Here is a 72,089-nt window from a genome sequence, read left to right as displayed (position 1 = left end):
GCTAATTGATATTATATGAATATTGAGTTTAAATACTATATGTCTGACAATAAAGATTAATTTCAGTAATATCTCACAATATCTGTGTTATAATAGTTTGAGCTGCCCCATTTCTAATACAAATCATTGTATTGTTCTCTAGTTTAGAATTTATTGGTGCCTTAGGAAACATTTATGATTAAAACCCAATAACTGATGAAGAACTATGAAATAATTATCTATGTATATGGGGTCAAACTATCTGTTCTTGGTTGATTATTAAAGGCTAGAATTCTGCAGTAAGTAATAACATAAAATATATGCTTTCCAGATTCTTGAGAAAAAATAAAACTTTAAAGTTTTGGTTGCCCAACTCACCAAAATTCTAGTTGTGAGAACTCATTTAATGGCAGAATTCCTGGAGGGATCCACTTCCATAGGTATTCAAAATTTCATCCAAAGACGAATCTAGAATAGAAAAAAAACTGAATCTCATTTCTTGATCTTCAATTAATATTGCATCCAACAAAATGGGCTCAAGTTTATGTTTTTGATTTACAATTTACGGCGTTATGAATAAGTAATCTGTGAAACTCATGGCCATATGTATAATTGCCAAGAATGTCATACAGACTTCATGAAGACGGAACGGCAACATATTTGATGTACTTTAAATATTGTTTCCCACCCAAATCTTATGTTAAAATATAATCCCAAATGTTGGAAGTGGGACTTGGTGGGATGTGTTTGGGTCATGGTGGTGGATTTCTCATGGCCTGGTTCTGTCCTTGAGGTAGGGAGTGGGTTTTCATGAGATCTGGCTTTTTAAAAGTGTGTGGTACCTCCCCACCATCCCCACAGGCTCCCTCTTGCCCCTGCTTTCACCATGTGACATGAATGCACTCACTTAGCTTTCCACTATGAGCAAAAGCTACCTGAGGCCTCCTCAGAAGCTGAGCAGATAATGGAGTCATGCTTGTACAACCCCCAGTACCATAAGCCAATTAATTCTCTTTTCTTTATAAATTACCCAACCTCAAATATTTTATAAAGAAAGATATTTTATAATAAATCTTTATAGCAATGCAAGAATGACCTAACACAGAAAATTGGTACCAGGAGTGGGATATAGTTATGAAGATTCCTGAAAATGTGGAGGAGATATTGAAACTAAGTAACAGGCAGAGGTTCAATGAGTTTGGAGAACTCAGAAGAAAATAGGAAGATGAGGGAAAGTTTAGATCTCCTTAGAGACTGGTTAAATGATTATGACCAAAATGCTGATAGTGATACAAATGGTGATGTCTAGATTGATGAGGTATCAGATGGAAATGAGGAACTTATTGAGAACTGGATCGAAGGTCACCCTGGTTATCCCTTAGCAAAGAGCTTTGCTGTCTTATGTCCATGCCCTAGGGATCTGTGGAACTTTGAATTTAAGAGCGATAATTTAAAATATCTGGAGGAAGAAATCCCTCTCTTTCTTTCTTTCTTTCTTTCTTTCTTTCTTTCTTTCTTTCTTTCTTCTTTTTTCTTTCTTCCTTTTTCTAAGACAGAGTCTTGCTCTGTCACCAAGGCTGGAGTGCAGTGGCACAATCATGGCTCACTGTAGCCCCAACTTCCCAGACTCAAGTTTTCCTATCACCTCAGTCTCCTGAGTAGCTGGAACTACAGGCACATTCCATCATGCCTGACTAATTTTTTATAATTTTTGGTAGAGATGGGGTTTCATCATGTTTCCCAGGCTGATCTCGATGTCCCAGGTCCAGTGATTTGTCTATGTTGGCCTGTTGAAGTACTGGGATTATAGCTGTGAGCCACCGTGCCCAGCCAGCAGAAGAAATTTCTGTGCAGCAGTGAAGTATTTATGATATTGCCTTGTGGCTATACATATATACTTATATATACTATATACAACCTATACTCAGAGGCAGAAGCAAAGAAATAACTCAACATTGGAGTTTATATTTAAAGAGGAAACGGAGTGTAAAAGTTTAGAAAATGTGCAGCCTGGCCATATGGTAGAAAAGAAAATCCCATTTTCAGGGAAGAATCAGAGTAGATTGCAAAGAACCCACTTGCTGGAGATATTTACATGACTAAAAGAGAGCCAGGTGCTGAGAGCCAATACAATGGAAGTAATGTTTTAAAGGCGTTTCAGAGATCATCAAGTCAGTTCTTCCCATAACAGGCCCAGAGGCCCAGAGGGACTAAATGGTTTCAGATCCCAAGTCCAGGGCACCATTGCCCTGAGCCACCCTAGAAGGCCACTTCTTGCATCCTGGCCAATCCATTACCAGCTGTGGGTAAAAGGGCCCCAGGTATAGCTTGAGCCATTGCGGCAGAGAGTGCAAACCATAACCTTGGCAACATTCATATGGTGTTAAGCTTGTGGGTTTGTAGAGTGCAAGAGTGAAGGAGGCTTGGTTGCCTCCACCTAGATTTCAGAGGATATATGGGAAAGCCCAGGTCCCCAGAGAGAAGCCTGCTGGAGGGGTGGAGATCACAGAGCACCTCTACTAGGTTAATATCAAGGTGAAATGTGAGGGTGGAGCTCCCAAACAGTGTCCCCAATGTGCACTGCCTAATGAGTCTGTGGTAAGGAGCCACCATTCTAAAGCCTCCCAGAATGGTAGAGCCATTGACTGCTTATACCCTGATCCTGGAAAAGCCACAAGCAATCAACTCCAGCCCCTGAGAGTAGCCATAGGGGGTGAACCTGAAAAGCCAGAGGGTGGAACTGCTCAAGGCCTTAGGAGCCCACCTCTTGCACCAGTGTGCCAAATATGTGGGACATGGAGTCAAGGGAAATTATTTTTGAGCTTTAAGACTTAATTACTGCTCTGCTGAGTTTTGGATTTGTGTGGGGCATGTAGCCCCTTTATTTTGGCTGATTTCTCCCTTTTGGAATGGGAATGTTGGCCCAGTGCCTGTACCCCATTGTACCTTGAAAATAAATAACTTGTTCTGATTTTGCAGGCTTATGGTGGAAGGAACTCAATTCAGATGAGACTTTGGACTTTGGACTTTTGAGTGATACTAAATTGGGTTCAGACTTTTTTTGGTGGACTATTGAGAATGCATGGTTGTATTTTGAAATGTAAGAAGGATATGAAATTTGAGGGACCTGAGGAAGAATAACACAGTTTGGATATTTGTCCCATCCAAATCCTATGTTGAAATATAATACCCAATATTGGAGATTGGGTCTTGTGGAAGGTGTTTAGGTCATGGAAGCAGATCCTTCATGGTTTGGTGCTGTCCTTGAGATAGTGAGTGAGTTCTCACAAGATCTGGTTGTTTAAAAGTGTGTGGCACCTTCCTCTCTCCAACTTGATCCCTCTTGCTCCTTCTTTTGCCATGTGAAATGCCTGCTCCTGCTTCACCTTCTGCCATGAGTAAAATCTCCCTGAAACTTCCCAAAAGTCTGAGCAGATGGTGGCACTATGCTAGTATGGCATACCATAACTGTGAGCCAATTAACCCTCTTTTATTTATAAATTACCCAGTCATAAGCATTTCTTTATACCAATGCAACAATGACCTAACACAGCATATCTTATATCTTAACTCTAGGAAGAGCCATTTCTCTCCTAAGCAGTTACTTTTTAATTTTTTTCCATTATAATAATGCAAATAACAATTGTGACTTAGGGAAATTAACATTTTCTAATATTTACTGTGATTAAGCGCTGTTCTTTGTGCTTTATGTATAATAATATATTGGATTTTCACAAGAACCCTCTGAAATAACTATTATTTCTATCTCCCAGACTACCCAGTTGTAATATTTACTTGATGATTGATTAATATGCTACCTTATTCCAAAAAACTTCAGACAACTTAAATAAACAACAAACAAAAAGGTAAAATAAAATAAAAGGTAAAATAAAATAAAAGGTAAAATTAGTGCAATTTAAAAATGGGAATGAGAAAAAGAAGACAAAGCTATGCTCTGTATTCCTGTTCACTTTAAAGAGATGACCAGAGAAGAACTAGTTGTCAAACTTATTTCACTTTATCTCTTTATTCATGGGTACACAGCTAAATATATTTATCATATGTTCTTGAACTGATATGTGGACATGCAACAGACGTCTGACCAATAGAATGTGAAGATAAGTGAGGTACGACAATTCAAGCCTGGGACCTAAATGCCTTACTTTTCAACTTATATGCATTCTCTTGCCCAATCTATTGGCCTTATGCTGATGTAGTAGGCAATCTTAAAAGCCAAGAATTGCAGATGGACAAACTTTTGTCAATACAAGTCCATGAAGGATTATAAATAGAATACAAAATACAAAAAGAAAAATAGTGCTAAAATTGCCCAAGATAAATCAACTAGAGCAAAAGCACAAAGCACATAGTATTAAAAGTGATTATTGAGTGTGGAAGGTTCAGAATCAGATAGTCTGGCTATGTAATGAATGAATGTTTGTTTTAGTTTGTAAACACCTTTAAGAAACTCAAAAGTAGAGAAGGATGGTCGAGATTTTAGGCAATTCTCAGGAGTACTATTTCTCTCAACTCATATTTTGTTGAATGTTGGGAGTCAGAGATTTTATGATTTTTTTCCTTGATAAGTCTGTGAATGCAGATATTCTATGCTTCTATTTAAATGCAGAATTATGTGCATATTAAAGTCAACTGGAAAGATATTTAGGTTAATATCTCTTTTGAAAGCTGAAGAATCTAAGGAGATACGCCCATATTGAGATTCATGTGAGACAATGGGCATGATTGGCAAGACTTTTCTGCAGAAAACAACTTGGTGTATGTTACACAACAAGGGCAATTACGCAAGAGAAATAAATAAAGCGTACTCAAATAGGAAGAGAGGAAGTCAAATTGTCTCTATTTGCAGATGACATGATTGTATGTTTAGAAAACCCCATCATCTCAGCCCAAAATCTCAAGCTGATAGGCAACTTCAGCAAAGTTTCAGGATACAAAGTCAATGTGCAAAAATCACAAGCATTCCTATATACCAATAATAGAAAAACCAGAAAGCCAAATCATGAGTGAACTCCCATTCACAATTGCTACAAAGACAATAAAATCCCTTGGAGTACAACTTACAAGAAGGGACGTGAAGGATCTCTTCAAGGAGAACTACAAACCACTGCTCAGAATAAGAGAGGACACAAACAAATGGAAAAGCATTCCATGGTCATTGATAGGAAAAAACAATATTGTGAAAATGGCCATAATGCCCAAAGTGATTTATGGATTCAATACTATTCCCAACAAGCTACCATTGACTTTATTCACAGAATTTGAAAAAAACTACTTTAAATTTCATATGGAACCAAAAAAGAGCCCATATAGACAAGACAATCCTAAGCAAAAAGAACAAAGCTGGAGGCATCATGCTAACTGACTTCAAACTATACTACAAGGCTACAGTAACCAAAACAGCATGGTACTGGTACCAAAAAAGATATATAGGCCAATGGAACAGAACAGAGGCCTCAGAAATAATATCACACATCTACAATCATTTGATCTTTGACAAACCTGACAAAAACAAGCAATGGGGAAAGGATACCCTATTTAATAAATGGTGTTGAGAAAAGTAGCTAGCCATATGCAGAAAACTGAAACTGAACCTCTTCCTTACACATTATAAAAAAATTAACTCAAGGGGGATTAAAAACTTAACTGTAAGACCTAAAACCATAAAAACCCTAGAAGAAAACCTAGGCAATAGCATTCAGGACATAGGCATGGGCAAAGACTTCATGATTAAAACACCAAAAGCAATGGCAACAAAAGCTAAAATTGACATATGGGATCTAATTAAACTAAAGAGCTTCTGCACAGCAAAAGAAACCATCATCAGCGTGAACAGGCAACCTACAGAATGAAAGGAAGTTTTTGCAATCTATCCATCTAGTAATGGTCTAATACCCGGAATCTAGAAGGACCTTAAACAATTTTACAAGAAAGAAACAAACAACCCCATTGAAAAGTGGGCGAAGTATATGAACAGACATTTCTTTTTTTATTTTTATTTTTATTATTATTATGCTTTAAGTTTTAGGGTACATGTGCACAATGTGCAGGTTTGTTACATATGTATACATGTGCCATATTGGTGTGCTGCACCCATTAACTCGTCATTTAGCATTAGGTATATCTCCTAATGCTATCCCTCCCCGCTCCCCCGACCCCACAACAGTCCCCAGAGTGTGATGTTCCCCTTCCTGTGTCCATGTGTTCTCATTATGAACAGACGTTTCTAAAAAGAAGACATTTATGTGGCCAACAAACATATGAAGAAAAAGCTCATCATCACTGGTCATTAGAGAAATACAAATCAAAACCACAATGAGATACTACCTTACAACAGTTAGAATGGCGATCATTAAAAAGTCAGGAAATAATAGATACTGAAGAGGATGTGGAGAAATAGGAACACTTTTACACTGTGGGTGGGAGTGTAAAATAGTTCAACCATTGTGGAAGACAGTGTGGCAATTCCTTAAGGATCTAGAACCAGAAATATCATTTGACCCAGCAGTCCCATTACTGGGTATACACTCAAAGTCTTATAAATCATTCTACTACAAAGACACATGCACACGTATGTTTATTGCAGCACTATTTACAATAGCAAATACTTGGAACCAACCCAAATGACCATCAATGATAGACTGGATAAAGAAAATGTAGCACATATACACCATGGAATACTATGTAGCCATAAAAAGAATGAGTTATTGTCCTTTGAAGGGAAATGGATGAAGCTAGAAACCATCATTCTCAGTAAACTAACACAGGAAGAGAAACCCAAACAGCACATGTTCTCACTCATAAGTGGGAGTTGAACAATGAAAACACATGGGATACATGTGCAGAACTTGGAGGTTTGTTACATAGGTATATATGTGCCATGGTGTTTTGCTGCACCCATCAACCCATCATCTAGGTTTTAAGCCCCACATGCATTAGGTATTTCTCCCAATGCTATCCCTCCCCTTGTCTCCCACCCCACTACAGGCCCCGGTATGTGATGTTCCTCTCCCTGTGTATGGACAGGGATGGGTGCAGCAAAAAACCATGGCACATATATACCTATGTAACAAACCCCCAAGTTCTGAACATGTATCCCAGAACTTAAAGTATATACATATATATATGAATGGCAGGTTGTGGACTGGGAGTTGTACAGTGTATTAGTTTTTATTGCTGTGTAACAAATTACCACAAAATGTGTATAACGCTCACTCATTAGCTCAAATATTGTGGATCTAGTACAATATGGTGATAATAATCTTTTTTTTTTTTTTGAGACGGAGTCTCGCTCTGTCGCCCAGGCTGGAGTGCAGTGGCCCGATCTCGGCTCACTGCAAGCTTTGCCTCCCGGGTTCACGCCATTCTCCTGCCTCAGCCTCCCGAGTAGCTGGGACTACAGGTGCCCACCACCACGCCCGGCTAATTTTTTTGTATTTTTAGTAGAGACTGGGTTTCACCATTTTAGTCAGGATGGTCTCGATCTCCTGACCTCGTGATCTGCCCGCCTCGGCCTCCCAAAGTGCTGGGATTACAGGCGTGAGCCACCGCGCCTGGCCGGTGATAATCTTTACTCAGTGTTTCACAAGGTTGAAATAAGGTATTGGATAGGTTGAGTTTGTGTTTGAAGGCTCAAGATAAATATAAGCTCCTGAGCTCATTTAGGTTGGCAGAATTCTATTCTTGCAGCTGTAGGTCTGAGGTTTCCATTCCCTTTCTGGCTATCTGCCAGGGTTCATTCTGAACTCCTACAAGTTGACTACATTCCATGCAACATGATTCCTTCTGCATTCAAAGCCAGCTACAGAGAATTTCCCTCACATTGACTTCATCTCACACTTCTAATCTTTGACATCTCCATGTTTGACATTTAGACCCCGATTCAAAGGGTTCATGTGGCAAGGTCAGGCTCACCAAGATAATCTATCTATTTTAAGGTTAACTGAATTGGGAATTTAATTTTTCTGTAAAATCTTTTCACAGCAATACTTAGGCTACTGTTTGATTGAATAAGTGGAAGTGGAAGTAGTTGTAGGTATACCAGGGCCAAGACTATTTTAGAATTCTGTCTACCAAATAGCATAGTGATGATCAGAATAATTGGAAACTGGAAAATGTAAAGTTATGTTTTCCTAACGTCAATCTTTGAAGTATGGAACACATTTGTGAACTATTTTTAGCCATTGTTGAGGATCACTTGCTCTTAATTCTGTAATTCTCTATGCTAATTTTATTCTCCACCTTATATTCTTAGGCTTATCTTGCTTTAAATTCAATGTCTATTCATTTTATCTTTTGTACTATATGTAAGTAATACTACATCCTTTGTGAACAGAGGTTGGAAAATAGATACATTTATAAAAAAACTTTGTTCTATGATTTCATTTTTTGAGATGATATAAAAAGTTGTGATTTTACCAAATGGAAAATAAGTCCTATAAAGAAAGTTGGAAAGGAATATTACATAGTTTCTCTTAGAGAAAACATATATAAAGCTTGGTTAGCAAAGGATACAGACTGTGCTTCTCTCAAGGCTCTTTGAAATTTAGATAATTATCTAGTTGACATAATTCAGCTAATGGCTTTACTAGAGAAATGGATTGTAGCATAAAACCATTTTATTTCAATACTCTTAGAATTCTATTAAAATAATTATTAACTGTTGGGTAATAGTTATCAGAGCTACAATAAAATATAGTAAATTAACATATTTGAAACTTTATATGCAGTAGTTTTACAGTGCCTAGAAGTTATGTGAATATTAACAGAATAACAATGAAATAAATATGAGGTCTCTTTAAAAAAAAGTACTTAACATATTTCATGTAGCTTTCAAGAGAAGGGCAGAGGAAACACTATCTTTGAGCCCTTGAAATATTTATTTATTCCAGAAAAACATTGAAATTATATTTCAGCTTAGAATGTCTAGTGTCCTTTTCAATTTAAAAATCACGAAACTGTATGCTTCAGTAACACTGCTTTATTGAAATTAGATACTGTGAAATTTTCAGGTTGTAGAAGAGTTTGTGATTGATGGATGTGCAAAGCATCACCTTTTCATAATGCTCAATCTTTCTTCATTTGGAAGTAGAATCATTCTAGCAAGCATTATGCTCCACTAGTAACTTTAGAAAAAAGTGAACTTAGAATCTCTAAAAGTAGTTATGCATTTCAAAACATATAAACATTGCAAAAAAATCAACCAGGTTTTCCAACCCTCTGTAAAGAAGGCGAGTACATAACTCCCCTAATAATGGCATTGAGGTGTGCATGTGTGTGTGTGTGTGTGTGTGTGTATGTGTGAGAGAGAGAGAGAGAGAGAGGCGGTGGGGAAAAGAAAAGATGCTTAACATTGGTCTATGTATCTATAAATTAGGTGAATACTTAAAGGACACCCCAATAGTATTTTTGGGGGCTTAAGCCATTGGTTAAAATAAAAGCCTTCTTGTGTGGGTGATGTATTGCTTTTTTTGGAAGATGGACTTAGGTACTGTACTGGGAGAAATTTAGGCTCTGATATGTTACGCTATACTATTTGGATTATTTTTGAGAGTCAGGCAGAAAAGAAAATATAAATTCTGAAGAAAATATCTATTCTTTAAAAAAAATCCTCTCTTCAAGTGAAATGTAAATATACCACTTGGTTAAAAACAAAAAAGCCTTTTTGGGAAACATCAGATCTTCAGAGATATTTGTTACCTACATTTCAAAGTAAATAATTACTGACAATACCGTTTAACCAAAGTAATGACCCAAATGCTTCAGATCCAGAGATATATATTTTTAAATCTACCATTTATTACTGATAATTATATGGCAAACTTAAAATGTGAAATGAGCCACATGTAAACATACATTTATTTTAAAGATGTTTTCAGTGTTTTAAAATATTTAGTAAATACATATTGAACAATGGAGGCAGGAAAAGCTAAAGATACAGGCTCCAGAATCAGAGGGTTGCGGCCTGGCTGTGAACTCTGTCACCAGCTATACAGTTTTCAGCGAGTTGCTCAAACTTGTTAAGGCTTAGTTTCTCAACAAGCGAAGAGGGGCAAATAATGCCCATGCATAGGGGTTTTGTGAGGATTAATCTCATATTTAATGAATAATGGTGAAGTGGCAACTGACTCGAAGACTATTATACATACTAGGAAGGCAAGAATGAGCAAAACAGGTAGACCTCACTGTCCGCAGGGGACTTATATTCTAGTAGGTTAAATGTGACGAGAAATACAAAGCCTTTCTCATGGTGTCAGGCATGTTGTAGTCATTTAATAAGTGGAAACTATGGTTATTTTATTAGTTTTTAATAAGAATATATTTCATATTGAAAAAGGCCTACAGATCTGCAAAATTGTGAAACAACATGACATTTATTAAGACAGAAAGGGCTTTTTTAAAGAAGCATAGAGGCTGGGCCCAGTGGCTCACACCTGTAATCCCAACACTTCAGGAGGCTGAGGTGGGTGGATCACCTGAGGATAGGAGTTCGAGACCTGCCTGACCAACATGGAGAAACTCCATCTCTACTAAAAATACAAAATTAGCCAGGCATGTAATCCCAGCTACTCATGAGACTGAGGCAGGAGAATCACTTGAACTCGGGAGGCGGAGGTTGCGATGAGCCGAGATCGCATCATTGCACATCAGCCTGGACAACAAGAGTGAAACTCCATCTCAAAAAACCAAAACAAAACAAAAAGAAGCATAGAATAAGCTTTGAGATTTTAGTACCTATCCCAAGTCAAAATTCTTTTGGAGATCATTAAGGCATGGGTTCCTCATTTATCTCCAGTTGTGATAATTTTATTGTAAAACTACATGAGCAAGTAGCACCATATGAAAAGAAAGAACTGCAGATAACAATGGGATTGAAGATCATCTTCTCTATTTCCTTGTCTTGTCTATATTAAAATTATGTATTGGTGTCCTCATAAACAATGAAAGGAACTATCTATATTAATTTAGAGGGAGGCAAGAAAGATGCCCCATTTGCTATCACAAGAAGGTTAACAGTTTAACACAGATATGACTGTCCTGTGAGCATGGCTACTTTTCACTACTTTTTAAACCATTATTTTAAGTTCAGTGGTACAAGAGCAGGTTTGCTACATAAGCAAACTTGTGTCATGGGGGCTTGTTGTAGAGAATATTTCATCACCCGGGTGTTAAGCCTAGTACCCATTAGTTATTTTTCCTGATCCTCTCCCTCCTCCCAACCTCCACCCTCCATCCTACAGAAGGCCCCAGTGTGTGTTGTTTCCCTCTATGTGTCCATGTATTCTCACCATTTAGCTCCCACTTATAAGTGGGAACATGCGGTATTTGGTTTTTTGTTCCTGTGTTAATTTGCTAAGGATAATGGCTTCCAGTTCCATCCATGCCCTGCAAAGGACATGATCCCATTATTTTTTTATGGCTGCATAGTATCCCATGGTGTATATTTACCACATTTTCTTTATCCAACCTTCCACTGATGGACATTTAGGTTGATTCCATGTATTTGCTATTGTGAATTGTGCTACAATTAACATACACATGCATGTGCCTTTATAACAGAATGATTTTTATTCCTTTGGGTATATATCTGGTAATGAATTTGCTGGGTCAAATGATATTCCTGTCTTTAGGTCTTTGAGGAATCACCACACTGTCTTCCACAATGGCCATACCAAATTTTTAATTTGATTTTCTTACGTCAGTAATGTCTTTAATGGTTTATCTTATGTTATCTACATGGAATCCAAGATACTCTTTAATATGGTAAATTAGAACATGTCTATTCCATGCCTAGAAATCTCACTGGATTTCTAGGACAGAAATCATCCTTCTTCTCATGACTCCAAGATTCCAAATGACCTCTGATCTCTTATTATGCCATATTTCCATTGATCTCCATGGCCCATTGCACTGGCCTGCTTTCTTCCTCTTGAACATTTCTGCTTATCACTATCTCCATTTTCTGTCCCTTCTGCCTTCAATTCTCTTATTCCAACAAGTAATGTGGCTAACTCTTTCATAATTTAGGAGCTCTGAGCTCAAATATTACTTCTTCCAAAGGCTTTCACCGACAAGAAGCTGAATATGAATCTGCTGTCTCATGACTATAAGGCAATAAAGACAATCTAAAGATGACTGATCAAAAAGATAGGAGTGTAGGTCCTTGATGATATCAGTATTGAATGGCCCATCTTATGACTTCATTTTATGAGATAATAGTAAAACCCTAATTTGTTTCAGCCATAGTGTGCTTTTTTTTTTTCCTGAAGGGTGAAGGTGGGATTTTCTCCATGTAAAGAATCGTTGAGAATTAGCTTACAATGACAGAGTGTAATTATTCATTATTATGGATGTACAACCCTAGTCTAATTAATCAAGTGAGATGAAGCAGATCACACATTATTACTATAAATCTCAGGTTTAAGATAACTGGCACTTTAAATATGTTTTATGTTAGATTAAGTTGGAAAAGCCTATTTGAAATTTGAAAGGCTAAACTACACATAAATTATGACTGCTTTTTAAAAGCATTTAGAAAGAGAATATGTTTATTCTATATCAATAAATGTTCATGGAAATAGAGCAGAATTTCTATTTGCAAACATGAGACACCTTATGTAATGTGCTTGGATACATAACAGAAATAATGAGGATCATCCCAACACTTAAATATAGCTAAGCAAATAATAGTTTCTACTGACTGAGACAGATCATAGCATCACATACTCTGTTGAAGCAGTGTATATTTCACAGTAGCTAGAAATGTTTCCAAAACATAGAAATGATAAATACTCAAGGTGATGAATACTTCACATACCCTCACTTGAACATAATACCTTCTATGCATGGAAAGAAATATCATGTGTACTCTATAAATATATAAAATATTACATATTGAACAGATGTAGAAAACAAAGAAAGATGGGCTTGTAGGAACTGGCTTGTTGAAAAAGGCCTTTAAATGAGGACTGCCTGGAGGTTTGCTGTGTGGTTGTTTTGATCTTTGGGTTCAGCAAGGATAGTGAGATAAGCTCTTGGATAATACTGGGTTATATACTGTTTATTGTTAGTGTCCTTCACTGGTATTAATTTGGATTTTAGAGGAAAACATTACCTTTTTAAAGTCCTGATACGGTTTGGCTCTGTGTCTCTACCCAAATGTCACCTTGAATTGTAGTAACCCCCATGTGTCAAGGGCAGGACGAGGTGGAGATAATTGAATCATGGGGACGGTTTCCCCCATGCTGTTCTCAAGATAGTGAGCGAGCTCTCATGAGATATGATGGTTTTATAAGGGGCCTTCCACTTTGCTCTGTGCTCATTCTCTCTCCTACTGCCCTGTGAAGAGGTGCCTTCCACATGATTGTAAGTTTCCTGAGGCATCCCCAGCCATGTGGAGCTGTGGGTCAATTAAACATCTTTTTTTTTTTTTTTTTTGAGATGGAGTCTCACTCTGTCGCCAGGCTGGAGTGCAGTGGCGGGGTCATGGCTCACTGCAATCTCTTTCTCCCGGGTTCAAGCAATTCTCCTGCCTCAGCCTCCTGAATAGCTGGGATTACAGGCGCATGCCACCACACCCAGCTAATTTTTGTATTTTTAGCAGAGACAGGGTTTCACCATGATGGTCAGGATGGTCTTAATCTCCTGACCTCATGATCTGCCCACCTCTGCCTCCCAAAGTGTTGGGATTACAGGCGTGAACCACCGTGCCCGGCCTGCATCCGGCCTAAACCTCTTTTCTTTGTAAATTACCCCGTCTGGAGTATTTCTTCATAGCAGCATGAGAACGGATTAATACAAGTCCTTAAGGCACATGTTGCCATTTTTCTTTTTAATATCGGTAAAATCAAAATAACACATCAAATAACTTATAGTTCAAGTAGAGTATAAAATTCGTGAATGCAAGAACTTGTTTATACTTGTTTATATTGGTCAACAATTTATCCTTAGCATTCAGCCTTCAGGCTGATATAGTTAGGACTCAAAAAGTTCTTGTTTAATAAATGAATGAACAAATCATTTTAAAAAATAGTTACCCTAAATAATATCTACCACTTATAAAGTATTTGATACATGCCAGGCACTGTATAGACCTATGCATATAATAATGTAAAAACTTTCTATAAATAGATACTATTATTCCCCTCATTTAAAAAATTAAAAGATAGTAGTTACAAGGAATCAAATAGTTTTCCAGTTATACGTAGTAAGTACGGGCAAAGCAATTTAAACTATAGTAATCTGGTTCTGGATTATACACTCCTAATGACTGTAATATGTACTCTTTCTAACTTAATGGGAATTAACCCATTATTGTTTTCTTCTATAGATTCTTTCTTTTTACAAAATTATATGTACTGAGAGACCACTTCTGCATTCATGTATATATATATATATATATATATATATATGTATAAATAAAATATTTTAAGGAATATACTTACCAACCACTATGCATCCATTCAAAAACTACCCAGAGGAACCAGAAAACCATGTTACAAGTTGGCGAAAAGGTGGAAGGAAAAATGGGGAGCTTTTACCTCAAGAAACAGTATTTGGACAGGCACAATACCATTCATAGTGTTTGAAAAGGTTTCATAAAAATAGAGAAGTTTCTATTTAATGGTGTTTTATACAAAAAAAACTATGACCCATGTATGTAAGAGATGATTTTATCCCTCCAGTGAGGCATTCCATAATGAACTAGCCCATTCCCTAATGTAGTGAGTTTCCTGTTATCTGGAATATGGAAACAGATGCTTAATCAGCACCTCCCAAGATTATTACAAGAGGAGTTTCTATAGTTCATAAAAGACTTGTCCTTATGATCTCTAAAAGTCACTCCAAACTTAGTCTTTAAAAAAACCTCCAATCATTAAAATGAATTATATAGAAAGCAAATAACAAATAGGCATTTTTGTGAGAAGTTTATTAAAACAATCATATGAGAAATACATACATGCAAACATATACACATATATATTTATATGTGCATCCATAAGCTTTTGTTTCAAGCCCTCTTCAGATTTTATTTTTCATGCCCAGCTTTTCCTCTGGTGTAAAATATACCACTGGCCCCTATCTACTGATTTCTCACAGTCTCTACTTAGATGCCTTTAGTTATTTCAAACCCAATAACACAAAAAATTTATTGATATTTTGAAAAGACACCAACCTTCATGCCAATAACCTGAGATTTATCTTTGTTGCCAAAATAACTCTAACTCCTCATTCAATTCAATGTCAAGTCGTTTTTATTCTACTTCCTAAATATACTTTAGCATTTATTATCTTTTCTCCATCCTAATCAAAGCCACCATTACCTCTTTGCTTAACTATTCTACCAAACCTCCTAACATCGTGGTTTAGGAGCATTTTCTCTTACCTCCCCCAATTCGTTATCCACAGCATAGCTGCAATGGTCTTTCAAAACAAAGCAAACAAACACACACCAAATCCCGTTTTACTCTTCTTCAGTTTAGAACGCTTTAATGGGTTCTCCATGTATTTTGGATAAAGTGCAGAACTCTTAACAAAGCCTAAATATCCCCGCATATGATCCTTCCTCCCTCTCTGCATTCATTTCTGATCATTTCCTCTGGCTTTCTGCCACATAGAACCATTGAATAATTTTCATTAGCTTGAATGTGTCATGCTCCCCACCACTGCAAGAAATTTTTACTTGTTCTTCTCACTTATAGAAATTATTGTGGTCCTCGTCTCAACCTGACCCTGTCAATGGTTACTCATCTTCTTTGTCCCTGATTACATATCGCTGTCATTAAAAAAAAATGGCCCTCCAAACTCCATTTTAGGTTATGGCTTCCTGTTTTATACTCTTAGAGAACTCAGTGCTTACTTCCAAATACTTCTTGCAATGTAATTTAATGTTATGTTTATGTTTTCTACTAGAATATCAGCCACATGAGGGTAGGGAAGGTCTTCCTGATTCACTCATTGCCACCTAGTACAGTGACTGGTTAACAAAAATGTCAAAAAAGCTATTTGTTAGATGTGAGTTTACACTTCTATCTGAGAAAAAAATAGGTGCAGCAAAAAGTAAAATCTAGGCAACTGCTGCTGAATGTTTTCTAAAGTAACTTCAGTACATTCGTAATTATGCTCTTTCATTATTTTTTTGGCCGATCCACATAGCTGAGCTAAATTGTTTATTTTTCAACCCATAGACATTAAATGTAAAAAGGAGAAAAATCCACAATTTGAGCTAGTGGACAAGCCAGAGACCAATGGCACCAGTTGCTCTTCCTTCAGAACCCTTGCTCCTAGTTCCAAAGCAGAAAATGTCCTTGTTCTTGCTCCAGCTGAATGTAGGAGGTGAAGACTTTTTAATACCCTTCTTAGAACAACTCTTGGCTGTAGTCAGTTCTGTATGGTTGCTTTGCTTGTTCTATGAATAAATGTTTTTAGAGGTAGAGTGAGGTATCAAAGTGCTAAGGAAAAAATAAATTGTGATCTGCTGTCACCTCACTCAATGACTGAATCATGTAACATGTAACATGTGACATGTAATATATACAACTGTTTTTCTGCCCATTTTCCAATCCTCTGCAGTTTCCAAAAAGATAAAATTACATTGCAGTTGAGTGTAAGTGTTGGGAAATATTGTTGTAGCTCTATTGGAAAGTACAATCTGCCATAAGTCTTTCAGAAACCATTCAATTTAATTCTTCTAATTAAAGAATAAAGAACAAAAGAATAAAAGAAATCCTCAGGTCTGCACTATGTAGGAAACTACAAATGTTTCTAATTCATGGAGGAGTGGATCCATATTTGCTTAAAATTCCTAGGGGCAAAATTCTCAGCTCAGAACAATTTCATGCCTAAACTAACTTTGGTTCCCTCTCTCCATAGTTCTCTAATATATTTTTTTCTCATAACTAAAATGAATATTTTGGCAGTGTGGTCTAGAATCTCAAGTGAGGTGAATGGACATATAAGCTGACTGTCAAATCATATAACCGAGTGCTATTAACCCTGTTTCAAGTATAAAACATCCAGTTCCTATATGATGGGCACAGTGTAAATAAAGTATAAAGAGGGGTAAAATATCAAGTAGGGCACAACTGTTGCGTCTTATAAAGACTAAATTGTTTTTGTTCTCGAATTACCACTGACCTTTTACAGACTCAAACTGAAACTCTTTATTCATACCCAGAGCTATTATATTATATTGAGAAGATTGGAACATAATGGTTCAAAACCTGTGCTTTAGAATCATACTGTATTTAAATCTCAAACTTATTGCTAGTCTCTCTATGAGTTTGATAAGGTTACTTAACCTTTCAAATTCAGATTCCTTGGTGGTGAAATGACAAAAATAATATCTCTCAGAGTGTTTTTTTCTGAAGACTAAATAACATACATATAAAGTAGCATATTTCTTAAATAATGTAGAGGTTCAATACATTTAAGTATTATGATTATTGAGAATATGCTATTATTATTATTGAAAATTCATTATCCATTATCTTAAAAAAAATCTTAGACTAAAAGATTTTACTTCAAAACATGTGGTTTTAACCTGGAAAGATTGTAATTTCCAGTTTCCTGCCATGATTAATGTGTTGTCTTTTCATTTGCTTTTTACAAAAGCAGCAAAAGAGATGCAGAGAAGTTAAGGAGCTTCCAAGGCCAACCAATAATAAATTCAGAAGGCATAACTGAAACTCTCATCGCCTGTTTCTCAGTGTCATGCTTAATACTATACCAAGGTGATCCTCATAATGTAGATTATGATTACTTTTATTATGGCAATAAAGAACAACATGCTCTCTTAAAATATTACTTCTTTCTAAACATTTTTTTTTCTCTATAGCCCTAGAAAGAAGTTGAGGTAAGTATTATTTTGCCCTTTCATGAATGAGGAGTTGAAGCTTCATGGAAAGCTGGTATCCATTGAAGGTCACATGGCCGCTTGATGATCAAATTGAAAACAGCACCCAGTCAGCGTTTAGTGTTCTCTCCGTCACTCTATGCTGCTCATGGTAATATTAGGCCTTTGTCTTAGAACGTAATGTTTTTCACGGCCGTATCATGCATTTTCCCAAATAGGTTGTTGAAAAGATTATAGATCTTTATGGCGAGGACTTCTTTGCAAATAAGTTCCCAAAAGTTCTGAAACAAAGAAGTAAAACATACCACATTATTTTTCAATATAATAATGTATATCCTCAGCCCTGGCAGACTCTGTATCACCACAATGTGAAAGAGGTTGGTTAAGTTCACTGTTTGGTTGACCAGAAGTCACTGGGATGACAGCACTGAATTCCCAACTTCTAAATTACATCATCATGTAGAAATCGTTTGGAATGACTGATTTTTCCAAGATTTAAATATAATCTTTATAAGATTTTTAATAAAATCATTTAAACGATGTCTATTTTGCCCTATAAAATAATTTTCTTACTATATCATACAAACACAAAGTAATACCCCATAGGACACTCTCAATTGAATTGCCTAGAAGATATGTCAAATGGAACTCACGCTTTAAAGTCTCCCTAACAAGATGTCAGTGTTGCTGATGTAGTACTCTTTCAACATTGTGAAGTCAGAACCAGCTACTATGAGTGCTCATCTGATTTTTGCTTCTGGTTCTCATGAAGGTGTTTTTTGTTTTTTTTCTTTCTTTCTTTCTGTCTTTCTTCTGTGTAGATAGTTGTTAAATTTGTGTCCTTGTCAGGGGTGGACGGTGATCAGTGGAGTCTTCTACTCCATCATTCTGCTCCTTCCTTTTTCCTTTCCCCTTTAATTTTGTGACTAAAATTTGATGGGACTCCTGAAAAGATGAAAAGGATACGTAATTTAGTTTTGAATATATGCTTACTGTTGGCCGATATCTCGCTATTATACACTTTCAGTAGATTGGTGGAGCTGAAATGAGTAATTTATCAATGTCTTTCAGAGACCAGATTGTACAATACCATAATATGTTTGGGAATGAAATGAAGGCTGGGTGTGGTGGCTCACTCCTGTAATTCCAGCACTTTGAGAGGCCAGGGTGGATCACCTGAGGTCAGGAGTTTGAGACCACCCTGGCCAACACAGTGAAACCCTGTCTCTACTATAAATACAAAAATTAGCCAGGTGTGGTGGCCCACACCTGTAATCCCGGCTCCTCGGGAGGCTGAAGCAGGAGAATTGCTTGAACCCAGGAGGTGGAGGCTGCAGAGAGCCGAAATTGAATCACTGCACTCCAGCCTGGGCAACAGAGTGAGAGTCTGTCTCAAAAAAAAAAACAAAACAAAACAAAAAAACAAACCAAAAGTAGATATGTGTTTGTGTATGTTGTGAAGAGGATGTTTATACAAATATGTTAATACATACACACACACAATTGTTCTTTTAACCAAAAATTTGGGACATAAATGTTTAGAATTTTTTATAAGAACACCAGGAAAAAAAGCTTAGATCTTTGAAATAAATTTGAACAGAGAGTAAGATGAGTACAATCACCATAGTTACATTATTGATTTTAGAAAAGCACTTCATAAATGTACTTCTGAAATACAGTTTAAATATATTTTTAAATAGAAACAAAAATAATCACTTGTAAAGGGAATTGATTTTTTTTAAAGTGAAAACTACAAAAGTGTTATCATGAGAAAACGTCACTGTTTTTCAGTGTTAATTGGCATATTTTAAGCAATACATTAGCAATCCGTGTTATTTAATCTAAATAAATGAATTTGTAATTAATTGCTTTAAAATTAAATCTACGAGAATTGTAAAGTCTAGGTCTCACCTTACATAACATTGTTTAAAAAATTACGCAGATCTCTGATAAACATTATTTTCTTCCTTGACATTCCATTTCTAGTCTGAAACTTCAATTCTCACACCACAGTATTTTTAAAAATTTTTCCTTTTGTCCTATAGTTCTTATTCAGATGTAAAACTTTGAATAAATTCTTCTTCTTTTTTTTCCGCTTAAATTTTAAAATTCTGAAGGCTGTTAATAACATCCCCGTTAGAACCAAATTTTATACAAATCCAATTAATACTTTCAATTCAAGATCCCATCCTTTTCAGTTGTTCACAATTTTTACTGCTTTGCTTTGACAAACTTCAATTTAACCATTTTTTCTCTTGATAAAAAAGTAACTAGGATAAAAATTCAGCTATTTTTGTACTTAGAAAAGCTTTCTAAAAGCTTTTTCTTTCATCCATAGATTATTAGAGCTCCTAATGTATTTTAGAAGATATCTAGTCAAATTTATGCAAGATGTCTTTTAACATGCTATATCTCATTCAATCCTTACCACAAAACCACCATGTAGTTATTATTAATCCCTTTTGTATTTGCTCCAAAAATAACTGGGATAAAAGAGAGTTTATCTAACAATAAATTGTTATCCTCATTACATGACTCTCTTACTCTAAAGTTTATGTTCTTTTATCATATTTTATTGTCTTCTTGCCTGAAGGGACACATGCCTATGACCATGATATTCCCAGACCAAAAGGGCTGAAAGGACTTGATCAAAATTAAGGAGTTAGTTGTAAAGACAAAGATAAGATTAGATGCTGAGATTAAAAACCTCCAAGTCCAGTTCCTCCATAGTATCAGGCACCCTGAAGGACATTGAAGGACAAAGATAAATGACGCACATTCCCTGCACTTGAGGGGATGTCAGTCTACTGTAATATAACTGTATTATTAATTCATTATGGATGCGAATGCTAGAATCTCTGGGAACAGAGAAGAGAGGGACTGTTTATGCTTAGGGAAAAGTGGAGAAGTTTGAATTGGATCTCACAAGCATGTGCATGAGTTATGCAAACAGAAAAGGAAGATGCATATTTTATAGAGACAGTGGCCTGTGCAAGAGGGAATATGATGAAAACATGGAGATGAAACTGGAAAAGTATTCTGGAAGTTGATTGCAAAATGCTGTACGTGCCATAGTACAAGCTGGAGATTTTGTGCTTTAAATAATAGGAATAAAAGCCATCACACCTCTTCTCTTCTACTTCTTATTCTCAGAGAAGTAACAGTTTCCAGTTCATAGTTTGAGAAAGAACACTGAAGGTATTATGAAAGATGGACATTAAATTACAGTGATACTTATAAAATTAGAAAAACTTTATAGAACTGAACCCCCAAGGGAAATGTAACAAATAGCTGAATTATTCTTTTTTAGCTCTTATCCTAATAAAGACTTGAGCTAATACTGTGTTTTTAAAAATATATCGTGGAAATCCTATTTTCTTAAGATACGTATAACCTCTTAAAACAAAATTTTTAACCTCTAGGTTTAAAAATTAAAATACTGCAAAGAAATGAAGCACCATATATAATTGCTTCTTTATGCCAAACAATATGACTGGCATAACTTTCTCAGTGACTATTATTAATCATTAAGTATAACCGATAGTGCCTTTAGACTGAATTCTAAAGGAACATTTTTATTTTCATATAGCAGATTTGTTTATAACCATCAGAAAGACCATACTGAGTCAGACTAACGATTCGTTCAGGTTAGTATTTAGATACCAACATTGTCACCAAAGGCTTCCTCGTATTTTCTTCTCCTTAATATCAACAGGTGAACCACCTCACCCAAAAAATGAAAATTCAAGCTTCTCTTGAACCATTAACTAAAAATTTGTCTAATCACTTTTTGCAAAAGGATACAAAGTAGAGATTTAGTTGAGAAGGCTCGGAGAGCAGGTAATGTCTTTCAAGCTCAATGTTAATGCCATAGATGTAGGATAATTCACAATCTCTGTGGCCCCAGATGAAGGGTCTAGGACAAAGGACAGAAGGAACAGAGATAGGGATCTCCTTTTTTCCATGGGAAAAATTTTTAGAAATATTAAATAATTGACTGAAAACATTCAGAGGGGGGTGAATGAGGAAGAGGTTATAATTTGGCAGATGTTTTGTAAAGTGGATTAAATATTAAATGACTACACTGAGGCAATGGTTGTCAAATAGAGAGAAATGGCTCAAGGGAAAATAGTGAATGTATAGCTTGGAAAATGTTTGATTAGATTATTTGATATGTCCAATCCCCTTTTATTCAGTCAGTTATGAATGAATTAAATTGGTTTTCAAATATTCTACTTTTTATATAATTATTTTAATCTGATTTGTAATAATTTATTGGATTAATTTAAAATTATTGTTTAATTTTTTTCCCTCATATTTGGTTTAGGTTTAACATTTCAACAATAATATGTGTGGCTCTGGAGAATAAAATTAAAGCTGTTCTCAAATTCTGAAACTATTGCCCAATGTGACTTTCGTTAAGTTAATAGTGTTTAGTTATATTCATTCTCAAGTCTTCATCTCCTCAAGATGGAAATTTAATTTTTCAGGTGTACTCATGTAGAAAGCTTACTAATAGCACAATTATAATTTTAAGAAGAGTCTTTAATTTTAAAAAAAATTATTATCCCAATAAAATTTTACTTCTTGTCTGGGGCAGAAGACAGAAGTTTTAAAATTAGGTTGCATAAAGTGAATACTATAAGCTGTCCAATTTGATACGTCTCTGGATGACTAAGGGAAGAACTAAGAGAATCATCATTTTGGGAACAAATGTTTAGTAATGACGCTTCTCTTCTGCCATTTGAATTTTCCATGAAGAAAAATCAAAGCAGCGCTTTTAATTATAGTCTCAAGTAATCAACACTGTTTAACAGAATTAAAGCAAGAATACTCTTGAACTGAGTATTTAAAAATTTCCTTTGTGTTTGCAACATGAGCTCTGAATTAATCCAGTATCATGAATCCTGAGCTTCATTATCATAATTTTTCAATTAAAAACTTATTATCCATTAAAAAATACCATAGTCCTAACATTTATCACTGGTTATTCCATCAAACAATACATGATGAAACTATTAGGTTAAACAAATTAAATTTAACTCTAAAAAGAAGAGAATGTTTTATTTGCTTAGGTCTTAACATATAACTACTCTTCTAAATTTTAATCTCAATCATAAGATTAAAGCTCCACGAATAGGTTTTGGAAAAATGTATGCTAAACATAAAAGGCTGGTTTAAGTAATATGTAAACAATTTATAAACCACAGGTTTACTCTGTTTACCTATTTAGATGTGTACTTGTTGTGCCTGTCCTGGTAAATGACCCATATGTTTGCACAGTTGCTTAAAGAGGTATTGTGATTGGGGAGCCAGTAGAATGGTGCTCAGATCAGGCTGCCAGGGTTAAAAAATTCCTCTATAAAAGAGATGAGAGTTTCCTTGCATGCCAACTTACAGTTGTCTGTAAAACATGCAAATCATTGATACCACCTGTTCTCTCCCTCTCTCACATCTATTTGAGCAAGTATTTTTTTGGAAAATGTTAAAATGGCATATTAACCCACGAATTCATCTCCAGAAATGAGGAGTGTGTTGGCATAATGCTCTCCACAGTTTTCAGAGAAAGTGCTACCTGGGTAGACACTGAATTTCAGGAAGGTATTTGAATCTTAATGCAGATTAAAACATCTTAGGAAGTAGAAGCTGACTTTATAGCTATACTAAAGAAAGGCAGACATACAACATTAACTATACTGGAAAACTGATGAAAGCGCTTAAATGCTGCTGAACAGGTTTACATGCACAACTATGCATAAAATATAAATAGGTTAGTAGGGCCATCTGAGATCAGAGTTGTTTAGCATGACTAAAGACTCTGCTTTAAATGTCAAGAGTCCTATGGGAAAAGTAGAGGTATTGGGACTAACATTGGAGTAAGGCCATGGGTGGAATAGGTTAAACATATACATCTTTCTTATATGCTGAAAATCTGCCTCTTAAACTCTGGGTTCCCCATGTCACTTGCTGAACCTGACCAGAGAGGTATATTTCTTCAGTCTTATATCTCTTCTCTATACTATTCTGAAAGTTACACGGCCTCTTTAATTCCCATATTACTCTTTTTGTGTGTCTTTCTTAAGATAATTTCATTTTCACTTTTATTGTAATAATTTATGCACATTTCTTTAATATCTTTTTTGTGAACTCTCTTGAAGGCATTAAAAGTACTTAATCATTTTTATATACCACATAACACAGTTTTCCTTTGCACAGAGTTGTTTTTTAAAAAAAAATCAGTGAAATGGGGGATGTATTCATAAGATGTGGAAGAGATGCAATTGAGAATATTTAGGAACTCCTTGGAGATGCATCAGAGTTGACTCTAAAATCAATTTAAACACCTCATTGTGAGGAAAAGTATGCACTAATCACTGTAGTCATTAGTAGAGTTTAGGTGGAGTCAAGGAGTTTTGGGTGATAGACTAACGTCTCTGTTGAATAGTTTTAAGGAAGAAATACTGGAAGGTAAAATGAGACGAAGAATTTTGCTTTTACTTCAGAGTTTCTATCTTTGAAATTATGGCCATTACTGATTTCTCTCTGGTGACATTTGGTACCATGGCTGGTGTGGAAAAAACAATGCACTTTAATATTACCATCACAATTACACAGGAAAATGTCATCAAAATGGGCTGAAAAGACATCGGGGTATAAAAGCTGGCTTTTCCATTTATTACTTATATCAACTATTTCCTGAGCCTCAGTTTCTTCATCTGCAAAATGTGACAAATTTCATACCCTTTACTAAGATACTAAGGAAATACACATTTTAAAGACCTTGCTACCAAGTGGTGTTAAGAGTGAAAGACGAATATGACTACAAGCCTAGATAAAATTAGATTGACTCAATTTTTCTTAGTTATATGTAACTCACCTCGCAAAATGAAAATAGTGATGTGAAATCTTTTACAAAACTTGAATATGCTGTATGTAATATATTTGGTGGATTTTAATACTAACCACATGATTTGAAATTGAATACAATGAATGTGTATAAAATGTATTATAATAGGTTAGTACAAGTTTTAAAATTAAAAATGGCAATATATGTTTCCCTTGGTTATAACTTACTGTTTTATAATCAGGGATGATATAACATATATTTATAATATTCAAGAATTATTATTTTAAATTGTTTTAATCTAGATAGGGTTATATTAAGTAGAAGTTTTTTCTTCAATAGTTCTCATACTAAAGTATTATGGGTAAAATGATATAGTGGCTAGAATTTGTTTTAAACTAATTGAAAGGGAAACAAGGATAATTTAGTGCGTATAGATAACAGATAAAACAAAATTGGCCAGTTGTTTAAAATTGTTGAGGCTGGGTGAAGGGTATATGAATTTCACTACATTATTGTCTGCTACTTGTGTTTTCAAAATGTTCATAATAAAAATTTGAAATAATGGATATAATTACATTTGACTTCTGGATGATTGGCAGTGCTGTCTGGGAACCTGTGTTTCTCATCTGAAGGAATAGACATTTATAAAAGCCAGTTAAAGCCTGCCCACTATGAAGTTAAGTAGGGCTGATCAAAATTTATAAAATGGAAAAGGCTTGAATAAGGTACAGATGTCTGAAATACACCAGCACGTTGAGGATGTGACTCATTGGTAAGATAGGGAAAATCAGCAGTACCAGCAAAAGGAAGAAGGAAGCTGATGAGGAAAGTGCAACAGCAATGAGGTCTGGAGCAAGATGGATAAGCAGCAGTAATGCTAGTAGTGATGAGATATATCGATGTGTGCAAAGGAAATCTGTCAGTCTTCCACAACATAAATGAAAATGAAGACCGATATATAATAAGAAACACATGTTAGAGTTATGGTTTAAACAAATCAGAATAGAATTTTAGAAAAGCAAGATATTTCAAAACCCAGATGACAAAAGAAATGCATAGAATCTTGCATCTAGTATCCCAACGTGGCAAATTAATGCTTTGGTGAGATGAAATTAATACCTCAAAAGAGATTCTCATTTAGCTGTTTGTTTAGGAACATCTTTCGGAACACTACATGCTTAGTGTAACTGGTTTGTACATTTCAAAATCATGTTCTTCACATTGTAAATGTAGTGATATATTTTTCACTAGAAAAAAATATAGCACCTTAATACCATAAGCTAAATCTCATACACCTAAAAAATGATGAAACCAGGACTTACATCCAATCACTTATTTCAGTGTACTGACTCTTACTTATGACCGTTTAGTTGATTAGAGATTCTGAAAAAGGCTTCTGAAATTATGTGCTAAAAAAGAGAATTCTTGAATAACAACATATTAGTTCAAATTATGGGAAGGATTGGTCCTCCTGCCATAAAAAAGCAGAACAGGGCCGGGCGCAGTGGCTCACACCTGTAATCCCAGCACTTTGGGAGGCCGAGGCGGGCAGATCACGAGGTCAGGAGATTTAGACCATCCTGGCTAACACGGTGAAACCCTGTCTCTACTAAAAATACAAAAAGTTAGCCGGGCATGGTGGTGGGCACCTGTAGTCTCAGCTACTCGGGAGGCTGAGGCAGGAGAATGGCGTGAACCCGAGCCGAGATCACACCACTGCACTCCAGCCTGGGCGAGACAGCGAGACTCCATCTCAAAAAAAAAAAAAAAAAAAAAAGAATAGCAAAACTGGACCATAAAACAAATCTTAACATATTTAAAAAGACTGAAATAATGTAAAATATGCTAGAAATCAACGATATTAAAATACGTACAAAATTTTCAATTATTTTGAAATTAAACATCAGAATTTTAAATAACACATGAATCAATAAGGCAAACAGGAGAACTTTAAAAATATACACACATGACCACTGAATTTTAATTACACCATTTATTTTGTAAAGTTGTAGATTCACATGCAGTTTTTACAAATGATATAGGTGAGCCTTGCTTAGACTTCAGTCCGTTTCCCCCAATTGTAACCTCTTGAAAAACTATAGTGCAACATCATAACTAGGATATTAACAACGTCAGGATGCACATCTTACTCAACTCTCTCCAGTTTTACTTTTAATCATGTATGTGTTTATGCAAATTTATTTCACGTGTAGGTTCATATATTCACCATTAAATCAAATTACAAAACACTATTATCACCACAGGGATGCCTTGCATTGCCCTTTTATAATCATATTCACTTCTCTTTTGCTCTCCCCTCCTCCTTCTTACAACTGGGAAACCTCTAGTTCATAGTTCTCCATTTCTGCATATATTTTTCCATTTCAAAAATGTTATATAAATAAAATAATACAATATGCAGCCTTTTTAAGTTAGCTTTTCTCCACTTAATTATATTTACTAATTAAAGTATATTTGGCTGTTTCTGTTTTTTTTTTTACTATTATGAAAAATGCTATGGACATTTGTGCACAGATTTTTGTGTGAACATAAATTATCATTTTTCTGGGATAAATGGCCAAGTGTATAATTACTGGGTAGTAGGGTCATTGCATGTTTAGTGTTTTTAAGAAACTGCCAATTATTTTTTTCCATAATTGCTGTGCTAATTTATTAATGTAGCCTCTTCTGCTTTTCATAAATTAGTGTTTGGCTTGTATATGACTTTCCACACTTTAATTTTAACCAACCCATGTAATTGAATTTGAAGTCAGTTTCTTGTAGACAGTAAATGGATACATCATGTTCTTCTTCTTCTTCTTTTTTTAATCCACTTTATCAATCTCTGTCATTTGGCATATTCAGGTCATTTATACTTAAGGCAGTTAGTGATATATTATAACTTGATTTTGTTATTTTGTATTATTTGTTTTCTCTGGTTCTAATTCCTTTTTTTTTTTTTTTTGCCATTGTGTAGATTACCTAAACATTTTCCAGGATCCTTTCTTGATTTTGTTATACTATATTTGAATGTGATTGCTCTGGGCATTTCAATGTACATATGTGAATTATCAGAGTCTATTGGTATCAGCATTTTGTTTGTTCAAGTGGAGTGGGAAAATCTTACTTCCCTTTAGATTTCTTTACCTTTCCCACTTTTAAATATCATTACCTTGAGTATCAGATGGTATTGTAATTTGTTTACATATGATTAGATTTTGATTAGGTATGATTTATAAAACTCATACAATAAATTTTATTTTATATATGAATATTTCTCCACTTTTTATTGATCTGTATTGCTCTCAAATTTCCTTATTTTATCATTTCTTTTTTTAAAAGAATTTTCTTTGGCCAATCTTTAAGAGTAAGTTTTATGGCAACAAATTATTTTAGTTTTCTTGTATCCAATATATTTTCCCTTTTATTACTACTGTTTGCCATTTAGATAATTCAAAAATAATAGATTTTCTGTTTCCTATAAGTAATGTGTCATTTCTCTCAATGATTTCAAAACTTTTTTCTTTTAGTTTTCAGAAGTTTAATTATGGTATTATATTGATATAAATGTATTTGAGGTTCACACAGCTTCTTGACTCTGTTGCTATATGTTTTCTGCCAAATTTTCGAAGTTTTCAGCCATTATTACTTCAAATACTTTTCTAGCTCATCTTTTTTCTCCACTCCTCAGGAACTCTGATAATATAAATGTGGGTCCTTTTGTCATTGTTCCACAGGTCCCTGAGGCTGTGTTCATTTTTATCTGTTTGCACTATTTTCTTACTGCTGTAGTAACAAATCTCCACAAATTTAGTAGAATAAAACAACACAGTTTTATTCTCTTACATTTTTGGAGGTCAAATATCACTTAGCTAACATCAAGGTTTTGGCAGGTTTGAGTTTCTTCTGGAAGTTCTAGGGAGGAATACTTTTTCTCCTGTTCTCCAGCTCCATTGTCCATTTTCAAAGCAAAAATCACATTTATATGACATCTGTTTACACCGTCATATCTCCTCTGATCCTGAATCTCTTGCCTCCTTTTTTTCCTTTATAAGGACCTTTGTGATTATATTGAGTACACCTAGATAATCTAGTATAATCTCTCCATTTTATGATCCATAATTTGATCACTTGTGCAGTCTTTTTTGCAATGTAAATTTACATATTCACAGATTCCAAAGATTGGGACATGAATGAGGGACCATTATTCTGTCTATTAATGTGCACTCACTGGCCGCTAAATGTTTTTATTTGTCCCACATGCAAAATGCTTTCACACAACCCAATTCCAACATTCCCAAAAGTTTTGACCCATTACAGCATCAAGGTCCAAAGATCTCATGTAATTATCATCAGTTCAAAATTCCCAAATCTCATAATCTAAAACAATTATAAATAAGATTCAGAATGATGCATCATGAGACAAAATTTTTTTTTCTAGCTGTAAATTTTTGAAACTAGAAAAAATGTTGGTGTTTTCTCCCAAAATACAATTGTGAGCCAGGTACAGGATACCAGTTACGAGAATTTCCATTTCAAAAGGAAGTAAATGGAAGAAAAAAAGTCACCAATATCCAGCAATTTTGAAATCCAAAGTGGCAAACTCCATTAAGCCTGGAGATAATCTTCTGTAGCGTTCAGCTTCATTTTCTATTTCTTTCTTTCCTTCTTTCCTTCCTTCCTTCCTTCCTTCCTTCCTTCCTTCCTTCCTTCCTTCCTTCTGCTTTCTTTTTCTTTCTTTCTTTCTTTCTTTCTTTCTTTCTTTCTTTCTTTCTTTCTTTCTTTCTTTCTTTCTTTCTCTTTCTTTCTTTCTTTCTTTCTTTCTTTCTTTCTTTCTTTCTTTCTTTCTTCTTTCTTTCTTTCTTTTCTTCCTTTCTTTTTTGACACGAATTTTCGCTCTTCTTGCCCAGGCTGGACTGCAATGGCACAATCTCGGCTCACTGCAACCTCCGCCTCCTGGGTTCAAGCTATACTCCTGCCTCAGCCTTCCAAATAACTGGGATTACAGGCATGCACCACCACGCCTGGCTAATTTGGCTAATTTTTGTATTTTTATTAGAGATTAGAGACAAGGTTTCTCCATGTTGGTCAGGCTGGTCTTGAACTCCCGACCTTAGGTGATCCGCCCTCCTGGGCCTCCCAAAGTGCTGGGATTACAGGCGTGAGCCACCGCGCCCAGCCTGTCTCCTTTCTTTTTAATGAAAGGTAGCACATTTGCAGCTGATTAGTTTTATCAGGCTGTTTCCCGCCTATATTATTTGGTCCTTTTTTTTTTTTTTTTTTTTTTTTTTTGTCTTTTTCAGTCCAAGCTGACAGTGTTACTGCTTGTGTAGTAACTCAAAGCCCTTGTGGATCTCTCATGCATGTCACAGAGATTCAGTCAATTAGAAAAGAGAGTGGTCCTACACAGATCTTTCCTGTATAATCCCATCTTTATTCTGGCCTCTGCTGAGATTGCTGAAAAGATTCAGGAGTCACATGCCTAATCTCTTTAAAGACATCTTTGGGTGAGGAATACTTTGAACTTTTGATTTTCCCAAGGTGCTAGAAAGAGCAAAAAAAAAAAAAAAAAAAAGGGGGGGGGGCGGGGGGGCATCCACACCCTTTGCTTTTTCTCCAGAGCATGTTTTTAGTGAATCTCCCAATTTTAGCATCGTTTGCTGCCTAGATAGGCTGAAAATTTCCCAAATAATGAAATGCTTGATCTTTTGCTTAAGGTTTTCTTTCTCAGTTTATCTTTCTTGTTTTCTGTTTTGCCATAAGCGGCAAGAAGACATCAGGCCAAGCCTTCAATACTTTGCTTGGAAGCCTCCTGATCTAAATATTCAAGTTGGTTGTTAAATAAATTTTGCTTTCCTAACAACTAAAGGGCACAATTCAGCTAAACTTTCCACTGATGTATATCAAAGTCCTCCTTTCCTTGAGTTTCCAGTAACATGTTTCTTATTTCATTCTGAACCCTCACTCGTAGTACCTTTAACATCCATATTTCTACTACAATCTGTTCCTGATGATTTTGGTATTTCCCATGATGACGTATGTTTTCTCTTTCCCACTCCCCCTCCCCTCCTTCTGAGTTCTTTCAAGTAAAGTAATCAATAACCATTTATCTCTACTGGTAGTTTGATCAAGGCAATCTAGGCTTTTTCTTTTAGGCTTCTCAAAATCATTTTTGGCTCTATCCATAATGACTTCCATATTTTAGAGACATATTAGAGCAGCATCTGAATTTCAAATCCCAAAATCTCTGTTGGTTTTTTAGTACTGGTATACCAAATCACTACCCTGAGGAGACATTATTCTGACTACTACAAACTTGAGAGTACAAAGATGCAAATGTATTACCTTACAGAATTCTCCCTGGACTAAAATCAAGATGTTGGTAGAATTGTACACTTTCTGGAGAATGTAGGAGATAATTCGTTTGCTTCTAGAGGCCAACTCTATTTCTTGGCTTGCAGCTCCAACATTTATCTTCGAAGTCAGCAATCACACCACTATGATATCTATTCCTATTGTCACTTTTTCTTGTTTATCTCAGACTCTCTTAACTGTCTGTTATGAGGACTCTTGTGACATACGGCACACCTTAGATAATCTAAAATAATCCCTCCATCTCAAATCTTTAACTTAATTACATCTGCAAAATTTCTTTTCCCTGTAAGGTAAAATATTCACAAATTCCAGGTATTAAAACGTGGATATCCTTTGGGGACCATTAGTCTGTCTACCACACTTATATGCTGCTTAATATAGGTACCTCCTTAAACCCATTCCCATTCTGCCTACCACATCATTGCTCATCCTCACATTCACTGATTTTATCCTCTGTCATATCTGCTAACTTCTCATGTTAGAAGAGGGTTCAGAAAATGCTGATTATAGATTACCTCCTTCTTTAGAGTGGGGAGACATATTACACCCTGTTGCTGTGTTTTTCCTTCAGCCCTGAAGTCCCAATCCAGTTTGCCTCCCTCTTTTCACCTTTCATAGTTCCCTTTTGTCTGCCTACTCCATATGTTTAGGATATATAGCTGTACTTAACAGGGAGGGAGAATGAGTCTAGTGGGTCTATGGCATCAGCTATGGTTTGAATATTTGTATCCTCCAAAATTAATGTTGTGCTCTATTACCTGTCAGAAATGTATATTTCTTTTTGAGCTTTCAGAATTTCTGGTGTTGGACATACATTAAATGATAACTTTGTGATAAAAGCTACTTTTGTGCTCAGCATGGAATCTCATTGCAGGTGTAATTACATTTTTGTAGTAAAAGTATAATCTTCAATATAAACATTCAAACATGTACTCTATTCCTGCTTAAATTTTAAATTAAATGATATTTAAACCTACCTAGTTTTAACTTGAATAACGGTGAAAACTAAGGAAAAGGAAATTATCTGGATGTCAGGGGACAAAATTTTTCTAAATAAACAAATTTATAAAGTATGTACATTGCTAGGACATTTTCAAAACAAAACCCCAAAAAGTTATGATTTATGTGCTGCAAGGAAGTTAGAAAAATTTAACTCAGAAACTTGTAAATAAAAAATAACTCCTAATATTAAACTCTAGATAAGAGACTTTTAGAAAAATAAACATTAAATTTTCCATATTTATTATTCCTAGCATCTCTTGCCCATTGTTTAAAATTTAAAAGTGTTCCTTTAATCTACTTAAACAATTAATTTAAGGAATTAGTAAAGCAAGTTAAGCACAAAATGTTTTCTTTACTTACAGATCCATTGATTATTCTTAACTTTTCCTTATACTATGAAAAGCTCATTCTTTTCTCTCATATTTATTCTCATGTATTTGCTATAATTTCTTGAGTCTGCTTTTTATATTCTTACATTCATTTAACTGATGTGATTAACACCTATCACAATATGATAGCCTTGCTCATATACTGTAATTCATATTCCATCTTTTAAAATATCTTTCATCTTAACTAGATTTTAAAATCCTCAGGGCAGGAGCTCTATTTTATATTTGCCTCATGTCTCTTAAATGTGCATTCTACTTTATCTGACTCTGCCATTATCAATTTCTAATTGATGAATTGTTCAGTGTAGGAATAATCTAGCTCTGGAGCCACAGACTTCCCTCATGGATCTCTCACCACATCCACACTTAACTTCTTTATTTCTATGATTCACTCTCTATCACTGTTATATTTATGAACCACTTGAAAAATACTGTACTGTCATGTGTGCTGCACCCTCTACTGGTTGTATTTTACTGTTAATTAGTCAACATGATGATACTACCATATTTGTTTGATTCGGAGCTTAGTTATCAGTATTTTTTATTGAAAAGTTCACACAATTATAGAATATAATTGCTTAAAAATAACCTACTTAATGTCTCTAGTAAGACTAGATGAGCAAAATTGTCACGTTTCAAACATAGTAGGCATAAAAATGTTGCTTGTTTCAAACTATAGAACATATCTGAAAAGTTAAAATATTATAAACTGAAGCTAAATTGAAAGCAATGGCGGTTCAGATTAAACTAGGTAAACTCATTCAGAGATAAATCCGAGAGAAAGAGGTGACAAATCATGATCTCTTTGAAAATATAGTATCGGTCAGTATCCTGGTATAAAATAAATGGTACACTCAAATCCAGATAATTTGAAAATGTACCTACAAAGAAATAATTTATAGAAGTGTCTCTCGCAAATGAGAGATCCTGAAGGTTAAGTTTTATTAGCTTTTAGGTAATTTTAGGCCTAAAAAGAATTCCATTTGTTAAGAAGCATTTCTATAGTCACATTTAATATATACATATGTATTCATATAATATAATAATATATCTATGTATGCACACATAATATATGTTGTTATATAATTATGTATTATATATACAGATATAATATCTATCTAAATTCATAAGTATATAATCATATATTATATAAAATTTTGCTCATATAGACTTCAGGTTCTCTCATTTCCAAGGACCACTTCTGTAAATTATATGTATCTGTGTATATTCCATTACATATAATATATGTTATGTGTGTACATAGACACACAACTATATTAATACATATATTAAATGTGACTATAACAATTCTTCTTAACACATAGAATTATTTTTATAATATAATATATGATATATATTATATATAGTATATATAATATATTATATATTATATATAGTATATATAATATATTATATATTATATATACTATATATAATATATTATATATAGTATATATAATATATTATATATTATATATAGTATATATAATATATTATATATTATATATAGTATATATAATATATTATATATAATATGTAATATATTATATATAATATATTATATATAATATGTAATATATTATATATAATATACTATATATTATGTGTGTGTTTAAAATAATTGTATAATTATTTTATATGATATATGATATATTGTATAATATATGTGTTTAAAATAATTGTATATTAAATAATTTTACAATTGTTTAATATAATTGTATAAGTGTATATTTATTTTAAACACATATAATATAATACATGTTATACTATATATAATTATATCTATGATATAATATATAATATGATAGAAATAAAGTAGTTAGGTGTGAATGTGGTGACAGATCCATGAGGGAAGTTTGTGGCTCCAGAGCTAGATTATATTATATATTACATAATATCATATATAATATAATATATTAGATATTATATAATATCTATATTATATAGATGTATTATATAATATTAGATATTATATTATATATTATAATATATAATATATATTATAATATAACATATCTATATAATTTTTTATAGATATATATAATATATATTATATATTTTATATTATATATAATATAATATTATATTTTATATATAATATAATGTAATATTATATTATATTATATATAAAATATATTATACAATATTTTATATATAATATAATATAATATTATATTATATTTTATATATTATATAATATAATATTTTATAATATATAATATAATATTTTATATAATATAATATAATATAATATTTTATAATAAATAATAATAAGATTTTATATTATATATGTGTTTAAAATAAATACACAATTATATTGTGTAAAATTATATGTGTCTTTGTGTGTGCATATATATAATTTTTAAAAATAAATATACAGAGTCTAAATTATAAGTTGAAACTTATATGTATATATAGATACTTATATACCCTTGAGTGAAATTTAGTCACATGCCCAACAATGTCCGAAGCAAGGGAAGAGCCTTCTTCCTGGTCATGATTGATTGCTTACAGTGAGAGTAATAAGGAGGAAAGGGCACTGCTGATGTCAAGGTAGACGATGTCTCCCAGAACAGCAATTCTTGTTTCTCATAAATTAATTTCTTGTATTCATTCCTACAAACATTTATTAAACTATTACTATGGGTCAGGTACTGTTCACAGATGTTTTATTGATGTCACCAGGATTTGGACCTGTTATGTTATTTATTATGTTATGTTATTCTTAGTCAAATTGTAAATATTTTTTCTTACTATCCTTTCAAAATCAATAAAATACTTCTGATATTTATACATTTAAGTTAAAATTAAGGTTTTGTTTGTTATAAAAACTCACTGTGGTGTTATTATTTTTAACAATGACCACTAAAGGCAGACGTTGAAAATTAAGAATTTATTGTCACTAGTTTGGGTAAAATTTATTGAAGCTGTTGTGAAAGTGGAAAAAATATCTAAATCATACTTCCAAAATAGAAATGACAGAATCTGAGCATTGATTGCAGATAGATCATTGCCATCTTCCTCTCCTTAACGATCTATCTGCAATCAATGCTCAGATTCTGTCATTTCTATGGTCCTCAGCAGGGAGCTCCTCTCTGCTCTTTGTTTTGGTCATTCTCTGTATTCCGACAGCTACACAGGAAACTCTGGGGCTCAGATATCACTCCTCTTTCCTAATCTTCTCACCTGTCCACCTATATCTCTGTTTAAACACATGATAAAATCTTAAACCGATGTATCTGAGCATTATAAAGCATCTACAGAGCTTACTGTCCACATAAGTATGGTTTTACTATTCTGCTGTCTTCATCAATATAACTTTACTTTTCGAGAAAATTCTTGACCAGAAAGAGAAATGTTGCAAATAATGTTAATGTTTTACTCCAGGAAAATTCTGGAAGACCTGTCAACTCCCCTATGAAAAGCTAGAAAGACAGTTTATACTTCAAGATTCTTTGACTTTTTGCTTTCATATCCTCAACTTGCTGTGTCCCCCCAGTCGTTAACTATTATATTATGATTCTCGCCCACTCCTAAGCATGCCCTGCACCGCCTCCACTGCATCCCTGAACTGAAAGACTCACCTTAATCCAAGCTCTAAAATCTCATAAATATGCCAAGTTTGCCCTTTCTGCTCTAAGATGGTACTAACACTGTGGTAGTATTGTTCCCCTTTACTGTAGTAACCAATAAACTCACCTGTCTCATAAACATGTTTTTGGTGGTACTTTAATAATCCATTATTGAACATATCTAAAAGCAAGTATTTCTCCTTTGAACAGTTCCTGCTCCTCTTTTCTCTCACAATTCTATTAATTAAATATTTGCCTTTAATTTCATAGTAACTGGCTTTTCTCAGGGTTTAAAGAACCAGTGCACTAATTATGTTCATAATGAAAATAAAACCAGATCGCTTTTTAAGTTCATCTTCTTAAAGGCACTGCACTAAAACTGTACCTTTCATAAATAATTTAAATATTATTATTTTCTTCTCTCAAACTGGTATGCCGTAACTTTCTATTTGTCTTCTATTTATTTATAATATTGATATCAGCATTCACTAAGAACAGACAAAAGAGAAACGTTTCCACCTGGCCACATGATTGGCACGAAGGCACATGGTCCAAGACAGGTAATTTAGGGTTCTCTCTTAAGCTTTCTCTGTCAAGTTATGGATTTTTTATTTTTTATTTTTTCAGTTGCTACTAACCAGGAATCATGCAAGTCAATGTGCATACTCTCCACCATGTAGGCAAGGGTTGGCTAACTTTTCTGTAAAGAGCTAAATAGCACACATTTTGGGATTTGTGGGCCATTTGATTTCTGTCTTTATTACCCAGCTCTGCGATTGTAGCATGAAAGTCATAGACAAAATGTAAATGAAGTGGTAGTGTTCTATTAAAACTTTATTTACAAAAACAGATGGTAAGTTTTTGACGAGCAATTTGTAGTTTGTAAACTCCTGATTTAGAATCCACATGATAGACAGATCATGACTGCGTTATTTGATCACCAGAATTCATTTCTATTTATTTGCATTTGATGCAACTTGATGTTATCACAGCCAAGAACAGAGAGATGCATACTCTGATAATATTGATTGAGATCTGTGTTAGTTACCTACTGCTGCATAAGTAATTACTCTAAAAAGTAGCAGCTTGAAGCAATACACAGTTATTACCTCTTAGTTTCTGTTTGTCAGGAATCCAGAAGTGGCTTAGCTTGTGTTTTAGTCTCAGGGTCTCTCCTGAGGCTCAAATGGGGTTGGAGGATCTGCTTCCAAACTCACTACTTGTTTGTTGACAGGTTTCAATTCCATGTGGTCTGTTGACTGGAGACCTCACTTTTTTTCCTATGGCATTTCCATAACATGGTATCTGCTTTCCTTCGGACAAATGACAGAGACCCAGTGAGCAAGAAAGTGAGTGCCTAAGACAAAACCACAGACTTCCGATAACATAATTCTGAAAATAACATCACTTCTGCTATATACTGTTGGTCACACATGCCAACCCTGGTACAGTGTGGGAGGGGAGTACACAGAAGTGTGAATTCTAAGAGCCAAGGATCCCTGGGGGTTACCTTGGAAACTGACTACTGCAAGGACCTAGATGCATCCATCTTTAAATATGCCTGAATATTTCTCTGCATTTAAAAGTTAAAATAACAAGTATCTTTCTGGTTTAAGTTTGTTTGTTCGCTATAGTGATTAAGGTGTGTTTGTTTGTTTGTTTGTTTCTCCTTATTCTATAAACCTAAAAACACAAAATCCGATTATGGTGGTTTGAAGAGAAGAGGGTGATCAAGGGAGGGAACTCAGGAGTGTGTATTAGTCTCCATAAGTAGTCAAGTGGAGTGGAGGGCATCAAGAAATAAGATTTCTGCAGCTCAAGAAAGGAATGAAGTTGAGCTGAATTCCTGCCAGCAAAGAGGACAAATAAAGGTGTTTCATACTGATCCATCTCTGATCAGAGATGAGACACTGGACATAGAATTAAAGCAGACTCTATGTCAGGTTCAGTTTATTTTCCTATGTAGGCTTTAAGAGCAGAAAATAGGAATCAGAAGTACAGTTGAGACAAATTGTACAAGATAATAAGACTTCAATGGGATCCAATAAAAGCACTGAAACTACTCAAGAATATCTGTTATTGGAAAGTTCAAGTATGAAAAATGCATGTTCATTATTATAATATAAAACACATTTGCTATTTAATAGCTACAGCTACACAGTGGTTGAGACTTTCTGAGAAAATCTGAATAAATCACACCAACCAAGCCCAGAATAAAATAGAGTTATAATATAAGAATATCATTAGGATTTGTCTTATGGCAATAAATCATTTTAATAAAACAGCTGTTAACAGTGCACACTGAATAGCATAAGGTTTTTTTTCCCCTAGGAGTTCTTGAAATAAACTTCTTGCACAAACTACATTAAAAAGTATTCTAAAACACTGAGATATATGATTTTTTTTTTTTTTAATGTGGAGTCTCACTCTGTCACCCAGGCTGGAGTGCAGTGGTGTGAACTCGGCTCACTGCAACCTCCACATCCCACATTCCAGCAATTCTCCTGCCTCAGCCTCCCAAGTAGTTGGGATTACAGGCGCCTGCCACCATGCATGGCTAATTTTTACATTTTTAGTAGAGAAGGGGTTTCATCACATTGGCCAGGCTGGTACTCAACTCCTGACCTCAAGTGATCCAGCTGCCTTGGCCTTGCACATTGCTGAGATTACAGGCATGAGCCACGGCTCCTGGCCCTATAGGATTTTTTTAATACTAGGAGGTAAATAATTTTAAGTACATACACATGGGTAAAATGAAGAGTGCTACTAAAAAAATTAATACAAATATAAATACTTAGATATTTTCTCCTAGTTTTACTAAATATTACAAAACAAAGAATAGATTTATAAACAGTCAAAGCAAATACAAGATGCTTCTAAATTCTGTAGAATTCTTTTATATGCACTGTTTACTCAGATAAACATTAACAACGTTGACTAAGGTGAAAATGGCAAACTTACCCAATAACAACAATGTAATAATAAAGGAAAATATGATATCTAATTTACTAAATAATATACAATTTTAGTTGATCACAACATAAAGTTTTTAATACCAGCAAAGTAAAATATTCATGTAATGGTCCATCGTTATAATGATTTTACATTGTATTTGTCTAATGAAAGTCTTCTTGTTCATATCAGAGTAATCTTATTGTTAATAAGAGTCCTTAACTCAAATTACAGCTAAAATTGCGTTATAGGGAAAGGCCTTTTAAACCAACGTAGCGGTGAACATACTTTATTACTGAAATATACACATTTTTAGTGCCACCTATTGGTAGAAAAAAGAGATTTACATAGAATTATTTCATTTACATATTTGTGGAAATAGGTGATGTATAGTGAAAAAAGGTACCTTAAAAATATGAACTCTTTTGAAATGGTTTTAAAATTTGTAATGGATTTGCTTATTGACCTATAAATATGATAAATTGCCCACTATTTAAGGAGTTTAATAATTAAAGAAAATAATTTCTGCATATGCTATCTTTTAAAACTATTTTAATTTTTGTGGTTTTCACATTTTTGCGTTAAGAAGTCAAATATAAAATTCAGAGGTAGATTTGAATAGCTGGTTTTAATTTGCTTGGAAAAACATGTAACTACTGCCTATTGTCACATCCATGTGTTGGTTAAATAACATAAATATTGTACTTCCTTGTTAAAATATCATATTTACATTGAATTTAGAAATACTTAAACATAATCTTTGTCTGTCTTTGGAGATCTAATAACAACATCCTTGAGAGTTTGAATGTTTGTTGACTGTTTATGATACATATTAGCAAAATATCATTACCATGCTATTAAATAGAGTACAATTATATATTATTAGGTACATTTATCTGCTATTCATTCCTATTTAAAAAAATTTAAAAAGCATCCAAATAATGCATAAAATAAAATCTCAAATAAAATGCAATATGCCATTGGTAGTAACACTTGGCATGGAATATTAACTTCTTTTTTTTCTATTTTAATAATTTTTCAAAGATCATATGCTATTTTAAAAATCAAGATAAAATATTGGGACTAACCAGTAAATCTGTAGTAGTCCAATAAAAATTGACACAATGTCCAATTAATAACTAAAAAGTTGTGTCTTTCCAATTAACCAATAATATAAAAATAATTTGGATTTTTATTACTGTTGATTTTTAAAAAGTAGTATAGAATCATAGAGTCCAAATTTCCAATGATCCAGTGATTTATAACAATTAAAAGCAATTAACAAGAGGGTTTTAATTATCAGAAAGTCTAATTTGTACCATACCTCTATCTGTATTAGAAATAATTTTGGGCCGGGCATGGTGGCTCACGCTTGTAATCCCAGCACTTTGGGAGGCCGAGGCGGGCAGATCACGAGGTCAGGAGATCGAGACCAAGGTGAAACCCCGTCTCTACTAAAAATACAAAAAAAATTAGCCGGGCGTGGTGGCGGACGCCTGTAGTCCCAGCTACTCGGAGAGGCTGAGGCAGGAGAATGGCGTGAACCCGGGAGGTGGAGCTTGCAGTGAGTGGAGATCGCGCCACTGCACTCCAGCCTGGGTGAAAGAGCGAGACTCCGTCTCAAAAAAAAACAAAACAAAACAAAAAAAAAACAGAAATAATTTTGATTATATGACCAAGATCCTCCATAGGGTGTGCAGACACTAGGCAATTTTTTTTTTTTTTTTTTTTTTTTTTTTTTTTTAGACAGAGTCTCACTCTGTCATTCAGGCTGGAGTTCAATGACATGATCATGGCTCACTGCATAGGCAACTATTTTTGTGGAGCTCTTTTTATATAAACAATTTCGTGGACAGGGCAGTGGGCCAGGGGGCAGTGGCTTGTAATCCCAGCACTTTGGGAGGCCAAGACGGGTGGAGCAGTTGAGGTCAGGAGTTCAAGACCAGCCTGGCCAACAATGGTGAAACCTCCTCTCTGCTAAAAATACAAAAAAAATTAGCCAGGTGTGGTGGTGCACGCCTGTAATTTTAGCTATTCACAAGGCTGAGGTGGGAGAATCGCTTGGACCAGGACCCTGGCAGCAGAGCTTGCAGTGAGCGGAGATCACACCACTGCACTCCAACCTGGGTGACAGAGTGAGAGTCCATCTCAAAACAAAAATGAAAACAGAAACAATTTGGTTTAAAATATTTTATAATTTTATGGCCCATGTCAATGAAGATTAAAAAAATTGAGAGTGGAGAGAGGTACTTATGTATGTGTTTATTTTTCAGTGAATACACATAAACATTCTTAATAATGTCCAGTCACCATTACTTTCTGTGCTTGTCCAGGAGATATCTTTTCACATTCTTTATTTTCAAATGCAATCTGCCTAGCTAATTTCATATCTTTAACCCGGAGGAAAAATATAACAATACTACTGTTACAATGCCATGGCCTGTCAGAATCTATTTGTATTAAAACATTTGGGTCTTCTTGCTTCTGCGTTTCCTAATGTCATTTATGTAATGCAGATTACATCTTTATTCTTGGCACAGAATCATCCATTATGACACCCATGATTATTGGCATCGAATGGCTCTCAAAGGTTGTTACTATGCTTCATTGACAATAACAACAAATCCAAGTCGTACCTAGATTATTCAGGGAAAGATAAATAAGAATACATTTCATGACTATGTTAAATTTATTTTTAACATAATACTGTAAACACAGAATAACACATTGTTCAGCCATATCTTCTCTAGAACTCTTTAGGACACAATTACTACATTCCTAGGTTGTGATCAGATAATGCTGGCTGAACCCCTGTTTTCCACACCACATTACCCAAACAGTCATCCTTTACCTTGTTCACAACACCTCCTTCCCCTGCTGGCATCCAAAGCTGTCACCCCAACCCTTCCATGAGCTGGGTACCAAGTGTCAGCTAGTTTTTGGGAATGGCTGAGCCTATATTTCTTTTGTCAATATTTTTATCGTGGTAAAATACACATAATATAAAATTTACCATCTCAACCACTTTTAAGTGTAGAATTGTGTGGTATTAACATTCATAGTGCTGTGTAACCATCACCACTATCCATCTCCAGAAATCATTTTATCTTTCAAAACCGAGACTCTGTACACATTAAACAAATCTGTCCATTCCTAACTTCCTCCAGTCCCTGGTAACTACTATTCTACCCTTAGCCTCTATGACGTGGACTATTCTAAGTATCTACCTAATGGAAGTGGAATCGTAAGGACTGACCTTTTTGTAATGACTTATTTCATTTAGCACAATGCTCTCAAGGTTCAACCGTGTTGTAGCGTATGTCAAAATTTGCTTCTGTTTAATGGCTGGATAATATTCCATTGTCTCTGTATATAGTACACTCTATTTATTCATTCATCTACTGATGAACACTAGGATTGTTCCCACAATTTAACTATTTTGAATAATGCTGCTATGAAAATGAGTGTGCAAATGTCTCTTGGAGACCTAGATTTTAATTATTTCAGGTATGTACCCAAGAGTGGAATTGCTGGATCATATGGTAATTTTTTTAGATGTTTTGAGGAACCACTATAATGTTTTCCACAGTGACTACCATTTTACATTCCCACAACCAATGCACAAGAGTATGAAGTACTCTATATTATCACCAACACTTTTCTGTTATTTTAATGGTAGCCATACTAATGTTTATGATGTATTATGTCACTGTAGTTTTGATTTGCATTTCCCTAATTATTAGTGATGTTGATCATCACTTTTTGAGATGGAGTTTAGCTCTTGTTGCCCAGGCTGGAGTGCAATGGTGCGATCTCGGCTCACTGCAACCTCCGCCTCCTGGGTTCAAGCGATTCTCCTGCCTCAGCCTCCTGAGTAGCTGGAATTACAGACATGTGCCACCATGCCCGGCTAATTTTGTATTTTTAGTAGAGATGAGGTTTCTCCGTGTTGGTCAGGTTAGTCTCCGACTCCTGACCTCAGGTGATCCGCCCACCTCGGCCTCCCAAAGTGCTGGGATTACAGGTGTAAGCCACCGTGCCTGGCCAAGCATCACTTTTAATAGTCCTTTGTCTATTATTGAATCAGGTTGTTTGAGGTTGTTTGCTTTTTGTTAAGTTTTCAGGAGTTATTAATATATTCTGGCTACTAATCTCTTGTCAGATATATGATTTCCAAATATTTTTCATTCTCTAGGTGGCTTTTTTGTTCTGCTCTTTGTGGTTTTTAACACACAAAAGTTTTAAATTTTCATGAAGTCGTATTTTTCTAGCTTCTCTTTTGTTGCCAAATTTTGTTTGCCAAAAGGAAAACAAAATTTGGTGTTATATCCAGGAAATCACTGACAAATTCAACCTTTGAAGCTTTTGCCCTGTTTTTTCCAAGAGTTTTACATTTTTAGCTCTTAAGTGTAAGTCTTTGATCCATTTTGAGTTAATTTTTATATATGGTGTTAGATAAAGGTCCAGCTTCATTCTTTTGCATGTGGATATCCATTTTTCACAGCACCTTTTGTTGAATTGACTGGTCATTCCTGTTGAATGTTTTTGGCACCCTTGTCACAAGTTATTTGGTTACATATGTAAGGGTTTATTTCTGGAATCTCTATTTTATTCCATTGGTCTATATGTCTGTCATTATGTTAGTACCACACTGTTTTGACTACCATATCATTGTTTTGTTGTGTTTTGAAATCAGGAAGTATAAGTTCTCCAGCTTTGTTTCTCAAAATTGTTTTGGTTATTCAAGGTCTCCTGGGATTTCAAATAAATTTTAAGATTTTACTTTAATTTCTGCAAGAAAACATTATTGGGATTTTTACAGGGATTACATTAAATTTGTAGATTGTTTTGGGTAGTATTGACATCTTAATATTAACTCTTCCAATCCATAATTATGGTATACACTTCCATTTATTTTGGGGGGCAGTATTGACATCTTAATAATATTAACTCTTCCAATCCATTATTATGTGATACATTTCCATTTATTTATGCCTCCAATTTCTTTTAGCAACATGTTCAAGTTTTCATCGTACAAGTCTTGTGCCTTCTTGTTTAAGTTAATTGCTAAATACTATTCTTTTTGATTCCTTTGGATGCAAAATTCTTTTCCTAATTTTCTTTTTAGCTTATTTATTGTTTATAGTAATGCAACTGATTTTTGCATGTGTTGACTTTGTATCTTGCTACTTTGCTTAATTTATTTATTAGTTGTAAAAGTTTTTCTGTGGATTCTTTATGGATTTCTGCATATAAGATCATATCATCTGCAAACACCGATAATTTTATTTCTTCTTTTCTAGTTAAATGTCTTTTATTTTTTTCTCGCCCAGCTGCTTTCACTAAAACTCCTGGTGCTATGCTGAAGAGGCAGTGCCAAAGCAGACATCCTTGCCTTATTCCTGATCTTATAAGAAAAGCTTTCGGTTTGTTTCTCATTGAATATGACATTTACCGTGTTTTTTATTATACATAACTTTTTTTTATATTTAGGCAGCTTTGTTATATTCCAACTTTGTTTACCGTTTTTATCATGAAAGGGTGTTGTATTTTGTCAATGCATTTTCTGCGTCATTTGAAATGATCATGTCTTTTTTTCTACCTCATTCTTATTGCAGTATGGTATATTGGTCAATTTTCATACATTGAACCATCTTTGTGTTCCAGGAATAAATCTCACTTGACATGATGTATATATTCCTTTTAATATGCTGCTGATTTGATTTGCTAGTATTTTGTTGAGGATTTTGGCATCAATGTTTATAAGGGACATTGGCCTATATTTTCATTTTTCATATAGTGTCTTTTTCTGGCTTTGGAATCAGGATCATGCTGATGTCATAGAAAAATTTAGCAAGTATTTCCTCTCCAATTTCTTGAAAAAAAAAAAAAATGAAGTAATGGTGTTAGCTCTTTAAATGTTTGCTAGAATTTACCAGTGAAGCCATCAGGCCCAGGGCTTTTCTTCGTTGGAAGGTTTTTTTTTTTTTGATTACTTATTCAATATCTTTATTAGCTATAGCCATATACAGATTTTTTAATTTCTTTGTGATTTAGCCTTGGTAAGTTTTGTGTTAATAGCAGTTTGCCCATTTCATCTAAGTTGAATTTGTTGGTATACGATTGTTCTTAGTACTTTTATAATCCTTTCTATTTCTGTAGAATTGGTGGTAGTTTCTGATTTTAGTATTAGGGATTTTCTCTCTGATTTTCTTAGTGTAACTAGGTAATGGCTTTTAAATTTTAACAGTCTTGTCATAGAACCAACTTTTGGTTTCCTTGATATTTTCTATTGATTTTTTCCCTACTTTATTGTTCTATCTTCTAATCTCTATTGTTTCCTCCTTTCTGCTGTTTTTCAGCATAGTTTATGTTTTCTGGTTCCTTGAGTTGTAAAGTTAGATGGCTGGCTGGAGCTATCTTTTGTAAAAAAATGTCTGCCACCAATTTCACTGCACTTAGCTGAAAGAGACAGAGAGGTAGCAATGTGGTTATAACATGGGCAAGTGCGAAAGCTCAGGTTCACACACAAAACCAGTAAGATCACTGCAGTAGCCTAGAACCCTGAATGTATTTTGTGTGAAATTTAAGTAAGCCTCACTCAAAACCACCATTTTCGGGTCCTGGGTGTTCCTTGTGAACTTTACAAAGGCTAAGCCCAAACCAGCTCTTCTTTCTTACTTGACTTCTAGGTAATTTTTATCTGATTTCTTAAGAAAAGGGGATGCTGTCTCTTCTTGAATTCCTTTATCATTTCATAAACATTGTATCTTACTCCATGTGTTGATAAATAATAGAGAACATAAATATAATTAAAAGCTTTGGCTTTCGACTGGGTGCTGTGGCTCACGCCTATAATCCCAGCACTTTGGGAGGCCGAGGCGGGCAGATCACCTGAGGTCAGGAGTTTGAGACCAGCCTGGCCAAGATGGTGAAACCCTATCTCTACTAAAAATACAAAAATTACCCAATCATGGTGGCGGGTGCCTGTAATCCCAGCTACTCAGGAGGCTGAGGCTGGAGAATTGCTTGAACCCAGGAGGCGGAGGTTGCAGTGAGCCGAGATCTCACCACTGCACTCCAGCCTGGATGACAGAGTGCAACTCTGTCTCAAAACAAACAAACAACAACAACAACAAAAAACAAAAACAAGAAAAATCTTTGGCTTTCAAAAATAAGTACATAAACGCTGGTTTTAGAAGTCATAAACTGGGCATTGATTCTGTTCTTATTTCTCTTGCAGCAATCTTAATTCTTCTAAAAGGCACGTGGAAGTCTCTGGCTAACAAAGAGTGGGTCATGAACAGAAAAGTAAACAAAAGTAAAAATGAACAGAAAAGTTTTTAAAAAAGCCAAACAATTAATATTCCAAACAGTAGTGATTAATGTTATTATCTTTCTCTATTTTACTAGTGAATTTCCATAAGATTATATTCAAATAATCACTAATCCAGTGATTATTGTTTTTATTTTTGAATTGTGCCTACAGTAATTTGGGATTACTTCTTCTAAGAAATTTGTGAAATAGATATTATAATGTGCACTTTAACAATAAGGAAGTGTATGACTGCTATTGTTTTAATGTTTGTCCCCTCCAAAATGCATGGTGGGATTTAATTGCTACTGTAACAGCATTAAGAGATAGGAACTTTTAAAAGTGATTAGGCCATTGGGATCCATTCTTATGGGTGAGTTTAATATCTTAATAAAATATATTTTTGATATGGACTCTCTATGTTGACCCCCTGATGTCTTTAAATGGGAGAATCCAGCATTTCCCTTGTCTTCGGAGGATACAACATGCAAGGCACCATCTTGGAAGCAGAGAAATCAGGCCATGGACCTGCTGATCCCTTGACCTTGAACTTCCCAGACTCCAGTATCGTGAGCCAATAAATTTCAGTTTCTTATAAATTGCACAATTTCAGGTATGCCATTATAGCAGCACAAATAAATTGGTACCAGAGAAGTGGAGTGTTGTTATAACACAGCCTCAAAATGGGAAAGTGGCTTTAGAACGGGATAGTGGAATAGAAGCTGAAACAGTTTTGAAGTTAATGCTTGAAAAAGTCTTGTGAGGGTTCAGAAGAAAAGGAATGCTATAGGGAAAGTCTGAAACATTTTAGAGATTACTTAAGTGGTTGAAAACAGTGTTGATAGGAATACGGACAGTAAAGGCAATTTTGCAGAGGTCTCAGATGCGAATGAGTAAAAGTCATCCTTGTTGTAAAGTGGCAAACAACTTGACTGAATTGTGTCGATGACTTAGAGCTTTATGGAAGGTAGAATTTAAGATTGATAAACTAGGGTATCTGTCAGAAGAAATATCTTAGCAACAAAGCATTCAGGGTGCTGTGTGGCTTCTTTTAATTGTGTATATTAAAATGTAAGCAGATAGAAATGATTTAAAGAAAACTTATGATTAAAAAGGAAGCAGAACATAAAGATCTGGAAAACTCTCAACCAGATCATGTAAAGAATAAATAAGTGTGCTCTGGATGGAATACCAAGAGTATGGTCAACCAACTGTTTGATAAAGAGATTACTATGGATAGGAGGAAACCAGGTGCTATGCATTAAGACAATGGGAAAAAGACCCCCCCAATGCATTTTGGACATGTCTGAGGCTGTCCTTCCCATCACAGGCTCTGAGCCCTACCGCCTTGAGGGCAGAATTGTTTTGGAGATGGGCCCAGGGTATGCATGGGACCTCAGTGTCGTGGTCCAGTGTAATCTAGGGTCTTTGCTTCCCACATTCTGGCACAGTGCTTCTCAGCCATTATAGCTGTGGATAGAGTAGGCCCAGGGCAGGCTTGAGCCACCGCTCCAGATGGTGCAAGTGGTGAGCCTTGGTGGCATCCAGTTGGTGCTAATTTTGCAGGCGCACACTATGCGGGAGCTAGGGAGGTATGGCTCCTCCTCATAGATTTCAAAGGGTGTCAGAAAGAACCTTGGGGCACAAACAGACTTTTTTCAGGGGATGAAACACTGCAGAGATTCCCCACTAGGATAACACCTAAGGGAGCAATGGGATCAGGGCGACCTCAAGACTCCAGAACTGTAGATGTACCAGCATGCCATGCCAGACTGGAGAAGATGAAGGCACCTGACTCCAAACCATGAGAGCTGCTTTTTGGGCTAAGCCCAGCCAAGTCATAGGGGTTGGGTTTCCTGAGGACTTGGGGAGGTCCAGCTTACACCCCAGTGTGTCTGGAAGATGGCATATAAAGTCAAAGATTATTCCCAAGCCTTATGATTTCATGTGCTGGCCCTGTTGTGTTTTGGGCTTACTTGGTACCTGTCACTGCTTCCTTCTTGACTATTTCTTTATTTGGGAATGGGGATGTCTATTTTATTCTTATCTCACCATTGCCTTTTGGAAGTATGTGACTTGTTTAATTTCATGGGCTCATAACTGGAGTGAATTTCCCTCAGGGTGAATTATGCTTTGAGTCTCATTCATATCTAATTTAGATGAGACTCTGGACTTCGGACTTATGAGTTGATGCTAGAACAATATAAGACTTTAGAGGCTACTGGGGTGGAATAAATGTATTTTGTATTTGAGAAAGATGTAAGTTTTGGGTGGTCAGGCCAGATTGCTGTAGTTTGAATGCCTCCTCCCAAGTTCATGTTGAGATTTAATTGCCATTGCAACATATTAAGATGTGAGGCCTTTAAGATGTGATTAGACTACAAGCACTTCACCCTCATGAGTGGATTTAGTGCATTAATAAAATGAATTTTTGGGTTGATTATTCTCTCTTGACCCTCTGCCTTCCTGCCATGTGAGAATCCAGCATTCCCCTGCCCTCCAGAGGATGCCACATGCAAGGCACCATCTTGGAATCAGAGAAACTGGGCCCTAACCTAGGGACACCTTGACCTTGGACTTTCCAGCCTCCAGAACTGTAAGTTAATAAGTTTCTGTTCTTTATAAATTACCAGTAAGATACTTAATTTGTGGTGGCAGTATGTTAAGAAGTTTGAAGGAACTAGAATTTATGTCCTAGCTCAGTCTGATATGAATTGTGTGAATTTTTGCATGCATATACCTTCTCTACACTTTAGCTATGTCACTTACAACATGTAAATTCAGAATGAGGTTTCTGTAAAAAGTGAAGAAAATAATACTTGTATGATGTTTAATGGTGATTGGCAGATGTTAACTAGTCGATAAAATAAAAGTCTAAATTTCAAAGTTATAGATGAATTACTAAAAGTTTGAATTAAACACACGTTTTACATTGCACACAGACTTTTCAGCAGCAGAGGCCATAGTGGACCTGCAAATGCAACAGAATTAAGAGGATCAGAGTACACATAAATTTTTCTTAAATGAGTAATTTTAAAGAGCAAAAGATGCCCAATTCACTGAGCATGCTAGTCACATGAATGCATTTGGAGTGGAAACAGGAATTGAGAAATCTCTGTAGGAAGTCCACAAAACTCAAGATAAAGTTTGCTTGTTTCTAGATTTGTTTGTTTTATTTTCACTTTTTGATTCCTCTTATTGTTTCCCCTGTTTGCTCTTTTATTAGATCATGGAACCATTTATCAACACAGGAAGAGCTGAAGGAGAGAGAACTATGTGGTTCTTTACTTCCTAATCTTGCCGCCTCAATATCAGGCCCTGATTTAAAACAACAACAACAGCAAAAATAGAAAACAAAACCCATGACATAAATGAAATGTCTAAATAGCGGCTGTCAAGTCATACACCTTTCAAAAGGGAGTATCATGAAGTATTCATTGATCAATATTTACAAAGCAGTTCATATTTTTTTAGAATCATGAAGAAAAATGACTTTAATATTAAAAGAAGACAACTACCAGAAAAGGGTATGTTTTTATTATATTTATTAACATGAAGAACATTACTTAGAGTAAAATTCTTAGACATAAAGAATTAGACTGCCTGAGCAAAAGGGGGCCTAGACGTAAAAATTATCCTGTATACTGTGACTATTATGATGACTATGAACCAGAAAATCCTCTTAGACACCCATTCCCCTCCCATATTTACATTACTTTCCAAATTTAATCTTAAAAATAACACTGATTAGAAAGTGTGGAACCATCATGGGGCAAAAATAAAATGTAGATGAAATCTTTGTTTTATATTGCAATGGAAATGTTCAGGCAATGAACAGACATTTATCAAAATCATCTGTTGATTGCTCAGTCTGGCTTAAGAATACTAAAGAGCTTTTCTTTTGCATGCAAATAAATATTTACACAGCTCAGTATTTATTAAAGATGGTTTATATTTTAATCGATGTTGGTGCAGCAATCGTGTTTGGGGGATATTCTGACAAATGTCCTTTACTGTAAGTGAGTATAAATAAAGGTATAGATATAAACATATAGATAGATAGATACTTCCTTTTCCTCCTCCTCTTTTTCTATCCTTCTCTCTTTTCCCCTCCACACTCTTAGTGAGATGGGGTGCAATTTGGGATTCTGAGAATTCTCTGAGGAGCAGAAGTCACCAAAATCTTACTACCAAACCTCCTGGCATATCAGATCATCCCAGGAGGGAAATTACCCAGGTCAAAGCAGATTAGCTCGGCATAATAGACTCAGGTTTTGGTTTGTGACATAAGAACACTGCATGATTTGAACGGACAACTTCCCTTATATAGCTCGAGGGATTATGACCACAAGTGACAGAAATGCGGCAGAGAAAACAGTATCCCATTTCTGCTTACAATTAATAAAAAATAAAGTCAGTAATTAAGGTGGCAGTTCAACTATTTTTTCCAGAGTGTTCTGAATATTTACCTGTTTAGCACTGCAGTAAGCTTACAAACAGATACATATACATTAATTAAATGTATTTAAATTTTAAAACATTAAAAATGATTCAAGTAAATGGAAAGACATTATAGGAAGAAAAATCAATATCATAAAGATATAAATTCTCCACAAATGGATCAATAGATTCAATGAACTGTTCATAATATAAAAGTTTAATATGACGTAAAGTAAGGAAAGAAACCCATACATCTATCTACAGAAGAACAGGTTAATTAATTGTGGTATATTTGAAAAATGGAATATTATTGAGCTATGTCAATGAACAAACTTTTCACAAACATCAAATGGAAGATATTCAGTAAAACAACAACTCTTATTAAAGATATTATATTTTATTATGTCTACTGAAGATAATATTTATTAATTTTGATTCCTGCAGGGATATTTACCTGAGTAGAGCATTGTTAAAACTTAAATATTTTTCCATTGCTATTTCAGTATACACTGTACCACATTAATTTAAAATGATACTGTAGCAACATTTAGCTATGTTGAAAATGGCTGCTTTTCAACTCAGAAAGGGAAAAATGGACAAAAATTCTCATGCGAATTTTTATTTATACATAAATAATTCTGTCTTTATTACTCAATGTTATTGATTACTCAGGAGTAAAAACATGGTAGTAACAAATTTAGAACAATTTGGAAATATATATTTGGCCTGAAAACATGCATACTACCGTTTTAATTTTTAAGAGTTTTTTTAAATATATATAAGGAAAAATGGCATGGTAAAGCAATGTCCAAATGTAGAAGTAGGAGTAGCAACTTCAATAATTCTTAAGAGTAGAAAGCTGATAATAGTTGTCCTCAGTCTTCGTTTGCATATATAAGTAGCAATATTTCTTTTACTATAGCTTTTCTTTCTATTTTTTTTATTTTATTGAGCTCTCCTTTCTCAAATCCTCTCTATAAAAATTTTGGGCCCTCAATGAAATGACCTTCATATTTGAGTGCCAAAGAACCAGAGGATTTCAAATGTTCCTGATAAAGAGGAGTTAAGAAATACATTTTTATTCAGTATGCCTATCCATACTCACTTACATTCAACAAGTTATAAAATGAATACATCCACTACGTTATGTCTCATAGGCAGTTTGAAAAACAGAACCAAGGATTTGAGTTTGGGAAACCTTTGCTAGTGCAAAGACTCATGGCACGACAAGCACCAAATACGCTTTAAAATATTTATTCAGATTTATTTGTGTTTCACTCTGATCCCTCCCTGCCTCTCCACCCACCCTCTTACCTGTGTACAGATTTCTAACATTATCTTCTTGAATGTACAATAGTCTCATCTACAGTTTTTTTCTGTTGTAGATATAGCCACTCCAATCCATTTTCACAAGCAGCAAGTGACATTTGTGGAAAATAGAAACCAAAATCCTACTCTAAAAATAGATTATAATGTGGTTTCTTTCTGGCTTTATTTTCTGCTACTCCCCACATGCATCCTCTCCTCCAGACACACCATCTATTTATAGTTGCTAGATGAACATTTTACAGTATTTACCATAAGTATAGGTTAGGATTCAATCATGGAACCAGAACAACTGTGAGTGATATAAAATAAAACACATTATAAGGATTTATGCCTTACAAAATTCTGGGGAAAGTGGGTGAAGTAAAGTTTCAGGGGATGGTTGAAGCATCAGAGAAAAGTCACTTACCAAGGAGACGGCTAAGGAAAACTGGTGAAGAAATCTATGGAAGAAGTTGCCTCTGTACCTGGTGGTGAGGTAGAAGTTGCTTTGCTCAGTGGATAAGCCATCAGGAAGAAAAGCTCTAAACAAAATAGAAAAAAAAAAAAAAAAAAGAGAAAAGACAACCTAAAATCCTTGAGAATAAACTGGTATTCACAAAGACAAATCAGAATATGCTTCATACCCAAATGATACAGGTAATCTGCAGAAGAAACTCGTGTCTTTCACCCCAGAGTTGCACACGTGTCTGACTCAGGACTTGGAAAAGCTGAAGGAAGCGATCTGACAGCAGGCAGAGGAGCTGTGGGTCTATGCTCACCAGTGAGAGAAGCCCGTGAATCAGCAGCAAATGTGCCAAGGGCTGGCCATGCCTGGAGGCTTGCACTAATCTTCTGTAATGACTGCTGCTCCCCTTGTACCTTCCAAATCTCACTTGAAGCTCCTTGTGCCAAATCCTAATTATACAGGGAAAGTAATTCTAGAAAATTCTGTGCCTGCTTAGCTAAAATCTTATAGTAAAAAACCACCACATTCTATTTATGTGTATCCCCTCCTCTGCCTGAAGAGTCCCTTCACCTCAGTGTTACCACCTCATCTAGATAATATCTCCTCCCCCACAGAGAATTCTCTTTTAAATGCACAATTTGTTTTAAATATCTCTTCTCTCATACTTTCTAACTAATGTTGCTAATGTCTATTATAATAATATGTTATAAACCATAATTATTATAACATATCATATAATTAATGTCTAAATATTATATTTTCTTCATTTTACATTTTTGAATTTTCTAATTTTACTAGCTTAAATTTCACTCCTTTAAACTTGTGTTTAAGTGTTTAATATTATTAAAAATTATTTGTGGAGGAAATAAGTGAACACTATTTATCACATCCTACTCTATATATCGAATTATTTATCTGCTATCCCAATTGTATTATATGCTTCTTTTTTTTTTTTGAGGACAGGACTGAGTGGTCTTTTGGTGTTTCTGTATCCTCAGCACTTACTAAATGCCAGAGACATTTTATATGTTCAACCAATTTGGTTCAACATATGATTTTATATACATCACTATCTTCCTTTCTAACAGTCAAAAAGGAGTCTTTCTTGACAGTTTTGTATATTTGTCACAAGTTCATACTAATTGGCCACATAGTCAGAGGGCACCTAATAAGTGCTGCAAAGTGTTATATTTAAATCGATACGTGTTTCTTTACGTATAGCTGTATGTATACCTGACAATTCAGGATGTCTGATGTGTTCATGAGTGGATAGATACTTCATGAATAGGACAAGAAATTTTAATGTGTTCATAATATTACTTGTCAGAAAGCCAAGTCATTGATCATCTTTATAATTCTCACAATGAATGACTCTAACTCATGCATACAGGCCGTTGATACTTGCTGTCACAATATAAGAATTTCAGTTAAATGTTCACAGATAAATTAGATCACTTTTGCTGTTTGGATATCTGCTTTGCGTCATCACTTTTACAACTTCTCTTATCTTTCTGTTAGGCTTATAAGCTCTCTGCCTACAAATTTGACTGAGTAAAACACACCATTTGAAATATACATTTTCACATCTTAGAGAAAAAAATCGTTAAACTACTCACCAGTTGAATGTAATTTAATTCCATGCCAGTTTACTAGGCATCACATTTATTCAGCCTAATGCACTGTGTTCTGATTTCTAACAACAGAAGCCAGCTGATTTTCACAGTCAATAACAATTTACAGATAAAAATCAATCTGTTTTACTTGACTGGATGGCAAACACCTGACAAATATTTATGTTTTTAGCTGTTTTTTGGTTTTTTTTTTCCCTAAAGGCTAAACACTTTTAAAAATTTCAATTTGATTTGTTTTGTAAAATATTTTGGAGTTGTCCTCCCTCTCTTATTCTCTTTTCTCAGGAATTCCTTGCCCATCTTTACACTTCTCATGCCCCCTTATTATTTTAATTTTTTTCTGCTTACACATTTTAATTTTTTTCTGCTTACACTTCTCATGCCCCCTTATTATTTTAATTTTTTTCTGCTAAAAATCTTATTTAGGGCCAGGCATGGTGGCTCACACCTGTAATCCCAGCACTTTGGGAGGCTGAGGCAGGTGGATCACTTGAGGTCAGGAGTTCAAGACCAGCCTGGGCAAAATGGTGAAACCCCGTCTCTACTAAAAATACAAAAATTAGCCGGATGTGGTAGTGCACTCCTGTAATCCCAGATACTCCGGAGGCTGAGGCAGGAGAATTGCTTCAACCCTGGAGATGAAGGTTGCAGTGAGCTGAGATCGCGCCACTGCACTCCAGCCCAGGTGACAGAGTGAGACTCCCATCTCAGAAAAAAAAAAAATCTTAAAACCTTTTAGAGAGAGTCTTATACAACTTCCACTTCTGATTATGACAGATTATATTTTACCAGACCAATCTCTCTGTGAAAGCAACAACTGTAGATGATGTATGAGTTACAAAAACAAAAACAACGAAATTGCTCCTTAAAGCCATCAGAGAATATTCAATAAAATCAAAATGTGAGTGGCCAAACTCCAGAACAGCAATGGCTTGATTCACTGGATAAGACACTGACTGACACTTTATTGATGCAGAATCCATTTGAACAGAAAGTAGGGCGTCAGCGTGTTTTCAGCCTCCCAGCACTAAGAGACAAAAACTGAAGTTCTGGGCTACCAAGGCAGCTAGGAATTGGGAAACTAGGATTTTGGAGAATAGGAAACCACATGCATTTTGTCCATTTTTCTCCTTATAGTACTTGCAGATTTTGAAGATGAATGGAAAAAGAGGATAAGAAGCCAAATATAAAGTGAAAATGGAGAGGCCAAAGCTAAGGACAGCCCTTGGTAGCCTTGCAGTATTGAGGAAACAGTTTGAGTTCAGAGCAAACCAAGGAGAAAGGACCCCAGTAAATACCCAGGCTTTCAATTGCAACCTCTGAAAGGAGATATTCAAGGAGGAAGAGGAAACTGGAAATTGATTGGTGCAGAATAATATAAAACCCCTTCTCCAATCATTTGCTCCAGACTGATGCAAGGTATTCTGTTCCTATTTGGTTGACTTTCCAATATAAATAAATAAATAAATAAATAAATAAATAAATACACACACAAAATCCTTCCAGGAGGAACATCACGTCACCTTGAGTTTTTACAGTACTTTCTTATACAATGATCTAAAATGGCCCAGTATGTCTAGAGATAGGATCAGAAAGAAAAAAAAATAAGACAATGATAATAATAAAAGATAGATAAAAAATGGCAGTTTTTAGACATGAACATTAAAATAATTCTTACTTATATGTTTAAGTAAATACAGACAATATTGTAAATTTCTCCAGTGAGATAGAAAGGTTCCAGTGACAATCTCCTTTTTTTGTGTGTGCGATGGAGTCTTGCTCTGTCATCCATGCTAGAGTGCAGTGGCATGATCTTGGCTCACTGCAACCTCCTCTTCGTGGGTTCAAGCGATTCTCCTGTCTCAGCCTCCTGAGTAGCTAGGATTACAGGTGTCCACCACCACACCTGTCTAATTTTTTTTATTTTTAGTAGAGATGGGGTTTTACCATGTTGGCCAGGCTGGTCTCAAACTCCTGACCTCAAGTGATCCACTCGTCTCGGCCTCCCAAAGTGCTGGGCTTACAGGAGTGAGCCAACGTGCCTGGCCAAATGACAATCTAGAAGAGATTCAAATGACAATCTAGAAGAGATTCAAATGGCAAGTCAAGAACTAAAAAATGAAAGGTTTAACATGAAGAGCTCAATAAATGAGTTTAACTATTTTTTAAATAGAGTATACAATTATTAAACTGAAATACAGGATAATCGATTGATGCATAATAATATCATGAGAAAAAATGAAAAAGAAATTAGTATAATAGCTATATACAACTTAATGAGAAATCTAACATTTTGTTCTGAAGTCCAAGAAGAAGCAGTGAATCAGGATAGGGTAGAAGCAAAATTTTAAGGGATAATGACTTGGAATTTTTCTTTTTCTTTTTTTCTCTTTCTTTTTTTTTTTTTTTTGAGATGGAGACTCGCTCTGTCGCCCCAGGCTGGAGTGCAGTGGCATGATCTCGGCTCACTGCAAGCTCTGCCTTCAGGGTTCACACCATTCTCCTGCCTCAGCCTCCTGAGTAGCTGGGGCTACACGAGCCCACCACCATGCCCTGCTAAATTTTTTTTGTATTTTTAGTGGAGATGGGGTTTCACCATGTTAGCCAGGATGGTCTCGATCTCCTCCTGACCTTGTGATCCACTCGCCTCGGCCTCCCAAAGTGCTGGGATTACAGGCATGAGCCAGTGCGCCCGGCCATGGCTTGGAATTTTTCAAAACTGACATAAGACATTGAATAAAAGATTCAAGAGCTCTAAATAAAGGCTCACTAAAGAACTCTTGCACGTGGTGCATGTACTCTTTGCAGAGACTTTATGTGAGGTTTTACATCATCACGTATACAGCTCCATTTTAGAAAATGTCCCTGAACCTGCTTTCCAATAACATTTATTGCATCAATGTATAGACAGTGTGCACAGTTCTTAACATGAGAATCACTGTAACAATCTGACCAACAATACAGTTAGCTGTTTCTTACTGTGAACAAGAATAAATGTTCTGATATCAGGCCTAAAAATCTCCTTTATGTAGCTGATTGTATAATAGCCTACTGCAGCACAGAGGAAAGAGGAAAATTGATTCTTAACCTATGATAGTAATTAGCTTTTATGCCTGAGAATAAGGATTTATAGTAGCTCTTAACAGCTGTCTGAAGCCAGTGGGAAAGAATCATTAGACAATCTACTGTACTGGAGATTTACCTGGGCCAATCAGAAACTGGATTATGTTCATGCATGCATGTGTGATATGTATTAGTTTTGTGCATATCTCCTTGTCCTGCATAAATGTACATCTTTATTAAGGATTTGTATGCTTAAAAATGAGAATATATATATATATGTAATCTCCACTAGAGGATTTTGATGACTTTATATAAAAACATCTTTAAACATATCTTATATTTAAACATGTTTTGTAATAATAGAGTAACCTCAGGTAATGTATTGTTTCATAATAATTCTCTAATTATCAGATAAATGTTTTTTCCAACACTATTATTATAAGTTACTTAAAGACTCTCTTTACACTTCCCAGCGTTGTCAATACTTTTTTACCTTGCCTTAGAAACTCAATATATGCCTCTTTTTCATATGTACAGTTCACCACAGCTTATCTAGAGGCCAAATCCGAAAGTATATGACCTGATTTGGGCAGAGTTTTGGCTTTGTTCCATTTGCCTTCTCGGGCCCAATAGGTGCTAATAAGCAAATGCATTTCCTTGATAGTGTTGAAGAAAATAAACAGACCTGCTCTTGGGCACCCTGTGTAACTCAGAGCTGTGCACCCTTAGCCAATTTCTCCAAATCATGTGCTCCAGTCCTTGGTAATCTCTTGCTGAGTCACAGGTTTGAAATGTGTTCCCTGCAGGACTTCCTTGGCACCAGCTGTGTTCAGGTAGAAATCTCCATCTGTGGCTCAGAAAAGCTACGAATAAAGGTTTGAGATCAAGTGTAATTAAAGCTCTTTCAGAAACTACATAAAGTATTCAACTAAGAGTGTAAACTTTAAACTAGGTCAGTCATTTTACACATTCTGAATTGTGTTTGGTGTTTAATGTTCACTCTGACACAGAAGAATGAATTATGCAACTCCAATAAGTACATCAAAAACAAATAAACAAACACAAAACCTTCAAAGCAGTGCCACGCTCCTGGAGTTTCTGTCTAAACTTAGCATTAGATTTTTGAAATAATATTAAAATATTTTTGGAGATAATTAAAATATTTTCGTAGAGAAGATGAAAAGAATCTAACGCTTCTTAACATTTTTGGTTTCCCTTTTCACTATTGCATTTAAGGAAAATACAAAAATAAATGCATTTCCCTTTCAAGGAACTTAGAATCTGATAGAGACACAATGCAAACAGGTAAGTGCAATGTAGTTTAATATGGTGCTATAGTAGAGCTACTTTGAGAACAGAGTGGATACCTTGAGGATCCAGGGTTGTGATAGGTATACTGAGTTTTATAAAATTAGTTGGAGACACATAGATGAAGAGTAGTATGTTGTTTCGTAAAAAGCAAATGGGCAGGCAGATAGAGTAGAAGATTTGACAGACGGAGCTGTAGAAATGGACAGGACTCACAACAAGGTGTTATCCTAACATACTAATTAATATGGGTTTTATCTTAAAGGGATATAGGAAAGGTATGCTTAGATTTGCATTTGATAGAGAACATTAAGTTGACAACATGAAAAATATGGCCATATTCACACACACACACACACACACACACGTCACTTTTACACAATTTGGCTAAAGCAATTAAAAAGTGGCAAAACCAGTATTAAAACTAAGGCATCTATGTTCCCACATTTTATTTTGAAACATGTTTTTACTTTTTGGAAGCACTGTAAACTATTTTCATTAACTTCATCAGAAATCTATGGAATAGGTACCTCTATTGTAGATATATTATAATGGTCATAAGGAGATAAAAAGAAGGAAATGGAGTTTTGTAGAGGTTGAATGATTTATCTCAGGCCACAGAGGAAGAAGAAGAGAATGCAGAATCTCAAGTCTCATGCTTCTCAGCCCAGGCTTTTTCTTTGTACCAAATTTCATTACCCAAAATGAATGTTATCCGCATATTTATAGAAATACGAATGCATCATGTAATCCTAAAGGAAAACTTTTCAGTCATTTCCCAATATTGTACATTATTCAAGGTTATTATTTTCTAATACTTATTAACTAACCCAGGCCTTTCTAATCATGTATTAACATTTCTTATAACTGCACTTATTTCAAGTTTTTGTCCCATAAAATAAAATTAAAGTAGAAGTGTATTGGTAAGTATTACAGTATCTTGAGGAAGTTAGTATGTCATTGTTTCTAAGCATTTAGTAAAATTTTAAGAAAAAACTTATTTTTAAGATATTCTTCCTTAAAATTTCAAAATCACTTTTTAGTTCTTTTTATTACAGCAGAGTAATTTCTTTAAATAATCTGTCCTATGATTTTAATCAGTCGAGCAAAGTTATGCTCTCTTTTCGGTAATAAGACAATAATATAACAACTTTGTTTCCATTAGAAAAATACATGAACAAATCAATCCTATAATACACTTTGCAGGCTGCTTTCATTTACTTAGATTGTGGATCTCATGGCTATGTAGCAGAATTTTGACATACTCTACCTTGAATGGAATTATCAATTCAATACATCTCATTTGAGTGTCGTGAATCCTGGAGGCCTCTTCCCTGTAAGCTTTATTTTTGAAAATACTGTTTCCACACACTACCCCAGCCACAGTAAACTTATCATTACCTGATGATACAATGACACACTGTAAGTTAGAGCACTAATCATGATTTTTGCTAAGGAGATATATTATGCATAGAAGAATGCACAGTATTAAAAGTGGAAGATCTAAACCAAAAGTAGAATACATGATAGCATATCTTGGAAAGAAACTAATGATACTTACATGTCCACCATGATGAGGACTCTAGGGGCATAAATTTACCCCAGGAAGAATGTCAGAATGCCATTGTAGACACAATGGCAGTTCCTAGTCCCCATGAAATATTCACGGTGCTTTACAAAACAATGTGGCAGTATGAAAATACATCATTGATAATTAAGAAATGACAAAGGTGCTAGAAGTCTCAACAACAATGTGTAACATGATATTCTTTGCTCACGTAACATACATATGTATGTGCAAAGAACTGTAATTTACAACCCCAAATGAAAAGTGTGGGTTGCATTATGATTTATTAACTACATCTTCAGCTTAAATATTCATGTTAAGAAGAGGGAGACCTCTCCTTTTCCCCTGAAATATGGTTTCAATAATAAAAAGTGATTTTCTCTCCATGCACCAGTTTAAATGTTACCTGAGGCAGCTTCTCAGAGTGGCCCATAGCAAGTAATGAGCCGTGAGACAACTGCCAGATGGTTTACGGGTTTATTCATTACAAGAAACAATCACAGTTTATTAACAAAGGAGAGAAAAAAAATAAAGCCAAGTGGGCTTTAAAGCACAAGATGAGATATATTAACACAGTAGAACACCAGAAAATTTTGATTTAAGTTAATTGTCACTTCGCCATACACTGATTTTGGACTCAAATGCTCGGCAGCTAATTAGGAAGTTATATGACAGTGCCAATGTTTCTTCCGACTAGATATTTTAAGTGGTGGACTATGACATATTAATATATGCTGCTTTTCAGCCAATCATTATCAATCTTCCACATGGATAAACATATGGTATTATCCTTTGAGGTATTATTCACTGTATAAAATTAGAGCCGTGTGAGAATTCTCAGGGAGCATACAAATGAAGACCTTTTTTTTTAATCTCAAAAGTCTGCTGTGTCATAGTAGCACAATCAGATGACTATAGTTACAATGATTTAGTTTATGTTTTGAAATGACTAAAAGAGTGAAATTAAAATGTTCCTAACACAAATACATGATAAATGCTTGATGTGATGGATAACCAATTACCTTGATTTAATCATTATACATTGTTGGCCTATATCAAAATATCGTGTGTCCTACAAATATATATAACTGACGTAGCCATACTAATTAAAATTAAATTTAAAGTCTGTTGTGTCAAAAACTAATTTCTCCTGAATTACAAGAATTTGGGATCATTGGTAGTTATAATTTTCTTAGTCTTTCTTGCCAGTGGAAAATTGATCTCAGGAACTGGATTCTCCGCTATTGAATAAAGAAAGAGCCTTCTCTGTCTTCTGTAGTTTTCTCAGCATACAGAATGTTTCCATTTCTTGTATTTCTTTTTCATGTTTCCCTTCACACCTTCCCCAATGATCTAGTGGTATTCATTGCTTCAAGAGTAATTATTTACTCCAAGAATGGGAGAGCAAGAGGGAACACATGTTGTTAAGGATTTCATAGTAGACTGAATGCTCAGGTTGTTCCATACTCAGTGGAAACTCTCAATAAATGTTAAAGATGAAAGTGATCAGAACGTCTAAAACAGACTTCTTTAAGTGCTTGTGAGTCTTGAGTTTTGAAAACTAAGGTGTCTTTGATTTTCAAGAAGCTTATTCAACATTTTTAGAAAAAAATAATTTTGATAGTGATCGTTTCATAAACGTAGTTTTGAAAATCAAGAGGCAAAGATTGTATTTTATTCCCTCAACAAAAATTTGCTAAGAAATAACAGCGTGCCTGTTCTATTGTGGGTTGATGGAGCAGTCAGCAAATAGACAAAAACCCTCTTCTATGGGAACTTTCATGATGAAAGAGGACAATGAATAAGTAAGAAGACATATTATATAACATGTCTTGAGAACATTATGAAGAAAAATAAAGAAGGATAAATGGATAAAGAGTAAGGTGAGAGTAAGAAGCTATTTTATAAAGGAAACTAAAGGAAAACCATTGCCTTTCTTACTAAAAATTAAAGGAAAGCCATTGCCACCTTATTAGGTGGCATTTGATCTAGCACCTAAGAGAAATGTCGGGTGAAACTTGCAGATATTTGGAAGTATAACCTTCCAGCAGCAAGTGCAGAAACTGGCGGTGGGAGCAGCAAAAAAGCCAATGTGACTTGAGTAAGAAAGGGAAAGAGAGTGCAAGGGTAGCCAGTATGAGAACATTGGTAACGTTAAGGATTCCAAATTTTATTTTTAGTTAAATATTAAGCCACTGAATGAGTCTCAGCCCAAAAGTCACTTGATCTGACTTTTGCTTCAAACGGGATGACTGAAACTGCAGGGTAGGAAATTGACCAAATATAGGGCAAGAGAGGAAGCAGTGCAACAGTTCAGATAATATTGTAGTGGTTCTGGAAGGGGATGGATCTGAATATGGGAGTGGAAAGTTGAGAACTGGTCAGATTCTGGATATATTCAGAAGGAAAAGGTAAAAAAAAAATGTGCTGATGAATTGGATACGAGAGTTAAAAAAATTAAAGGGAGTTGTGTTAGCCTTTTTGCATTATAATAAAGGAATATCTGAGACTGAGTAATTTACAAAGAAATAAAAGAGGTTTAATTTGCTCATGATTCTGCAGGCTAGTTCTGCAGGCTGTGCAGGAAGCATGGTGCCCACATCTGCTTGGCTTCTGGTAAGGCCTCAGGGAACTTACAATTATGATGGAAGGCAAAGCAGGAGCAGGCGTGTCACATGGTGAGAGAACAAGAGACAGAAGAAGGAGCCATCCTCCTTTAGACAACCAGATGTCACATGAGCTAACAGATTGGGAACTCACTTATAACCACGGGGCAGGCACCAAGTCATTTGTAGGGATTTGCTCCTGTGACCCAAACACCTCCCACCAGGCCCCACATTGAACATTGTGGGTCACATTTCAACATGAGATTTGGAGGGGGACAAACATTCAAACATCAAGAATATAAGATGAATTCAAAAGTTTTGGCTTCAACAATTGGAAAAATGAAGGTACAATTTACCGAGAAGGGAAGACTGGAGACACACACATTTTACTCATTGCAATATTTTTCATAAATATTAAAAGAGGAATGGAAGAACATCTTCCAGATTTTGTGTTTTACTGAGGAAAATGAGAAGAGAAAGAAAAAATTATGTTTGCTTGAAAAGAGACTTTTTACTCTAGAGACAGAGACCCGAGTAATAGGTTAGGCACGGATGGTTCTAAGAAGGATCCCTGTATTTGTTCCACATGGAATAAAACATTCAGGTAATTATAGAGCAGAGAAGACTTGTATCTCAATTTCTGTGATATAACCTGAAGGGATTCAAAAAATTTTAGAGAAGCCATGAGTCCATCATTATATTACGGTGGGAGAAGAGCTATGATTAGGTGCGGTTCTAAGATAGAATCAGGCTGGCACTGTAAGGACATAAGTACAGAATGACTGATGAAGGCCAATAAGCATGGAGGGGTCTCAAGATTTTGGTAAAGAAATTACAAACTTTAGTAAATGGATGAAAATGGGAATGGTGGGGGAAGCATGAAGACCATTTTCTTTTTTTAAGGAAGAGAGACGTAGAGTGAATTACCTCAATAGCACTCTCTAGCATAAGAAGAAGGCAAATTTTAAATATTCAAGACTCTTCCCTACTGCAATTTTTCAGTTTACAAACAATAGCTATAATTAATTTTAGTCTGCTCCTCAGCAGACAAAAAATCAAGAATAAAAAAAGTTAAGGTATAGAAAGTGGAGGAAATAACATCTCCATGTGTTTGGTCTGAAAATGAGTACATGCTCCAGTAGCTAACATTTATTGAGTGCTTTCTTGCATTATGTCCCCAACCAATTTTATTACAAAGATTTTCACGTTGGATCTTTATGAGCCAATGAAAGACACAGAGTTATTTCCTTTTCACTACTAAGGAAACTGAAGCGAAGACAGGTTAGGCAACTTTCGCAAAGTCACACATCTGGTAAGAAATGGATTCAAGTTTTAGAACCCAGGATGTCTAATGACATTTGCGAATATATTATATGACTTCCAATTCCAACACTATGAAGTAAGAGCCAAGGTTAACCACAGTTTACAGATGAAGAGGCCAATTAACACAGAGATTCAGTAACTCTCCCAATGTCATAAGTAGTGGATCCAGGAATTGAACTTGGGGTGAACTAACTTAAAGTATTCAATTTTAATCCCTGGCTTTACTGATTGTATGGAATTCAGAGCAACTTTTCTTTCGAGGATATGTTCAAGTTTCTTAGCTCTTTTTCAGAGGATTCATAAAGTATTAGGAGAGAAAAATAAGAAAAATTCTCAATGCTATTATTTCTGTTCTACATGTAACAGCGCATGCAGTAGATTTATACGAGTGCCTGGCACGTAGCACATGCTATATAAATGTTATTATTGTTGATATTATATTAATATGAAAATTGGCTTCACTCTAATTAGAGTATGAGCTTCTTTTGTTTGTTCCTCAAAACACTCACTGAAATTCTGGTATTTTTTAAATGTCACAATTGAGACAAAGTTTTTTCCTAGAGTATCCAAATACAATATTGATTACCAGCTGCAGCTTCTCTTCGGGGAGAAAACACTGGCTTCATAAACAAAATAACACCTTACTTTCTTCTATTTCCTTTATATACTATCCTGAGCCTCCGGCAATGTCAACTTTGTTCATTTCTATACTATTTAAATTTAGAAAATTTTTCTTTTTAAAGGTGCTTAACAGAATATGTAAGAGGACATGATGACACTCATTTTTATTGTGTTTAAATGTGATTGTAGCAAGTTCCATAAATCTATCCTATTAGTATAAGGTTTAATAGTTTCAGAGAAAGCATGACTCAGGAATCAGTAGCTCTTCCTCTGCCCAGCCTGATTATTTGCTTGGTCATCCAGATACAAAATAGCTGTCCAGTCTACGGACTCAATTTGTTTCTGCAGTTGGGCCAAGGGACACAAACAGAGATGAAGTAGTAGCCGTAATTTTGAAATAGCAGCCTAAGGATTACCTGCCTGTTTTGTTTTGTTTTGTTTTGTTTTGTTTTGTTTTTTTTTTGCACACACAGTCATATTCAGAGTAATTTAGGAGGTTATTTCTTGAAAATTAGTTCCATATATTTTTGCTTCCAAACTAGAACAACTTATCATTTTTCAATGACATATGAAGCTTACCGTGTCTAGTAAAGTTGTCTTTCTCTTTGATATTCTGTTCTTCTTTCTCCTTGTATCCAGTCAGTCACCAAATGCTGTCATAATTGTATCTCTACTATTCCATAATTCCTCTTTACCTACACATATTTCCTCATCCCATCACTTTATATATTCGAAAGAGTATTGTTTCCCAAATGCCACATTCATCATAACTTTTCCCTTGTTTAAATACTGAAACTTGTTCTCTATAATTTTAATTCACATTTGTTCATTCAATCCCTGTCCCTGTTTTCTGAGCATCAATGATGTGTGAACATAATATGGAGTCCTGATGATATAAAGATGAGGACAGATTGCTCCAGCCTACACACACACACACACACACAAACACACACACACACATCCCTCTCAATCCCTTGTTTGCTTTTGAAGGTATTTTATCAACTAACCCTTAATATGAGTGATAGTGTTCAGAAGCAGCCCACATGCCATCAGTGATAAAAGTAATTAAAGTTGCCTATAGATTTGTCTATAAACAAACATAATTATTTTTTTCTGAATACCTCCATTAATGCAGAGCTGTTCTTGTCAATATATTATAGGTGCATAGTAGTCTTCCACATAGAATCAATTACTGTCTTAGTTACATCATTTAAAAGCAAGAACCCTGCATGTGTCCCAGACTTAGTATTTGGGGAGTTATCTCAATTTATTTATTTTCTGTTCAACTATATATGGAGGGGAGCAGGTGGGGAATGGCGATTACTCTGCTGCCTCATTTCCACTTTGTTTCACAGATCTAGGAGTCTGTCATCTGGCTGGTGATTGCAAGTTTTTCTTGCTAACTCTGTCTCTGCCTAGAGATCTCTTTCTTTGCTTTACATATGATAGCAATTTAGTACAATCAGAACCACCTCCTTCCTAAAGCTGCCTTGTCAATATGAGGAAACCTCAGGCTTTTACCTCCAGATTTCAGGAACCAATGTTGTACTGCATTAGTCTGTGTTTTAAGGGAGCTTTTAAGAATTTATGGGCATTTTTTCTCATTGTGTTACAACTTTTTTCATTTGTTACAGAGCATCGACTCCTGGGAAAGCAGGGCAACAACCTCAATTTCTAAACCAGTAGGATAGTCTAGGAAACAATAAAATGTAGATTGGCAGTCATTAATAGTTTGTCAATAACAACATTTTGCGCTTTTTACTACTATCAGTACATTCTTTTCACAATCTGTTATTGTAGCACTTTTATACACCTAAATAGAACAAACACTGGACATTTCAATTTTCCCATTTTCTTCCTGCCATTCTGATAAATATTTACCTGGAGTAAACATTGGAAATAATTATAACTACAATGACAATGAAAAATAGCTGATTAACTCTTTAGATATCTTTTGATCTGTGATTAAGTTCTGTGGTTGCTGAAGTGAATAAAACATAGAATTTCTTCTCAGGAGTTTATAGCCCAGTTGGGAAATACATAAGAAAACAAACACATACAAAACATAGGACTATCATTTGGGTTTATGCGAAGTGTTCTGGAAATACAACATTGTTTCTATTAGCATAAAAGAGTCGGTTATAGTATGTGAGTGCAGATGGATATAATAACGTAGTTGGCGGACAGATCTATGGAAGTAAAAATGACTTATTTAATTCCTTAAAACATTCTTCCATCAAAATGCCATCTTATTGGGTTACCATTTTCTAGATTTTTCTTGAGATCCAATATGCTGGATAGAATGGTATACTTTTATTGATTTCTGTAACTTTTTAGTAATTGGATTCTTAAGAATGTTCAGCCAGTCTCATATCTCCAATATTCCTCTGATATTATTATCTGAAAATATTACCAGTAACCATCTTGTCAGCAAATCAAATAACATCTTTAATCATTCACCCTTTACATATTTTATAGCACAAGACTCTCAATTACTCCTTGTGTCTGGAACTCCTATGACTCAGATTTGGTTATACTGTACACTTCTTATTTGATGATGGATTTTCTTCTATTTTCATCAAAACTTCCCATTTGTTGCCCAAGTTTATGAATTTGTTACCATTTTGTTCTACATTTTAAAACATTACTGTCCTACAGATGACTCTCCTATCACTATATGCGGTTTCGACACCTCTCTTTGGTTCAAGCCATAAAGGTATCCTATTAGAAATTTCTATTCTCTGCAACTAACTTCTAAGATTTTCCAGATTTGGCCTGACCACCTCAAATAGTCAATATTTAGCTTCATTTTTCTTAACCAAAATACCCTGTACTATCTTTCTAATTTGCTTTTATCTTTATTACTCTCCTTTCCCACTATTTTACTGTAATGTAACAAGAAATATATATTTTGTCTCTGCTCTCCAGTTCCTGGCATAGAGCTTCTAAAACCCTTATAATTCCTTGAGTGACAGAGGTGAGAGGGGCACCTTTTGTAATTAGAAGTTTAGAACTTTCAGCTTCACCCCCAGTCTCCAGGGAAGAGGAGATCGAGTTCAATCATCAATTACCAATGTAAATAACTTCCATGACAATCCTAAACAATGGCAATCAGGGAGCCTCTGGGTTGATGAACACATTGAGGCACTGGGAAGGTAACATGCCTGGAGAGGGCAAGGAAGCTCTCTGACACCCCTTCACCCACCACCACCACCATACCTTGTTCTATGCATCTCTTTCACCTGACTATTTATAGTAAACGGGTAAACTTATGTAAAGTGTTTACCTGAGTTCCGTGAGCATTCTAGCCAATTGTTAAACCTGACAAGATGGTTATGGGACCCCTGACTTATATATAACTGGTCAGTCAGAAGTGAGAAGGGAGGCCCGGACTTGGATTGGCTTGTAAAGTGGGAACAGGCTTGTAGAACTGAGTGCTTAACTTGTGGGGTTTAATGCTAACTCCAGGTAGACAGTGTCAAAATTAAATTGAATTGTAGGACACTCAGTGGTGTCTGGAGAGAATTGGTTAATTATTTAGTGTATGAAAACCCAAAAATTTGGTGTTGGGAGTGTTGAGAGTGTAAGAAAAACACTTTTATTTCAATTAACAATACTCCATCTTACTATACCATAAAACTTCCTATGAAACAGCCAAAATAATAGCTCTTGCTCAGGTATTAAAACATTTTTTACGTTTTCTTGAAGTTTATTGCTTTTACCTTCTACTATAGGCATCTCTATCCTTTTGCTCTCTTTTTTACTGTAAGTGGCAGAGGGGCAGAATACATCTAAAGCTAGACAGACTTGCATTGAAACTTATGGTCTACCTTCCCAGTTATTGGATATAAGTTGTTCATTTTCATCCTTCTTCCTTTGCCTCAGGGTTTTAAAATTCAGCTCAACATTAGTATCACTTGGATGCCTTAAAAATACAGATCACAGAATTACAACTCCTGATATTTCAGTTTAATTGGTCTAGAAAACGGACTGGACATCGGGACTTTTAAATTTTACAAGCTTTTTGTAATGTTCCTTTGAGGTTAAGTACACTTATTTAAAGTGAAGTGCCAACCTTCTTTTCCCAATTATTTTGCAGTATTTAGTATAATAATTTTCACGTGCTATTTGCTTAATAATTACTTCTTGAGGAAAGACTGTGTTGTTGCAGGTTGGTAATTCATAGATGTGCCTGAAAGAAGGAAAAATAAAGCCTAAAATAAAGCAACTACTACGTAGCCATGAGGAAAAACTGCACACAGAGTTGTTGGTCACTTTAGGAAAGCTTATTTAGGGCCAGAAAGCAAAACTATAAAATAAACTTCAGGTTTATTTAGCTCTAATTTCAAAGATTTTCAAAGCAAAGATCAAAAATATAAAGTTTATCTGGTGGAAAATTTTTGTTTAGTTTATAGGGAATTTCTTCTATTTTTTTTTTTGTTTTTCTTTTTTTTATCATACTTTAAGTTCTAGGGTACATGTGCACAACATGCAGGTTTGTTAAAAATCAATGAATCCAGGAGCTGGTTTTTTGAAAAGATCAACAAAATTGATAGACAGCTAGCAAGACTAATAAAGAAGAAAAGAGAGAGGAATCAAATAGACGCAATACAAAATAATAAAGGGGATATCACCACCGAACCCACAGAAATGCAAACTACCATCAGAGAATACTATAAACACCTCTATGCAAATAAACTAGAAAATCTAGAAGAAATGGATAAATTCCTTGACACATACACCCTCCCAAGACTGAGTAGAGAGCAGTCCCGTATGCAAATGACCAAGGGTTGGTTTCCGGAGACATAAGCAAACCAATTTATCTAGATATCTTGACATTCCCTTGTTATCTGCCCTTTGCTCTCAGCCTCTGGATAAGAGAATTTGGCTGCCTTCAGCCATAATTCTCTCCCGAAGCTTTTGCAAAACCTCCAGGCCTTCCAAAGTTTTCATCTTTCCTATAATTTTTCCCACCACCCTGACCGATCTACACATTTCTTTCTTAATTTCATTATTGACCTTAATTTCAGACCTAATCATTCAGAAGCATGCTGTTTAATTTCCATGTGTTTCTAAAGTTTCTCTCATTGTTAATTTCTAGTTTTATTCCACTGTGGTCATAAGAGATGCTTGATACTGTTTCAATTTTTTTGAATATTTTAACAATTGTTTTGTAACCTAACATATGCTCTATTCTTTAGAATGATTCATGTGCTGAGGAGAAGAATGTCTATTCTGTAGCCTTTTGATAAAATGTTCTCTAAATATCTACTAGTACTATTTGTTTCATAGTGCAAATTAAGTCCAGTGTTCCTTTGTTAACATTCTGACTGTACAATCTGTTCAATGCTAAAAGTGGGGTGTTGATGTCTCCAGCTATTTTTGTATGGAAGTCTATCTTTCTCTTTAGCTCTAATAATATTTGCTTTACATATCTGCATGCTCTAGTGTTAGATGCATATATATTTATAATTGCTCCCTTCTCTTGCTGAATTAACCCCTTTATCTTTATGTAATAACTTCCTTTGTTCTTACAGTTTTTGCCTTGAAATATTTTTGACCTGATGTAAGTGTAGCTACTCCTGCCCTTTTTTGCTTTCCATTGGCAAGGCATGACTTTTTCCTTCCCTTTATTTTTAGTATTTGTGTATCTTTATAGGTGATATGTGTTTCCTGTAGGCAACAGATCGTTTGGTCTTGTTTGTTTATATTCATTTAACAAGTCTATGTCTTTTGATTGGAGAGTTTAGTCCATTAACATTCAATGTTATTATGAATAAGAAACTACTCCTGCCATTTTCTTATTTGTTTTCTGGTTGTTTTTTGGTCTTCAATTTCTTTTTTCCTTCTTTCCCATCTTCTTTTTAGTAAAGGTGATTTTCTCTGGTGTATAACTTAATTTCTTCCTTTTTACTTTTGGGTATCCATTGTATGTTTTTTCAATTTGAGGTGACCATGAGGCTTGCAAATGCTATCTTATAACCACTTAATTTAAACTGATCACAACTTAATACTGATTGAGTAAATAATCAAATAAGCAAAAAGAAAACTAATGCAAATTCTATACTTAAACTTTGTTCCCCCACTTTTTATCTTTTTGTTGTTTCTATTTATGTCTTATTGCCTAGACCTTGGAAAATTGTTTTAGTTATTATTTTTATTGGTTCATTGTTTAGTCTTTCTACTTAACATAAGAGAATTCTACACATCAAGATTCTAGTGTTGTAATATTCTGGTTTTTTCCTGTGTGCTATTATCAACGAATTTTTAACTTTCAGATTATTGCTTATCAATATTATTTTCTGTCAGATTAAAGAACTCCTTTTAGGATTTTTTGTAGAACACGTATGGTGTTGAGGAAATCCCTCAGCTTTTATTTGTCTAAAAACATCTTTATTTCTCCTTCATGCTTAAATGATATTTTCCCAGATATACTATTCTATGGTAAAAGTTTTTTCCCTCCTCACATTAAATTTGTTATGGCACTCTCTCCTGGACTGTAAGGTATCTACTGAAAAGTCTGCTGCCAGACATATTGGAGCTCCATTATGTGTTATTTGCCATTATTTTTTTCTCTGGCTGCTTTTAGCACAGTTTCTTTATACTTGACGCTTGGTAGTTTTAGTAAGTGCCTTGAGATAGTGTTTTTTGGTGGGAGATAAATCTGCTTGGTGCTCCATAACTCTCTTGTAGTTGAATTTTGATACATTTCTCTAGGTTTTGTAAGTTCTCTGATATTATTCCTTTGGATAAACTTTCTACCCCTATCTCTTTCTCTAGCTCTTTTGTTTTCCTCTCCTACTTCAAGTTCAGGGTACTTGTGCAAGTTTGTCATATAGCTAAACATGTCATAGAGGTTTGTTATACAGTATCTTTCATCACCCTGGTGTTAAGGCTAGTCCCCATTAGTTATTTTTCCTGAACCACTTCCTCCTCCCACCCTCTGCCCTCTGGTAGGCCCAAGTATCTGTTGTTCACTTCTATATGTTCGTGTGTTCTTAACTTTCAGCTTCCACTTACAAGTGAGAACATACAGTATTTGGTTTTCTGTTTCTGCATTAGCTTGCTAAGTAAAATGGCCTCCTGAATTTATTCATTTTCCTGCAAAAGACACGATCTCATTCTTTTTTATGACTGTATAGTATTCCATGGTGTATATGTACCACATTTTTAAATTCAGTCTGTAATTGATGGGCATGTAGGTTTATTTCATGTCTTTGTTATTGTGAATAATGCTGAGATAACCATACCCATGCATGTGTCTTTATGATAGAACAATTTATATTCCTCTGGGCATTTACCCAGTAATGGGATTGCTGGGTTGAATATTAGTTCTGTTTTTAGCTCTTTGAGGAATCACTATATTGTTTTCCACAATGGTTGAACTAATTTACACCTCACTAACAGTATATAGGCATTCCTTTTTCTCTGCAACCTTGCCAGCATCTGTTAC

The 72,089-nt window shown here is 34.8% G+C and overlaps 2 long non-coding RNA genes across 3 annotated transcripts; one reads left to right on the top strand and one right to left on the bottom strand.

Moving 5' to 3' along the window:
- Nucleotides 1-14,913: 14,913 nt before the first annotated feature.
- LOC129464669 (uncharacterized) lies at nt 14,914-52,815 on the bottom strand. Of its 2 annotated transcripts, XR_008651653.2 has the most exons (5): nt 52,696-52,815; nt 52,479-52,593; nt 37,146-37,349; nt 18,505-18,796; nt 14,914-18,132 (listed from the first exon to the last, which is right to left on the bottom strand). It is a non-coding gene; the product is annotated as an uncharacterized lncRNA (long non-coding RNA). The 2 variants fall into 2 exon arrangements; XR_008651652.2 differs by having other exon boundaries at nt 52,479-52,815.
- Nucleotides 46,464-50,678, top strand: LOC134732740 (uncharacterized). The gene is made up of 2 exons (XR_010116219.1): nt 46,464-48,899; nt 49,530-50,678. It is a non-coding gene; the product is annotated as an uncharacterized lncRNA (long non-coding RNA).
- Nucleotides 52,816-72,089: the final 19,274 nt, after the last annotated feature.

The sequence above is a fragment of the Symphalangus syndactylus genome, chromosome 16, assembly GCF_028878055.3.
Source record: "Symphalangus syndactylus isolate Jambi chromosome 16, NHGRI_mSymSyn1-v2.1_pri, whole genome shotgun sequence".
Taxonomy (NCBI): Eukaryota; Metazoa; Chordata; class Mammalia; order Primates; family Hylobatidae; genus Symphalangus; species Symphalangus syndactylus.
Note: the sequence above shows the minus strand (reverse complement) of the source record. Positions and strands in the feature narration are given on the sequence as shown.